This window comes from Phocoena phocoena, chromosome 3 (genome assembly GCF_963924675.1).
Source record: "Phocoena phocoena chromosome 3, mPhoPho1.1, whole genome shotgun sequence".
In the NCBI taxonomy this organism is placed as follows: Eukaryota; Metazoa; Chordata; class Mammalia; order Artiodactyla; family Phocoenidae; genus Phocoena; species Phocoena phocoena.
This window is the reverse complement of record NC_089221.1, coordinates 159,500,183-159,569,480: the sequence shown is the minus strand read 5'-3', so window position 1 is coordinate 159,569,480 and position 69,298 is coordinate 159,500,183. Positions and strand designations below refer to the sequence as shown.

Here is a 69,298-nt window from a genome sequence, read left to right as displayed (position 1 = left end):
GCAGGCTCAGCGGCCATGGCTCACGGGCCCAGCCGCTCCGCGGCATGTGGGATCTTCCCAGACCGGGGCACGAACCCGTGTCCCCTGCATCGGCAGGCGGACTCTCAACCACTGCGCCACCAGGGAAGCCCCATATTTTGTTCTTTTTTTGCTGAGCAGTGTTCTATGGTATGGATGGACCACGGTTTTTGTAACCACCTACTGAGGGGCATTTTGGTTTCTCCAGTTTTTGGCTATTACATATAAAGCCGCTATGAAAAATCATGTGCAGGTTTTGTGTGACTTAGATTATTCAAAACCCCTTCTGGTTTCCCAACTCAGAATAAAATTCAACATCAGCACAGTGGTATCTGGGTGGGCCCCCAAAACTACACCCTGTGATAGGCATGAGGGAGCCATGTGGTTGAAGCACGGGCCCATTCTTGAAGTGTTTCCAGTCTGGAGGCCCAGACAGCACTGCTTGAGTTCACATTCTGCCTCTATCACTTACAAGCTGCACAACCTTGGGTAAGTTCCTTAACCTCCCTGTGCTTCAGTTTCAGCATCTATAAAATGGGGATATTGCTAATACACCTCCCTTCCAGGGCTGTTGTGAGGATTAAATGAGTTCATATGTCAAAAGGGCATGGAACAGCGCTTGCACATAGTAAGTGCTTGACGTAAGACAATCACTATTTCATTATTGGCTCTGGAAGTTTAATTGGGTCCAGAAGGCCCTTCTAGGACATTTGCATTTTATCCTGTTCATATTGGCAAGGAGAGTGGGGTTGAGCAGGTAGGTGAGAGACAGTGGGGAGAGGGACTGGTTTGGAGACTGTTGGAATAATCCAGAGCAGCTCTTATAGAGGGGCGGGTAAGAGCCTGTTTGGAGTGGGTTCAAGAATAGGAGAAGAGCTTACGGAGACAGTAAGTATAGATGGATTTTGCTAAAAAAAGGAGCAAATGGACAGTCACAAGTGGAGAATGTGGGGCCATCGGAGGGTGTTTTCTTCTTTTTAATGGGTGAAATGAAAACCTAGGAATGATTCAATATAAAATAAAATTAACGATGGGGTGGAATCCTTGGAGGGAAATCCCAGAAGTTGACAAGGGATGGAAGTCAGTCTTGTAGGGAAGTAGGGCGCTCGGGACCAGAATTACTCCCCCTGTACTGATGGGGAGATCATTTTCCAGATGCCAGACGGCTGCAACGTGGTGAAGCCCTGGTTGGAACCGGGTACCACTCAGAGGGCCCATTCCCTTGCACCGGAAGCAGAAAAACTCCAAGCGTCCGGGGAAGTGGGCAGGGCTTACAAGGGTAGAGGCAACAGCGTAGGCGCGGATAGGGGAGAGGGGGCGGGCCTCTGCCTTCGCTGAATTGCGGTGGGTTGGGAGGCAGGGCCTGGAGCTAGAGCGAGGGGCAGGGTTTGTTTGGGGTGAGAGTCCCGGATGGTGGACACTGGGCAGGAGGTCCGAAATCGTCCGTGCTCGGCCAACGTGAAGGGGCATACAGCACGCCTGGTGTGGAAAGCGGGCTGGGCTCGGAAGGCCCGGAACCTGTGGGCCTGCAATGCTGGGCCAATGGAAGGCCGAGGAAGGCGGATCGCGCCAAACTCCCGGCTACTGGGAGCCGCCGAGGGGCGTGGCCTCTTGTAAAAAAAAAAAAAAAAAAAGCGTGAGGCCTGCAGTGCGAGCCAATGGGAAGCGAGGGAGGGCGGAGCCTGTGCAACGGGCGGCCAGTAGAGACAGGGCTCTTATAGGAGGTGCCCTGAAGCTGAGCGCACGCGCGTCGGGCCGGACTGCAGGGCGCCCCGGATCCAAGTGGGCAAAAGGGGCAAGGCCACAGCTGTCCGGCCCAGCCTGTTCTAGCCGCGCGCCTGTTCACGTGACACGAAGGGAGCGGAATTCCTCTGGAGTTAGCGCTATTTCCTGTAGGTGAAGGTTAAAATGCCCTGGGGGTTGGAGAAGCATCCCGATGCAACCTGACCTCGACTCGAGGCCTGGGGTCGGGGGACAGGCTCGGGCCCGGGCGCTCGCTAGGGGGGAGGGGTCTGGCTTGTGGAGAGGGTCGTGCACGCTAACTTGGGGGCGTAGACGTGGGGTGGGCTCACCGCTAGGGCTGAGATTCGGGTCCTTGATGTCAGAGAGAGGCGGGGCTTCCCGCCGTTCTTTTGAGAAGTAGGTAAGTAGGAAAATAGCTATCTTGAGGCTTTGTCGCCGCATTGACCTGTGGTGACCTCGTTAGGTGGTTGTGGTGACGTAAGGGGGGTGGGCTGGCGTTGTAAGAGGCGTGGTCAGGTCCCTGAGAGTTTTGGCCTGGTCCGGAGCCTGGGGGTGTAAGGGGCGTGGCCGCGCAGAAACTCGTGCCAAGGGGCGTGGCCCGGGAATCTGGGCTGGGAGAGGGGGCGTGCCTTCTTCTGGATAATTTAATTGTCGCGCCGACGTCCTAGCCCTGCCTTTTCTCCCTTAGGTGCCATCTCATGGAGACGCCGGAGGCTGCCGCCCCTGCTGGGGGCTTCTTCCCCTCTTTCCTGCTCCTGGGTTTCGCGACGCTAGTGGCCGCCTTGCTGGGTGCCGCTCACCGCCTGGGGCTCTTCTATCAGTTGATGCACAAGGTTCAGGGGAAATACAAGGGAGACGGGCCGGGGGCAGCCAAAGAAATGGACTTCCAGCGTTCTTTCCAGCTAACCCATTTTATAGGCGGGGAGAGTGAGGTCCGATTAATCCAGAGGGACTGGTCGGGAGATTCTTTCCAGTATCCTGTCGCTGTTGCCGAGCTGCTTACGGGGCTCTGGACTTTGCCTCTAGGAAGAGGTCACAGGGAGGCTACACCTGCCTGGGCACTCAACCCCCCACCCACCTCCTTCCTCAGGGGCCTCGAGCCCTCTTCACGGAGCAGTGCTCCGTAACACGATGGGGTCAGAGTGCAGAGAGCAGGCACCAGAGGACGTGGACGGCTGTGACTCTTTTATGACAGTTGCTGTCTGCTGAGCTCAGCGCTTCAGAGGGATTTTCCCACGTACCCAATACATTCCGGAATAGATACTCTTTGTTTCTGTCTTCATTTTCCACAAGAGGAAACCGAGGCTCAGAGAGGTTGTGCGATAGCTTGTGTTAGGAGACCTGTTTGGGGAAGAGCTGACCCCACAGACCTTGCTCTGAACCACTTGCCTCCACTCTCAGAAATTTACCCCTTCCCCAGACCCTCTCCCTAGTCTTTCCTCTCCTAACCTGGAGCAACCCTGACCCCTCCCCAGTCCTTCCTCTCCTAACCAGCAGCAACTTGAGGATTTGTGGAGGTTTAAGGCAAAGGCCTCTGGTGTGCGTTGCTGTGCAGAAGCACTGTCTGTGTCAGCAGGCTGCTCCCAGGTCAGGCACGTGGCGGCTGGCGGCCTGTTAACTGGGCCCAGTGAGTAGGAGGGAATTCTGGTAGGCTGGAGTCAGCAGTCACGTTAAGATGCCCTGATACTGGAGAGCAGGCCGTTCTGGAGTCCCAGCAGATGGCCCCTGGCCAAACTCCCTTGGGTTCTGTGGATCCACCTTCCCTAACCTCTCTTCCTGCTTGCTCCACCATCCCTGAGGCGGGCAGTGTTACAGAGTGGGGGGCTTTAAGAGCATGCGTTCTATGGGACTTTGAATCTTGCTCAGGAGTCTTGATCTCTGTAGTTGTAAAAGGATATGACATCAGGAGGATCTGATAAGATGATATGTCCTACTCTGAGCCAGGTGTATCGTGTAATATGTGCCTAAGCTTCCCCTGCCCTCCGACCCTGCCCCTGTCCTCCTTCCTGGGGGAGGGGGATTGTCCCTCTTCCCACCTGCCCTGGTGCCCGTGCCCTGGTCCTTGACAATCTCGCTTCTCCCCCTTTTCGGGCCCAGGTGGACAAGGCAAGCATCCGGCATGGTGGGGAGAATGTAGCAGCCGTGCTGAGGGCCCATGGCGTGCGGTTCCTTTTCACGCTGGTCGGCGGGCATATTTCCCCACTGCTGGTGGCCTGTGAGAAGCTGGGCATCCGCGTGGTGGACACCCGCCACGAAGTCACAGCCGTCTTTGCTGCTGATGCTGTGGCCCGCCTGACCGGTGAGGGCAGAGTGGAGAGGGCTAGGGGCTGGTGAGACTGGGATGTCTTCGAGGGGCAGGGTTTTTTGATGGGGGGGCTGGCCAGGAGGGTGGACACAGCTGTGACACGGTTTGTGTTTCAGGGACAGTGGGCGTGGTGGCGGTGACAGCGGGCCCCGGCCTCACCAACACAGTGACTGCGGTGAAGAATGCCCAGATAGCCCAGTCCCCAGTCCTGCTTCTGGGTGGGGCTGCCAGCACCCTGCTGCAGGTACCCTCTTCTTGAGGGGTGGCAGGGGCCCCAGGGAGCCTGGAAGTTCTCATGTGTTGACTCCCTGGACTCCTGTCTCCACCAGAACCGGGGCGCACTCCAGGCTATTGATCAGCTGTCCCTGTTCCGGCCACTCTGCAAGTTTTGTGCTTCTGTGCAGAGGGTGCGGGAGATCATTCCCACCCTGAGGGCCGCGATGGCTGCTGCTCAGTCGGGCACCCCAGGTGCGGGGCGGGGGCTGGGCAGTGGTCAGGCCCTAGGGCCTGGGGGCTGGGAGACACAGCAGACTCAGCGCTCTCCCTGTCCATGCAGGCCCGGTGTTTGTGGAACTGCCTGTTGATGTGCTGTACCCCTACTTCATGGTTCAGAAGGAGATGGTGTCAGCTAAGCCGCCCAAGGGCCTCATGGGTCGAGGGGTCTCCTGGTTAGTAGCCCAACTCCTACCATATCCTCCCCTATCCGCTGGCTTCTCCTGCAACCTCCTGCTAGCACCCATCTCTCCTTTGACTCATTCATTGATTTGCACATCAGTTGAGAGGAGCCAGCCTTGGGAAGAGCATTCCAGGTAGAGGAAATAGAATATGCACATGTGCTGAGGCAGGAATGAAGTTGGTGGGTTGGGAAAGCAAAGTGGCCCATGTGGTGGCCGCAGGTGAGCCAAGGGGAGAGGGGCAGAGACTGAGCTCAGAGCAGCCGGCAGGAGCCACTTCGCAGACCTGGGGCTTTGTTTTTAATTTGAGGTCCATTGAGAGGCACTGCAGGGCCTTAAGCATTGGCACTGGATACCCTGGCTTGGGTTTTTATTATGTTCCCTCTGGATGTTGCTGAAGTGTGGACTTTGGGGTCAGGTGGAAGCTGGGAAGCCAGGGAGGAGGTGTGGCGGTCACTGGGATGAGAGATGATGGTGGTCTGGAATCTGGGTGGTAGCTGTGGGATACATCTGGATGGGTCACATATGAGTGCCTGGACCTCCAGCAGGCCAGGATAAGGGAACGATGTGTCCCTGTGGGCCCATGACATGGGCACAGCTCAGTCTGGGACCACTGTGGGACTTCTGAGTGGTGAGTGGCCAGGATGTTGGAGAGAGCAGGTCAGTGGGGCTGGCCTGGGACAAGCTTGAAGGTTTTCCTGGAAGAGCTACAAGTTTCAAGGGGGAGTTTCTTTCTGTTGACGGGATAAAAAGGGTTCTAAGTAGGGGCATAGCCCTAGCAGAGGTACATGAAAAGGATCCATTTTTGGTCACCACTGAGGTGGGCCTGGCTGAAACAGGGGGCAGAAAGGAGAATCAGGGCTTCCCTGGTGGTGCACTGGTTGAGAGTCCGCCTGCCGATGCAGGGGACACGGGTTCGTGCCCCGGTCCGGGAAGATCCCACATGCCGCAGAGTGGCTAGGCCCGTGAGCCATGGCTGCTGAGCCTGCGCGTCTGGAGCCTGTGCTCTGCAACGGGAGAGGCCACAACAGTGAGAGGCCCGCGTACCGCAAAAAAAAAATAAAAAAAAAGAAAGGAGAATCAATTTTCCTCCTCCTCCTCCTCTTTGCCCTCTGTCCCTTGCATTTGCCTGTCCTTGCCCCTCTGCCTTCCATTCCCCCTCCAAATATTTAGCGAGTGCTGCTATGTGCTAGGTACCTGGATGGGCATGAACAGGACAGACAGGTCCCTGCACACGGGCGTGTGAGAAGCACCTCGAGGGCCAGCTCAAGGAGTAGCAGGTTTACTCACATGTTTTTTATACCAACCCTCTGAGTTAAGACTCAGAGGTATTATTATGCCCATTTCATAGATTAGGTAACTGAGACCCAAGGCAGTTGGATGACTTGCATGAAGTTGTCCAGTTTGTTAATGGCGCACTAGGATTCAGCCCGGAGGAACCTTCAATGCTTTATCCACAGAGCTGTGTTCCATCTATAATGAGTGAAATGAAAGTCCAGAGAGATGGGTTCGAATCCCAGGACTGCCACTAACTAGCTGTGTTAACCTTGAACAAATGATTAAACCTTTTTTTTTCTTCCAGTTTTATTGAGATATAATTGACATACAGCACTGTGTAAGTCTAAGGGTTACAGCGTAATGATTTGACTTATACATATTGTGATTAAATATATGACGTCAGCTTCCTCATCTGTAAGATGGACCGACGTTGCCTTTTCTCTCTAGACTGAGATTCTGTGATGAATAAAATGAGATTATTTTGACAGCGCAAAGCATATGAAGTATAAAGGAATTAACCATTATTATCTTAAATAAGAATAGGGCTGAGTCCAGTGTCATACCAAGCGTAAGGCAAGGTGTCTCCCAACCTTCCCCCGACACGATTAGGGAACTAGTCCCCTGCAAGGCTGGCTAGCGTCTTGCCTTTTCTTTCCATGTTAGGGTTCCCCATGGTTCCATCCTTGGTCTCTTCTCATTTTCTGTGATCTTTACTCCTCCTCGAAAGAGAAACAGAAGCTTCAGGCTCTGACTAATTCTAGCCGGCTGATGCCCACATGTGTATTTTTGGCTGGATTGGGTGTCCTTGAGGGCAGGGCTGAGCGGGATTGATCTTTGTGTCTCCAGGGCCCTGCACAGGGCCTCATGGAAGGTCAGGGCCCTGTGACCCAATGAGTAAGGAGACATCAGAAGCCAGAGAAAGGCAAGGGTACGGACAATTTTTAATAACTCCAATTAATCGAGTGTTTTGCAATGTGCTTTATATCCTGAGTGGCTAGATCACTGAACCTTGGGAGAGATGTTCCCTTTTACATTTTACAGAGGAGGAAGCTCAGAAAAGTTGAGTCACTCACCCACAGTCACACAGGAAGCAGCAGAGCCAGAACTCAAGCCCACCTCCGTCTGACCCCGCAACCATGGCCCCTGATTCTGGCACTCCACGCCAGTGGCACTTGTTTTTGAGGGTCTGTGTCAGGTTGGGATGGTCACCAGAACCTTCTGAGGGGAAACAGGCCACTGGGCACTCAGCCACTGGGGTCTGTCTGTCCCTGGGCTGTGGCTTTTGTACCTCTGTTCCTGTCCTACTGCCTTCCTGGTCCCTTTCCCGGCCCTTCTCCTCCTTCAGCTTCTGGAACCCTGGTATGACTCCTGGTAACTGACTCTTCCTCTCCCCTTCGCAGGTACTTAGAGAATTACCTGGCCAACCTCTTTGCAGGAGCCTGGGAGCCTCAGCCTGAGGGGCCTCTGCCTCTGGACATCCCTCAGGCTTCCCCTCAGCAGGTGAATTGCCTCTGTGCCCTGGCCAGGGACCCCCACCTGCTGTGTGGCTTCTCTCTGAACCAGTACTGGGGCTGTGATCTTGGGGCTGATGGTGACTCAGGGTTGGCTATTTGAGCCCCACCTCTTGCCCCAGGTTCAGCGCTGTGTTGAGATCCTGAGCCGGGCCAAAAGGCCCCTTGTGCTGCTTGGGAGCCAGGCCCTGTTGCCTCCGACACCCTCAGACAAACTTCGGTGAGAAGCCTCAGGCTTGCCCTTACTGTCACATCCCTGGTCCCCTGGGGCCCTGTGAGGAGGGGCAGGCCCTTGGCCACACTCACCTCTGTTCTGCCTGGACCCCTAGGGTTGCTGTGGAGACCCTGGGTGTCCCCTGCTTCCTGGGCGGGATGGCGCGGGGACTGCTGGGCCGGAGCCACCCCCTTCACATCCGGCAGAACCGCAGCGCTGCCCTGAAGAAGGCAGATGTTGTCGTCCTGGCAGGTGGGCCTCATCCTCCCACCCTCCCTTTCCTTTCCCTCCCACTAGGTACCTCCCTAATCGTGTAACCCTGCCCCTCCTAGTCAGATACTGGCTGGCACCCCACTCTCATAATCAGCCACCCTCCTACCTCTCACCACCCCCCTTCCCCTGGACCTGAAATTCAGGTAAACCCCGCCAGGTTGCAGTTGTGTCCTGTGACCCAGCTTTACACAAAGATAGCGGGCACCTGTGGTACTTTGTGTACAGCATTTGCATTTGTACGCGTTATGCAGCATTTACACAGCACGTACACCTACAGCATATATATTTTTACATAAAGTGCTTGAATCCTGCCAGAGACATAATAGTTGTATCAGTTAGCTATTGTTGTATAATAACCACCGTGAACTCAGTGGCTTAAAATGCACTTATCATTTCTCAAGACCCACCTGGGGTTAGGTGGTAGTTTTTGTCATTTTGGTAGGGCTCACTCCTGAGTCTGCACTCCGAGAGGCGGGACGGCAGCTGTGCTGATCCAGGCTGGGCTGGCTTGTAACTTGGGGGTTGGTTGGCTGTAGGCTGGGCTAGCTTGGCCTCAGCTGGGGTAACTGAGTTCTTTCACTCTCCCCTACCCACTCCATGTTTCTCATCATCCAGCAGGCTAGCCTGGGCTTGTTTACTTGGTGTACGTTGAGAAACATGCAGGGCTTGGGGAGCAAGTTAATGTGAGAGGGAGAGAGTGGAAGCTGCAGGGCTTCGGGAGGTCTGGCCTCAGGAACGCATGCCATCACTTCTCTCACATTCTATGGGCCAAAGCACGTCCTGAGGCCAGCCCAGGTTCATGGGGTGGGGAGCTGCAAAGTCTCATTGCAGGTGACACTGGTACAGGGAGAGGTGAAGACCTTTATGCATTCAGTCTACCATGGTGGATTAAGTAAGGTAGGGGGTACTCCCCAGGATGCTGGCCCTTTGTCCACCGAGACTCTGTCCCCTACCCCAGGAACGGTGTGTGACTTCCGTCTGTCCTATGGCCGTGTCCTCAGCCGCAGCAGCAAGATCATCATTGTCAACCGTAACCGGAAAGAGATGTTGATGAACTCAGATATGTTCTGGAAGCCCCAGGAGGCTGTGCAGGGTGAGCCCCTAGCAGCCCCCACACATATGTGTTCTTTCCGGTCCCTCTCCTCCTGGCCTCTGCTGCAGCTGGCTTGAGCTGGGTGCTGGTGACCAAGGCCTGGACCGTGCCCCAGGGGGCTCCGAGTCGGCCAGAGATGCCTATTTGGTCCTTAGACTGATGGGGTGCTTCTGGATGAACTAATGGTAGGGTGGGCACCAGAGGGAAGGCCTGGGAATGTGCGTGTGATCACATCCCCTGTCTGTACTCTCCCATGTCGCCTGCTGCCCTTAGGACCTGCCCCGAGGTCTCTCTTGTCCTGTTGTGGCTCCTCCACCCCGTTCAGTCCTCTTCCATGGCCTTTCCAGGCCCTGCTTTGCCCATCGTTCCAAGGACGTTGACTACCCTGCGGTGCAGGCGAGAGGGAACTTGTGTCAAGCAGAGAAGTGGCACCACTTGCATTCGTGTTTGGGAAGATCCACTGTAGCAGCTGGTGGGCAGCGAGTTGGAGGGGACCGGGTGGAGGCAAGCGGCCTGTTAGGGCAGGACAGAAACGATGAGGCCTGGAGTGGGGATGGAGAGGGAGGAGAAACTCAACTTCGCTGAGCCTCTGTGTGATCATTTCTAAAATGGAGATGGGGAAAAGTACATCATCACTGGCTTGTTTATTTGTTCACTGTACAAGCAGTCTGCATGCCTGGGTTGTAGAGATGTGCTTGGAGGATGGAGGTGTTTTTAGTGATGTGTTTCAGAGGCAGAATTGACAGGACTGCCTGATCTGGGGTGTGATGGGGAGGCAGGAGACAGAGGCTGATGTGAGTTTCTAACCCACTTTGTGCTCCCTAAACCTAGTTTCTTTGGCCTTGCTCTCCCTCACAGCCCTGCTGCCCTAACTTGGTTCTGGCAGGCTCTGGGGTGCGTTTCACCCATTTTGTGCTAGGACCCCCTGGCCTGCTTCTTTGCCTCCTGTGCAGATGACTGTTCGCTTCCTGCTGTCTTTGGGCCTCTGGTGCTTGAAGGGCAGGAGGAGGCCATCTCCCTGCAGCTGTGCCCTCTTCCTTCCCCAGGAGACGTGGGCTCCTTCATGGTGAAGCTGGCACAGGGCCTTCAGGGCCAGACATGGGCCTCAGACTGGGCAGAGGAGCTTCGGCAGGCTGACCGACAGAAGGAGCAGACCTTTAGGTGGGGGCTGGGTAGAGTGGACTTGGGGGGGTTGCGGGTTCCCGGGGGCCCATGCCGCTGGCTCTGCTGACCTGCGTTGCTCCATCACAGGGAGAAGGCATCGATGCCTGTAGCCGAGCACCTTAACCCGGTGCGGGTACTGCAGCTGGTGGAGGAAACTTTGCCCGACAACTCCATTCTGGTGGTCGATGGTGGGGACTTCGTGGGTACAGCTGCCCACCTGGTGCAGCCCCGTGGCCCCCTGCGCTGGCTCGATCCTGGTAAGGGCGGGCCTATGCCTGGGGCAGCTTGCATCGTCGGGGCCCCTTCACACCCACCTGCTCTTGTTTCTTCTAGGGGCCTTCGGTACTCTGGGGGTTGGTGCAGGATTTGCACTTGGCGCCAAACTGTGTCAGCCGGATGCCGAGGTGAGTCAGAGTGTGCTGGGGGCAGGAGGCTTGCTGCTTTCTGGGCTGTGAGCCACCCCAGCCATCCTTGGTACCCCCTCAGGTCTGGTGCCTGTTTGGGGATGGAGCCTTTGGCTACAGCCTCATCGAATTTGACACCTTCGTCAGACACAAGGTGACCGGGTGACCAAGGGAAGCTCCTAGCGTGGGGTTCTGGGAGATGTCATCAGGGGTGGGGTGGGCTGGGGAGGGAGCTGCTTGGTTCACAGGGGTCCTGTCCCTGTCTTTGACCTGTGGCTGGCCAAGCCCTGGGACTGAAGGCTGTGGCCTGGCCTCATCCTCTCCCTGCAGATCCCAGTGATGGCTTTGATAGGGAATGATGCTGGCTGGACCCAGATTTCTCGGGAGCAGGTGCCCTGTCTGGGCAGCAATGTGGCCTGTGGCTTGGCTTACACCGGTGAGGGGCCTGAAATGGGTGGGAAGGGGGAAAGCTGTTTTAGGCCCAGCTGAATGTATGTTCCTCTCCTGGGCTAGCTGCATGGTAGGCTGGGTTCTGCCATCATTCTGACTTGATCTCCCCTTTTAGGTTATCACAAGGCGGCCATGGGACTGGGAGCCCAGGGCTTGCTACTTTCACGAGAGAGTGAGGATCAGGTGGTCAAGGTGCTGCATGATGCCCAGCAGCAGTGCCAAGATGGCCACCCAGTTGTGGTCAACATCCTCATCGGGAGGACAGACTTCCGAGATGGCTCCATTGCCGTGTAGGGCCTCATGGGTCAGTGCCCTTGGCTCTCTTCCCACCCCTGGACTGTGCCAAGCTGGTTGGTGCCAGGCTGGTTTCTCATCCTTGCTTGCCCTGGGCCTATCCCATGAGGCCCAGTGACCCTAGAACCCTCCCTGAGGACAAGGAGGGGCTGGAGGGCTCAGAGCTCAGAGAGGCTCCTTGGCAGCACTGGAGAGCCCTTGGGCCTTTTTCTTTGTGGGCTCAGCTGTGTCCTTTCTCCCCTTTTCTCTTACACATTGAATAAACCACCTCTGGTCCATGTGGGCCCAAGTACTCATCCCAGAACCTGTGCATACTGATTTATTGTCCACAAAGATGGAAGTGAGGGAAAGAGGGAGGAGACAGGAGGGGACCCTACTCTCCCACTGGAACTCTGGGGCTCACTGAGGCACCATTACTGGAGATTTCAGGGTGCCTGGGCACTGCAAACTCTTTCCCCGCTCTGTGGTCCCTGAAAGAGCCCCACATGCCTGCTCTAGACATGTCCATGCACACTAGTCCTCACACACAGACACACACGCACGGAGGCAATAAATATGTTCCGTACCAAAATGCCCCCAGCCTGACACTTCAGGTGGGGCCCCTCCGAAAGGGAGGTCTTATAAGTGCTCAATTTGTTCAGGAATGGGGAGGAAGAATTGGGGAGGGGAAGGGCCATACTCTGCTATCTACTTTTGCTGGTTTGAGGCAATCATGGGGTTTTCCTTGGAAAAGAGGGTGGGGAAACCAGCTGTTTTCCTATAAGCCTCAGGCTGCCCCTATCCAGCCAGAGCCCAGGTTAGGGGCTTTCCCCCACCCTGCCTCAAACAGTACCTCATGATAGTCCTTGGGCCCGCCGAGGGAGAAGCAGAGTGCAGTGCTCAAAGCTAATACTGATTTGGTTGGCAGCAGCAAGAGGACTGACTGGGGGGGGGGGTGTCTCACCATCCCAGGGCGATGCTCACAGTAACTGGCGTTTCCCTGGCTAAGGGGAAGCAAGAGAGGCCAGCCAGCCCTGCAAGCAGAACTGCCTTTTGGCAGCCGGGAAGAAGCCCTTGGTACTCAGAAAAGATGGCCACAATAGCTGGTCCCGAAAATTCCTAATCCCCGGCCTTCGCAACCAGTGCCCGAATGTTGAGCACTGGAAACGAGGAATGATTCTCAGCAATGGGTTGGCTGATCACTAGGCAACTCCCCAGGAACCAGGAGCTAGGCCTGAGCTACAGGTCTGGTCCCCCTAGGTCGTTAGGACACCGCCTTAGCAACCATGAGCCCGGCCTTAGTAATCGGGGTCCGGCCCCGCCCGGCTCACAGACACACGTTGATCTGCTTGGAGAGCTCTCTCTCCAGGTCCATGATGAGGGCATCAAAGTCTTTGAGGTTCAGGTGCGGGTTGAAGGGAGCCTCGAAGTCGTCTTCGAAGTCGGTGGCGACCGTCGGCTCGCCAGCCTCTTCGTCCTCGTCTTCGCTGTCGCTGCCCGTCACGTGGTCGTAGTCCGGCCCGGACAGGAAGTCCCGCCCACAAGGCAGGAAGTCCCGCCCGCAAACGCTCCAGTCACCGGCGTAGCGGTTGCTCGGGGGGCTCTCGGGGCCGCCCCGGCCGCGGGGCCGAGTCACCACTTCGGGGCTCGCTAGCGGCAAGTGCAGCGGCGGCTGTCGTTTGGGTCGCAGGTACGGGACCAGTTCCGGAGCCTCTGGGGGCCTGCGCGGATCTGCGGAGGGAGAGGGAGGGCTTGGATGATGTCACGCCCAGCTGTGGCGACTAGACCTCTGATTGGCTGCTTCGGTAGCCAGGCCCCTGATTGGCCGGTCGAAAGGCAAGGCCTTCGACCGGATCAGGATTTCACTGGCTGAGCTAGAACTGGTTGCTGAGGCAACCAGGTACCAGCTTACTCGGACTAGGGGGCGTGGCTTGCCTGAAGCCCGAGACTCTGATTGGCCACTGGAGAAAGCAGCGTAGCGGCAGCCTGGCTACGATCGGCGGCGCGGGGGCGGGGGCGAGGGCCAGCTCACCTGGCCAGGCTTGCAGCAGGTAGTGCAGCACCTCGATGTGGCGCTTGAAGTCCACTGCATTCGAGAGGCCCGGGCCAGAGCTGCGGATGCGGGGCCTGGCGGGTGCCTGGCGCGCCGGCAGCAGCACAGGACCGAAGCAAACGGCCAGGTTCTGCGGAGTCATGCGGTTGTGGGCGTGGAAGGAGGAGACAAGGCGCAGGTGGTCCAGGAGAAGCGTCAATGTAGCCTGAGAGGAGAGGGTTGGGAGAGCATGAGGTGGGCAAAGCCGGTCCCCTGTCGCTCCTGAGGGAGACTAAGGCGGTTCAGAATGGGGAAACTGAGGTTCAAGGTCTCATAGCTGGGTGATGACCCAGCTAAGACTTAACCATTAGGTATTAGTATTATGATCCCATTTTGCTGGAGGGGAGACTGAAGCGAAAGGTAACTCAACTTTGAAATGGCAGAACTTGGGCTTGAGTCTACTCCTCTGTGTGTTAGGCAGGGCTGGTATTAATCCCATTTTATAGATGAGGATATTGAGGCACAGAGAGGGTCGGGACTTGTCCAGGATACCACAGCCAGGAACTTCCCTTATGGTAGGTTGACACACCTGTGTTCAGAGTCTGTATTTTTGATACATTCTGCCTGTGAAACCTTAAGTAACTCACTCAACTGCTCTGGGCTTTGGCTTCCATATCTATAAAGTGGGGATACTAATAGCACCTATTTTCTAGAATTGTAACAATGCCACACATTCATGGCCATCACAGGCCCAGGCATGGGTGAAACATTCTGCTGATGTCAGCCCACTCCCTGTCTTGCCTGCTCCCACCAGGCCCAACTCACCCTCTCCACATCTGGCAGGCAGCTGAGGAGCCCACGGGTGCCCTCAGTGCTGGAAGGAGCCCTGCTTGGGGGCTCTCGGGCCATGGCCTCCAACACCACCTGATAGAGGGGCTGGGTGATGAGCGGGGTAGGCAGCTCCCGCAGATAATCCTTGAGGATGCCTGTGGATACAGGGCCCACTCTGGTCAGGGCACCCCTGGTTTCTGAGGCTGGAGATTCAGCTGGGGCTGGGAGCAGGGGAACAGGAGGAGGATAGGTGCAGGAAGGTGAAAACAAGGCCAACAGAAGGGGTGAGGTCCCAGAGGGACCACAGGGACTGCCTTGAGGTGAGGGTTGAATGGGGAGCAGGCAGGAGAGAGAAGGGGCATGCTGACCAGTGATGACATTGATATCGGGGTACAGGTCCTCGGAGAGGCAGACAGCTGCACTGTCCCGCTCAAAGGCATCTCGAAGCTCTTTCTTCACGGCTGCTGAGCCACACAGACGGTACAGCCCCACTACCTGGGGGCAGGAGCAGAGCGATGTCCTCTTGTCAGGGCCACAGACTGATCAGGGCCCTGTGGGTGAGGGCCAGAGGCCTAGATCACAGTGGCAATGGGCTGAGAGGTTGGGGGCTGGCTGTAGCTTCACTGGCTGCCTTCCTGCTCCTCTGACGCCTGTCATTGGGGATCCCACCTGGCTGCCTGGACAGCCTGGCCCTGTAGACCCTCTGGATCACTTGTCCTGGCACCAACATCCTTTGACTCAGGAAACTCTGACTCATTTTCAGCTTACTTGTCACCTCCTCTGGAAAGCCTTCCTTGACTATCCCAACCAGCGGGTCAGGTCCTGCTTTAAGCTCTCCCAGTTTCTTTGCTCTTATCCCAGCCACAGTTTTACATATGTGATTTATTAGAGACATGTCTTTTCCCCCATCAGACTCTGAGCTCCAGAACGGCTGGGATCCTATGTTACTAAATGAACAGATGACCCATGAATTCTGGGCTAGGTGCTAGGGTCTGGAGGGAGCGGGAGCTCCTGCCCTTGTTTAGGCTGGGATTGGAGCCAGGAGTTCCCCAGGTGGGGTAGGGGGAAGCCTGGCCTCCATACCCTGGGTGTTCTGGGGAGATGTTCTGAGGTCTTGGGCCTAGCTAGGGTGGGGTGAGGGACTTACCCGTAGCCCTCGGCGCTCGATCTGCCCAACACACTTCTGGATGATGAGGGGCACCTGGCCCGGGGACTGTTCCCGCTCCACCAGCAGTGGCAGGGGAAGCCCGAAGACTCGGGGCTCAGCTGTGCCTGGTGCTTCCTGTTGCTCCGACAGGGTCAGCTTGGCATACAGCAGCCCTTGGGGCTCCAGGCGCACAGCCAGCTGCTGGGCCTCGCACCCTGAAGACACAAGGGGACCTCCTGAGTCTAGTCTGCCCCCACGGGCTCCCGTGCCCTGGTTCCTACTCCAACCCACGCCCCATCCTGGGCTTAGTACCCTGGGCAATCTGGAGGAAGGAGGGAGCCCTGAGCTGAATCCTGTGCCCTACACCTCCCCTGCAGCCATGCATCCTACCTCGGAAAACCGTGGGCAGCAGCACAGTACCCTGGGCGCAGGGCCGGTGCCGCCGAACGCCGGGGTCCCACGCCAGCACCAGGGCCCGCAGCAGCCTCGCGGCCTCGAGTTCCAGGTGGAAGGTGTGGTCCAGCCGCAGGAAGTCTGGCCCCCCACGCAGCGGCCCCGTTCGGGCCCGGGCCACCCCATCCACCTGCAGCAGGCAGCAGAGGTCTCGCGGAGTGGCCCCAGGTGCCGGTCGCAGCCCCCCCAGCCCGTACAGGTGCAGGCTGAGGCGGCCCCAGAGTGCAGTGGGGGGCGTCCGGGCCGATGGGCCCACCTCATAGGGGCGGAAGGCGGTGGGCGACGGGGGCCCTGCTGGGCGCTCAGGAGAGTCGCCATCACTGAGGTAACCGGCCCTCAGGCCCCGTGCGCCCTCAGACACTGCCGCCCGCCCCGGGGTCCCCACGCTGCTGTCCAGGTGGTAACGGCTGATGACGGACCCCGCGGGGGCGGCTCGCTCACGCTCTCGGCCAGCCCGGGTGCTCCGCAGACTCAGGCGGCGCCGCAGCTCGGGCAGCTTCTTCATCTTCATTGAGAGCCGCCTGGCCGGGCCTGGGGACTTGGTGCGGGAGGCTTTGGCTGGGGGACTGGCGGGGGCTGCGCCTATGGGGAGAGCAGACCTCAGGGTCCAGAAATCTGGGCTCGGGATGGGGGTGAGGCTTGTAGTCATCTTGGGGGTCCCGGGGTGTGAGGCTTGTGCTCACCTGGGGAGGCCAGGCTCTCCTGCTCAGCTGAGCCTGGCTGTGGGCCTGGGAGCTCAGGTGCCGGGAGTCTGGGGTCCTCCTCAGGGATGGGGTTGTACCAGATCTCACCAGCAGGCTCCCTACTGCCAGCTGCCCCGGGCCCCAAGGTGGCCTCATCTGGTGGCTTGGCCCCGCCCAGCACCCATCGGCGGCTGCTGGGCTCCAGGCTCTGCAGGTAGGCACCCCGAGCCGGGCTCCGAGATGCCTCGGGGCTGGGGGGCCCCTCTGCTCCAGCCTGGGATCCTTCCGGGGCCAGGGGCTCTGGTTCTGGAGGACTGGGCTCCGGGCGCTGGGCTGGGCGGCCTGGCAGAGAGCAAGGGTGGTGAGACTTGGCCTCCCACTGCTCCCAGAGCAGTCCCGGCCCAGGGCTCTTCCCCCAGCAGGAGAATGCACTCAGCACTGACACTCCACACATTCATTTGGAATGGGTGGTTGCAGGCCAGCAGTCTCATCGGTTACCAGCTTGCGGCCTCCTCCCCAACCTCCCTGGCCCTGGTATCCCAAACAAGACTCTGTCCCTCTGCTCTCCAGCCTCAGAGGTCTGGTGGGGTTTCTTTGGGCCTGGGCCCTGCATTCCCCACTCTACTTCCCTACACCTCTCATTTACTCTGCATGGAGCCCTGCCCTTGTCCCTTCTCACTGGGTGGCTTTGGGAAAGTCACTTTCCATCTCTGAGCCTCAGTGTCCTCCTGTGAAATGTGGGGATTTGATGCCACCCTTCAGGGAGGCTTCAGGGAGCTCAACATGGAGAGCACTTCATAGGCACTCATATCTTGGTCAAGCGCATAGCCCACAGTGGACGCTGCCTAGCTTGCTTGGAAGACAGGAGCAGGCATGACAGTGAGTGAGTGCCTGCTGGGTTCTCCCATACCTGCAGCATGTCACTCCCCACCTCCCTGCCTGTCTTCCAAACCCCTGCCACCGTCTCTCAGCCCAGGACTGACCCCCACGGTCAATGCCTCCCCCTTGGGACCTCCCCCTCCTGCTCCATCCTCCTCTCTGTGACATCCCGGGCTGTTTCCTGTGTGTGTTTGTGCGTGGGCACCCCTGTTCCTTCTCTCTGCTCTGGGAACCTTGGGAATCTTTGGGAAGGGCTGGGGGGAGGTCAGATCCATGGAGTCTTCTGCCCTCCCTCCTTTAACTCCTTCCTTTCCGGGACTTCCTGTCCCACGCAGCTCTGATTTCTTTAAGGTCCTGCCCGTTTCTTTAAGGACTCCCTCCTCTGGTCACTTCAGATTTCCACTCCCCAGGACTCTCTCTCTGGGTTCATTTAGTAGCATAGTCCACAGAGCTGTTAAGTCACTTCACTGGCACTGGGTAAATGACCCAACTGCTCCGTGCCTCAGTTTCCCCATCTGTATAAAGGGGACAGTTTCTCGGGGCTGCCTAAGGTTGGGTGTAGCTGCAGTCACTGGTTAATAGGTGAGAGGGGGTGGGGGGTAGCCACCATGATTGATGCACCACCTCTCTCCCTCTGCAGGAGTACGCCCCTATCTCCCATCCCAGGTCTCCAGGGCTCAGGGTGTCCCCTGCCCGGCCTGAAGAAGCCCCAGTTTCTAGGCCTCCCAGCTCCTCCTCCCCTGCACTCTCCAGGCGCTCTGCCTCGGCCCCATTTCCTGTCAGGGGCGAGGCCCCCTCCCGGGCCTCCCAAGGAGCCGAAGCGCTGGCATCCCTGGCCAGGCGCACATAACGGTCCGCGCCCCCTCTCCCCCCAGCCCGTTACTTTCAGGACCTTTGCGTGCCCCGGCCCCCAACCCCGGCCCCCAGGGGTATCCGCAGGGCTTCCCCTGTCCATCCTTGGGGCCCCAGGACCCGCTTCCAGGCCGGGTGGGGTTCGGCGCCCCTTCTTCCCCACCTCCCCCTCTCACCGCGCTCCTTCGCGTCTGACTTTTTCCGGGGAAGTTTCTCCCGGCCCCGAAGGCGGGAGAAGGTTTTCCTGAGTAGCGGCTCGGCCATGCTGGGGCCCGGGCCGGGCGGAGTGCGCGCCCCGGGCTCCGGCCGCGCCGCCCCCCGCCCTCCCCGCCCCGCCCGGGCCTCCCCGCCCGCCCCCCGCCCCGCGCCAGCAGGAAGCGCATTCCGGGAATGCTTGGCCCAAACTTTTTTTTTTTTTTTCCCCTTCCCGCGGCCTGAGCGAGCGATGCTGGGAGATGTAGTCAGTCGCCCGGGCCGGGAGGGGGAGGGAACGGGGGCTCTGTGCTACCTTCCTGGGCTCCAGCTCTGAATATCTGGGCGCAGTCGCGGGCCCTAGTCTTTCCTATTATCCACCCTCCGTTGGTGATCGCCTACAGAAAGTTCTCTGGGGTTTACTTCCAAAATGCATCCTGAACAAATCCCTTCTCTTTCCTCCCATCCACTGCTCCAGCCTGGTGCAAGCCCTGGCACCACTCGTTTTGATGACACCCCCTCTTCCTTAGTTTCCCGGATGCCACTCTGGTGCCTCCCTCCTCCACCCAGTTCTCCACTCCCCTTTCCCCCCAATTCCAGTTACTACTGCTCTTTAACAAACCATCCCAAACAGCCGTTTCATGATGCTCACAGATGCTGTGGGTCAGGAATTGGGGCAGGGCAGAGCTGACGTTGATTGTTTCTACTCCTCAGTTGGAAAGACTTAGAGGCTTAGGGGTGGTTCAACAAATGAGGGGCCAGAATCATCTGGAGGCATGTTCACTTGCAGTTGATGCCAGGTGTGGGCTGGGACCTCTGCAGGGGCTGTGGACTAGGGCACCTCCACAGGCCTCTTGGTGTGAACTGGGTTCCTCCTAGCAGGTCAGTAGTCAGGGTAGTTGGGATTCTTACATAGCCACCCAGGGCTTCAAAAATGAACAAGGCAGGGCTTCCCTGGTGGCGCAGTGGTTGAGAGTCCGCCTGGCGATGCAGGAGACATAGGTTCGTGCCCCGGTCCGGGAAGAACCCACATGTCGCAGAGCGGTTAGGCCCGTGAGCCATGGCCGCTGAGCCTGCGCATCCAGAGCCTGTGCTCTGCAACGGGAGAGGCCACAACAGTGAGAGGCCCGCGTACCACAAAAAAAAAAAAAAAAAAAGTAAAAGGCAGAAGCTACATTATCTTTTCTGATCCAGCTTGGAATGTCACACTGTGTTACTTCCCGCACCAGATTCAAGGGAAAGGAACATAGACTCCACCTCTGTGAATGGGTGGTGTGTCAAGGTGACCTTGTAACATTCTTTGTGCAAGAGAATGTGGGGTGGGAGATATTATTGTGGCCATTTTGGAAAATTTAACCTGCCTCACTCCTATATTCCATTCTCCATGCTGTGCCCAGAGTGGACTTAAAAACCTGAAATCAGATCATAGCACATCCCTGCTGAACAGTCTTCCCATAACTGCTCACCCCACCTAAAATAAAATCCAGATTCCCACAAATAAAATCCAGCCACAACAAGACTTCTGGCCTCATATCCTTTGTTGTCCTCATGGCCCCCCATGACCTCCTCTCCGATTCTCCTTCACATCAAACTGTTCCTGCCCCAGTCCCTTTGCACTTGCAGTTCCCGCTGCCTGGAAAACACTAGTTCATTTGAAGCTGCCTTTTTCTCATCCTTTAGGTCCAATGGCACTTCCTTGGGAGGCCCTCCCCTCCCTGACCACCTACCACTGTCCAGTCATTATTACATCACTGCATTTCATTTCTTCTAACACTTGCCACAGCTTGAACTTTATAGTTCAGTGATTTGTGTTAGTTTATCTGTCTCCTTGTTCAGACTGGGGCTGACCACGTAATACTTGTCTGTCTTATTCACTGCTGAATGTTCAGGTGGGAGATCAGGTGCCACGTGATGGAGGCCTGTACAGAGGAGGTTGTGTGTGTGTGGTGATAATATGTCTTGGTGCAGATCTCTGTGCTTATCCTACTTTGAGATCATTGAGATTCTTGGATGTGTAGATTCATGTCTTTCATCAACGTTGGGCAATTTTGGGGCCATTATTTCTTCAACTATTCTTTCTGTCCCTTTCTCTTCTCTCCTTCTGGGATTCCTGTTACGCATATAATGGTATGGTTGATGGTGTCCCACAGGTCTCAGGCTCTGTTAATTTTTCTTAACAATTTTTAAAAATAAATTTATTTATTTTTGGCTGTGTTGGGTCTTCATTGCTGCATGCGGGCTTTCTCTAGTTGTGGCGAGTGGGGACTACTCTTCGTTGTGGCACACAGGCTTCTTGTTGTGGTGGCTTCTCTTGTTATGGAGCATAGGCTCTAGGCACGCAGGCTTCAGTAGTTGTGGCATGCAGGCTCAGGAGCTGTGGCTTGTGGGCTCTAGAGTGCAGGCTCAGTAGTTGTGGCACATGGGCTTAGTTGCCCTGTGGCATGTGGATCTTCCCAGACCAGGGTTCGAACCTGTGTCCCCTGCATTGGCAGGCAGATTCTTAACCACTGCACCAACAGGGAAGTCCCTAATTTTTCTTGGATGTGTGTGTTTGGGAGGAGGAGTCAGGTTGAGAGTGGAGTGCACACCATCAGATCCCTGCCCAGATGCCTTTGAGGCAACTGCCGACAGTGGAGAGAGTGGTCGGGGGTCAAGACAACACCTCTTCACAAGTTGAGGGGAAGGGCTGTAGGACTAGTGTACTTTGGGGTACTCTAACTCAGAGGAGCTAGAGACCAATGTAGGGGTGAGAGCAGCCCTTGGCCCCACCCATATCATGTCAGATGATTGAAGAACGCTCACAGGTCACATCAATATTTGTTATGTTTTTGGTAAACCCTTTGACAGGGTTTCTGTACTTTTCCTGTTGCATTTATTTGGCTACATGTAGCTCATTTAATTCACAGTTGGCAATGATTCTTTCTCAGCAATCAGAAATTCTTGATAAGTGAGAACAAATGATCTACAGACTGTATACAATGGTTATGAATGCTAAATTTCACACTTTGTGAAGTTTGTACAATTATTCATCTGAATTTTGCTAGTTGCTGTTTGGATTTTGGAGTGTGTGTGTATGTGTATTCTTTCCTCCAAATATTCACATTGTTGGCTTATGTGCTATGCTTATGATTCTTGATGGATAAATCAGCCCCCAGCAGATACAGGGATTTGTTGAAATGCAGGCAGGGGGGTAGGTCAGGTTTGAGTGGAGCTCTACACCTCTGTGGCAGACAATGGAAGTTGGTGGATAAGTACCCTAGCTTCCTCATCCCTTGTATGGAGTGACTAAGGTGTGTTTTCCACACTGATTCTCAGAGGTCCCCATGGGATTGAGTTCCAGCTGCCCCCAGTGGAAACTTGCATATCAATGCACTCTTTACTGATTCCCTTCCCTTCTCTGTCTCACTTCTCCACCTCCCTTTCAGCATTTCCTATATCACTTTCCAAATAAACTACTTGCCCTTGAATACTTATCTCAGGATCAGCTTCTGGGAACCACCAAATGAAGACATTCTCTCTAGGCCTCAGTTTCCTCACCCATCCAAAGGGAAGAATAACTCCCCCTGTTATCAAGGTTATGGGAATAGGAGGTGTTGGGAATGGGACATGTGTCTGTGGGCTAATTCCCCCATCTGCTACCTCTCTGGAGGTCCTTCGTTCCTGGGAAATGGAAGATGGAGCTGGTTATGGGGAGTCTCCTCCACCTCCTGTTTTTATTCCAGTTGTCCCCACACTGGAGGCTCACATATATCTGTTATCTTCCAGGATGAGGCAATTGCAGCAGCCTGCACAGTCCTCCTTGGTGGGGAGTCCGTCCTCAGAGGCACCAGGGAAGAGGTGGCTGCCCAGAGATGTCCACTGTGGTGGCACTGAGGAACTAGAGGGACAGAGGGTGGTTGAGTTACCATGAGGCATCTTCCTGAGGCAGGATGTGGTATCACCTGGGAGGCAGTCAGAGGGGCGGCATATCTTGGCCAGAGCCTCCCAATGGCCCTTGGAAAAGACCTGCCAGGCAGCTGTGGAGCTGAAGCTGAGGTACAGCAGGGCCCCCTGTTGCACACGCAGTACCTCCCTTTTATTAGCTCTGCTGGGCTTTCTTGCTGGCAAGGCCTCTGCGCAGGCCCTGGCACACATCTGGCAATTAGCTACCTGCAGCCATGTCAAGAGCTGCCCTAGTGCCCAGCTTGCAGTGCCTGGGGGTGTTAGCGTGGCCACCAGGGCCTCCCAGATGCTGGTTGTCCCAGAGGTAAGGAGGCAACCTGGATAAGAGTGGCCGATCAAATGGGGACAAGAAGCCTGGGGTGGGCAGGGCCAGGCAGAGACCTCATGTCATTCTTTAGCTCCTCTCTCCTCCCTCCGAGGTCTCGGGCTCTCCTGCACATTCCAAAGAAAGGTCTGGCCCTTGACTGGCTCCTGGGATGTAGCCTGTAAGCCTCTGGAGTATCCTACCTGGTAAGAATCTCTTTGTATACCTGGGGGCCATGCCCGTTAATTTATGCTAACAGTGAGATTTATAGTGGGGGCATTGGGCCACACTGTATCATTTTAACCTCTGGAGGGGCCAGAGACTAACTAAGGTGAGCCATGCATGTGGCTGTTATGGGCTGAATTGTGTGCCCCTCCCAATTCATATGTTGAAGTCTTAACCCCCCAGTACTTTAGACTGTGACTGTATTTGAAGATAGAGTCTTTTTGAAAATTAAAAAAAATTTTTTGGCTGCAATGGGTCTTTGTTCTTGCACACGGGCTTCCTCTAGTTGCAGTGAGCAGGGCCTACTCTTTGTTGCGGTGTGTGGGCTTCTCATTGCGGTGGCTTCTCTCGTTGCGGAGCACAGGTTCTAGGCGTGTGGGCTTCAGTAGTTGCAGCACATGGGCTTCAGTAGTTGTGTCTTGTGGGCTCTAGAGTGCAGGCTCAGTAGTTGTGGCACATGGGCTTTGTTGCTCCATGGCATGTGGGATCTTCCCAGACCAGGGATTGAACCCATGTACCCTGCATTGGTAGGTGGATTCTTAACCACTGCACTACCAGGGAAGTCCCAGAGATAGAGTCTTTAAACATGTGATTAAATAAAAAGGAAGTCTTTAATCCAATATGACTGCCATCCTAAGAAGAAGAAATTTGGACACAGACATGTGTGCACACAGAGGGAAGATGATGGGAAGAGACAGGGAGAAGATGGCCATCTATGACACTTGGATCTCAGACTGCCAGCCTCCAGAACTGTGAGAAAATAAATTTCTGTTGTTAAAGCCACCTAATCTGTGGTGTGTTGTTATGGCAGCCCTAGGAAACTAAAACAGTGGCCAACCCCAGTGAAAATCCTGGGCACCAAGGCTCAAGGGAGCTACCCTGGTTGGCAGTACACTGTGTGTGTTGTCACACATTATTGCTGGGAGAATTAAGCACTGTCCACGTGATACCACAGGGAGGGGACAACTGGAAGCTTGTGCCTGGTCTCTCTTGGACCCTGCTCCATGTGCCTTTTACCTTTGCTGAGTTTAATCTGTATCCTTTCCCTGTAATAAACCATGAATATAACAACTTTGCTGAGTTCTGTGAGTCCTTCTAGTGAATCATTGAACCTGAGTGTGGTCTTGGAGACCTCCCACTACACAGATTCGTAGAGAAGGAAGTGACTCCCCAAACCTCTGGCAAATGTACATTTGGAAGTAGGAGCTCCCTTTCCAAGATCTTGGGCTCAAGCCTTACTGAATCCTTCCTCACGTCTTGTTGGAAATGGCTTTCTACCCACTCTGGTGGTACGTTTTGTCCCCCAGAACCTCACATGGGCACAACTTGAACTGTTCCAAGCTGCAGCATGATCTTGGGAAAGTCACCCACCTCAGAGGCCATCCAGCATCATGGTGGAGGGATCAGGTTTTAGGGTCATACCAGGTTGGATTGGAATTCCTCCCCACCCCACCCTAATCCAGCATGTGACCTTGGGGCAGTCACTTTCCCTCTATGATCCTCAGTATATGAATCTCTAAAACTGCTTTAAATACCAAATAAAATCCCATATGGAGAGAAAGAAATGTTATTGTACTTTCATACTGTCCAGGGTCATTCTTCTCCTTCAGATCTAGATAAGATTGGCTCAAACCTCTTCCAACGTCTTTGTTGAGATTTTGGCAGATCTCTAGATGATTATTTTCTCATGATCCCCTGTTGTTGCTGAATTAAATACTTTCACTATAAGCTCAGTGTTCCTGGTCTATAGGATGAGGCACTTCCTCCTCTCCTTGATTTCATCAGAAACCCACTCACCCAAGGCCCCTGGGTGTGGAATGGGTTTTACTGAAGTTTGGGAGAGTGGAGGGGAAGTTTACATTGCAACTGTAGCAATTTATCATTGACTGTTAGACATCTCTGTTCCAACCCAGCCTACCCGACCACCTCGCGTGGCATCCTAGCGTCTTGCCATCACATTGCCTTTCCATCCACCCATCCATCCATCCATTCATTTGTTCATTCATTCATTCATTCACTCAACAAGTAAATTTTGAGTGGCTGCTGAGTCCTGTGAACCATGGAGGTATGGCTCCCTGGCTCTCAGCTCACCGTTAAGTGGATGAGATAGACATTCATCAAAGAGTCACACAAATGAATATAAAAATCATTGATATGGTGAGGAGAATGAGGGGATAATGAGCACCTGACGTAGCTGGGATAGGGAGGGGGTGAGGGGAGGCTTCCTTAAAGTGGGGTTTGCATTGAAATATCAAAACTGGGGAGGCATTAACTCAAGGTGGGAGTGGAGAGACAGGAGCAGCATATGTAAAGGTCCTGTGGCACCATCTTTGTTTATCCCTTTCTTTTCTGATACTGGGATTCAGCTTGCCTCACCTCTCACTTTTTAGTCCCTTTTGGTCTCCCTGCTGCTTGTCACTCCCATCCGTCTATACAAGGGTTTGCCAACTAGGGCCCGAGGGCCGAATCTGGCTCTTGAGCTATGAACGGTTTTTAAATTTTTTAAATGATTGAAAACCAAAGACTACAGTTCACGAACCAAATTTCATTCTACTTTTGGTAGTTTTGTTTTGTAATTAAGACTTTCAAACCTAGTGCCCATGAAAGAAGACTTAGTGATAAACATAGGATTAACATGTCCAGTGAGACATAATTTTAGAAAGCCCACATTAGACGGCAGATTTTAGACAGGATTTTCTGGGTTGCAAATTAACTAGAGTTTTTCTGTAATCGTGGAACCTAGACAGTTGATACAGAAGGTGGAACCTTCTTCCCGATTTCCTCTTTGTGAGATGTAGTCAAGATATTTTGGTAGTTGTTATGTTTGGGAGCACCTGTTGCAAAGTAGCCAGCCGTATTAGGAGAGGCAAGTATGTAGGAGGGTTTCTGAGGTGGGGGAGGGGAGGGGAGAAAAGGAGTGGACAAATACCTGTCACTAAAACCCAAACAGCCAGATCCATTTCTACAATACGTTTTACTTTCTTTAAAACAAACAAACGGGGCTTCCCTGGTGACGCAGTGGTTGAGAGTCCGCCTGCCGATGCAGGGGACACGGGTTCGTGTCCCGGTCCGGGAAGATCCCACGTGCCTCGGAGTGGCTGGGCCCGTGAGCCATGGCCGCTGAGCCTGCGCGTCCGGAGCCTGTGCTCCACAACGGGAGAGGCCACAACAGTGAGAAGCCCGCGTACCACAAAAACAAACAAACAAACAAACGAAACCCCCTACATGCTATATGTTATTGCTACAATTTGGGGAAGAGGAATACACAGAAGGTAGATATTAGTTGAGAATCTTTCTGCATCATTTTGATGACTCTAATACATTTTTCAATGCAATGGTTAAAAAAAGTACTATATTTTGTGATATGTAAAATGATATGAAATCCAAGTTTCAGTGTCAATAAAGTTTCATGGGTGCTCAGCCACGCACCTTCCTCAATGTACTCTCTACCGTGGCTTCCTCGCTATAGCCTCAGAGCTGAGTCGTCATTGCAACAGAGACTGTATGTCTCATAAAGCTGATATTTACTCTCTGGTCCTTTACAGAAAAAGTTTGCTCATCCCTAACCCATGGTGTAACTTAGCAGCAGGCTTGTTCTGAAACACCTGCCCTTCCATACACCTGCTTAACCCTTATCATTGTCCCCTCTGCCCTTTGTCCAATCCCTGTGGTGAGGTCTGACCACAGCTCCCTGCACTCACTCTCCCCTCACTGTGGGCTCTGTCCCACCAAGAGAACGTTGCACGTGCTGTTCGCTCCCAGGGGATGATTACACCGGAGGTGGGTGGAACTGGGCCAGATCACAGCCAGGATCTGGGTTTCTGAAAAAGAGCCCCTTTTAATCCATTTTGTGAAATGGCACTATCGCCACCTGATGGCCATTTACTACAACTGCAGCTGCAGTTCTTTCAAAGCATTTGACATGGACCATCATCCTCTCCAGGACCCTGTCTAGGGCAGGGAAAAACGGAAAATGCCCCAGGTATGGTTCGCTCATATTCCTGAACAGATGGCCTATTCAAGTTCCAAATCTCTACAGCTTCCCTCCATCCCCCATCTATCCCGGTGATCCTCAAACATTAAGGCTCATGTAAGTCCCCTGGGGTTGTTAAAATTACGATTTAGTGGTCTGGTATGACGTCTGAGTCTTCATTTCTAGCAAACTCCCAATAATATTGATGCCTCTGATTTATGGACAACTTTGAGTATCAGACTTCACTTTTTCTATAGAAAAGAGGTCAGCAAATCCTTCTGTAAAGGGCCAGATAGTAAATATTTTAGATTTTGCACACCATGGGGTCTCTATCAAGACTACCCAACTCTGCCTTGTAGCTTGAAAGCAGTCATATATGACACATAAACTAATGGGTGTTGCTGTGTTCCCATAAAACTTTATTTAAGGGCTCTAAAATTTGTATTTTATATAATTTCAATCTGTCACAATATAGTCTTACTTTAAAAAAATTTCCAGGACTTTCCTGGTGGTCCAGTGGTTAAGAATCCACGCTTCTACTGCAATGGGCACAGGTTCGATCCCTGGCTGGGCACTGGGATCCTGTATGCCGTGTGGTGCAGCCAAAAAAAAAAAAGAAAATTAAAAAAAAATTTTTTACCAACCATTTAAAAATGTAAAAACCATTTTTAACTTGCAGGCCGTACAAAAAACAGGCTGTTGGATGGATTTGGCCCATGGACTGTAGTTTGCAAACCCCTGCTTTAGGCACCGAGTTCTAGACAATATTGTGTGTCATTAAGACCTGGGGCTATGGGAAGGGTCCTCTGAATTTTCGCTATGGCTTATTAGCAGCTTCACTTTTCAAGCTTCAGTTTCTTCATCTGCAAAATAAGGAGTTATATTACCTACCTTGTAGGAGTTTTGTTAAAAATTTAATGAGGTAATGTATATAAAGGGCTTAGCCCTGTACAGGGCACATAATAAATCTCAGCTGTCGATGTCATTATCGTCATTATTCTGAGACCCAGAAATTGAATCCATGCAGCTTGAATTCTTCAGCTTTTTCTCCAGTTGTAGCGCAACTCCCTTAACCAGAACACAGGGTAGGTCATGGACCTGAGATGATATATCTGGGCATGGTCTTTGCATGACGCTGGCCCGTCCTAAACAAACTGTATTAGTTTGTTAGGGCTGCCATAGCAAATTACCACAAACTGCATGGCTTAAGCAACAGAAATTTATTCTCTTAAAGTTCTAGAGGCCAGAAGACTCATATCAAAGTTGTCAGCAGAGTTGGTTCCTTCTGGGAACTGTGAGGGAGAGTCTGTTCCTTGCCTCTCCCCTAGCTGCTGGTGGTTTGCTGGTAATCTCTGGTGTTCCTTGGCTTGTAGAAGCGTCAACTTGATCTCTGCCTCCATCTTCAGATGGTATTCTCTCTAGGTGCATGTCTGTGTCCAAATTCTCCCTTTTTATAGGGACACCAGTCATATTGGATTAGAAGCTACCCTAATGACCTCATTTTACTTTGATCACCTCAGTAAAGACCCTATTTCCAGATAAGGTCACATCCTGAGGTACTAGAGGTTAGACTTCGACTTATCTTTTTTGGAGGACACAATTCAACCCCTACCACTAACTCTCCAAGAGTTCCAGGCCACCCCATGCACTGGTTGCTGATAGCACTGGTAGAATCGTTTTGGGTTTGGAGTCAGGTGATGGACATCACAGGAAATACACGGACTCTGGAGCTAATCCAGGGCCAGTGTCCTCCCACTGTGCTCTGCACACTCCCTGCTTCAGGACCACCTGGAGAGCTTGTTAAGGATGCAGACTCCAGGGTCCAGTGCCAGGCTGTTGAATCACAATACCCATGATCCAAATGCCAGCATCTCCTACGTCCCAATCCGGGGAATGGGGTGGCTTTTTTTATGCCAATTATCCCCGTGCAAAGTCAGGACCACAAGACCCCCTGTGAGACTGAGGCTGGTGGCTGCTGAATCCAAGAGCAAGCGAGCTAATCTCAACAGATCCTCTCAAAGTCCTCCCCCAAGTCACTTAGGAAGCACAGTGATGTAATACATGTGGCCAATACACATTGTCTTTATCAATATTAAAATGAGTGTAGCTAATCTTTCATTCCACTAGGATTATCCATGTAGCAACACTATAAGCCTGATACTCCAGAAAATTTAAGGTTACTCCAAAGTCTTCTCTGCTACTCTGATCTTTGGGGGAAGATAAACCATGGGGAAAATGCACATTCCCTTCCGGTAGCACTTCGTTCATCTCGTATGACACATTTACTAAGTTGCTCTGTGATTATTTATTGACAGGTCTCTAACCCCCAGCAGACTCTGAATGCCTTGAGGGCAGAGATAGGATGTATCCCTGTGTCCCAGGCACTGAACAGTGGTCCTGGAACATGGTAGGTGCCAAACAACTATTCTGCCCTAGGACTGAGAGGGGGCTACTTTGCCGACCAGCTTCCTCAGGGCTGCCTTCATGTCCTTGTTCCTTAGGCTGTAGATAAAGGGATTCAGCATGGGGATGACCACCCCACACAGCAGAGCAGCTGCCTTGTCCTTCTGGGAGGAGCGGGAGATGCAGGCTGCAGGTACACAGTGAAGATGGTGCCATAGTATAGTGACACCACGGTGAGGTGTGAGCTGCAAGTGGAGAAGGCTTTCCATTGGACCTGAGCAGAAAGGATCTTGAAGACTGCTTGGAAAATGGAAGTATAAGAGAAGAGGATGCACGCAAGGCAGCTGATGCCCAAGATGATGCCAAAAGGAAAGATCACCGGCTCGTTGGTGTGTGTGTCTGAGCCGGAGAGCTTCGGCAGGGGTATGAGGTCGCAGAAGAAGTGGGGGATTTCAGAGCCGACACAGAAGGTCAGTTGAGCCATGAGGCAGGTGTAAACAAGGGACTGGAGGTTGGTGATCAGCCACAGCGCCCCCACCAGCAGCCCCCACACACGGGGGCTCATGATGGCCAAGTAGCACAGAGGGTGGACAATGGCCATGAACCTATCAATGGCCATCATGGCCAGGAGGAAGCTGTCTATGGTCCCGAACAGGTGGAAGGCATACATCTGGACAAGGCATACAAAGGGGATGGCCTGGCTGAGTCCAGAGGTTCACCAGCATCTTGGGGACGGTGGTGGAAGACAAGAAGACGTCGACCAGGGACAGGTTGGAGAGGAAGAAGTACACGGGTGTGTGGAGGTGGGTGTCTGTGATGTTGGCCAGGACGATGAGCAGGTTTCCCAAGACGGTGACCAGGTACATGAGAGGAACAGCCCAGAGGAAGATCTGATGCTCTGACTTTTCCGAGAGTCCCAGGAGGAGGAATTCTGAGACTGCTGTTCAGTTTTCTGCTTCCATGGACAGTCTGTGTCTACTGTGAAAGATAAAAGGGGAGAGGGAAGCAACATAAAGCTGGGAGTCAGAGATGGAGTTCCAGTCTCAGCTCCCTACAGACCCGCAGGTTCTGTGAAAACCCATGGAATCCTTACAGCTCCCTTCTGTGGATTTCTGTTTCCCCACACAAAACCATCCATGTCCTTCCTCCTTCCTCCTTCCTTCCTTCCTTCCTTCTTCCTTCCTTCCTTCCTTCCTCCCTTCCTTCCTTCCTTCCTCCTTCCTTCCTTCCTTCCTTCCTTCCTCCTTCCTTCCTCCCTTCCTCCTTCCTTCCTTCCTTCCTTCTTCCTTCCTTCCTTCCTTCCTCCCTTCCTTCCTTCTTTCCTTCCTTCCTTCCTCCTTCCTTCCTTCTTTCCTTCCTTCCTTCCTTCCATCCTTCTTTCCTTCCTTCCTTCCTCCTTCCTTCCTTCCTTCCTCCCTTCCTTCCTTCTTTCCTTCCTTCCTTCCTTCCTTCCTTCCTTAAATCCTTCTTTCCTTCCTTCCTTCCTCCTTCCTTCCTTCCTTCTTTCCTTCCTCCCTTCCTCCTCCCTTCCTTCCTTCCTTCCTTCCTTCCTCCCTTCCTCCTTCCTTCCTTCCTTCCTTCTTTCCTTCCTTCCTTCCTTCCTTCCTTCCTCCCTTCCTCCTTCCTTCCTTCCTTCCTTCCTCCCTTCCTCCTTCCTTCCTTCTTTCCTTCCTCCCTTCCTTCCTTCCTCCCTTCCTTCCTTCCTCCTTCCTTCCTCCTTCCTTCCTTCCTTCCTTCCTTCTTTCCTTCCTTCCTTCCTTCCTCCTTCCTTCCTTCCTTCTTTCCTTCCTCCCTTCCTCCTTCCTTCCTTCCTCCTTCCTTCCTTCCTTCCTTCCTCCCTTCCTCCTTCCTTCCTTCCTTCCTTCCTTCCTTCCTCCCTTCCTCCTTCCTTCCTTCCTCCTTCCTTCCTTCCTTCTTTCCTTCCTTCCTTCCTCCTTTCTCTTGTAGTTTGTTAATTTATATGGTAGTATTTAAACAGTATAATTGCAGCAGCAACTACAATCAGCACAATCAGGTTGGGGATTATTTAAAATAACTCAACTGAGCAGGAATGTTTCAGCTGGCTAGTGAGTAGCCCTCTGGCCTCAAGAATTCAGCATACTGGTACAACAGTCAGTATATTTTCAGGGGAAACAGAGATGTTGGGTGAACCCAGAAAGCTGGTTAAATGGAAGTTTTATTATTTTTATTTATTTATTTTTGGCTGTGTTTGCTCTTCGTTGCTGCGTGCGGATTTTCTCCAGTTGTGGCAAGTGGGGGCTACTCTTCATTGCGGTGCATGTGCTTCTCATTGAAGTAGCTTCTCTTGATGTGGAGCACGGGCTCTAGGTGCGTGGGCTTCAGTCATTGTGGCACGCGGGCTCAGTAGTTGTGGCTCGTGGGCTCTAGAGCACAGGCTCAGTAGTTGTGGCACAAAGGCTTACTTGCTCCACACCATGTGGGATCTTCCTGGACTGGGGCACGAACCCGCATCCCCTGCATCGGCAGGCGGATTCTTAACCACTGCACCACCAGGGAAGACCGTAAGTAGAAGTTTTAAAGAGAGCTTTCACAGTAAGAAAAGAATCTCTGGAGATTTAAAGCTCATGGCGTTTTGGAAGTATATTTGCTCTCAGCAGTAGCTTCGCAGGACAAGAAATTTTATATTTTCCTATGTTCTAGACACACTGTCACTGCCAAATGAAACAGTTTTGCACCCTCAGTAAAATATACACTGTTGTGTATATCATGTCAAACAGCTGTTCAAAAATCTTATTCAAAATAAAAAGTCCCAGACCCAGCACGGACTATTCAAAGATAAGCTGTTTCCATAACAACGAGAAAGGTGTGATCAAATGCCTACTTGATGGAAAGCAGAATGTGCTATATGTGTATTCCTGGAGTTAATAGGATGCAGAAAAGCGAGTTTGTAAAATAACATGCTGACATGAACTGATAAGAAAATATCGACTAAAGGAATGAACACGAGAGAACAAGGTTTAAAGAAATGCAAACACATAGGCATGTTTGATACTATTCTCATTCACCCATTTTCAGTTGCTAATGGATTTGATCCCAGTTTTATCTCCCCATCTATTTGGAAAGTCCCCATCATTTATTGGGACTTAGAGGCTTCATATCAAAAGTCCAGAGAAAGCAAATCTTTGTTGCATTCATACAAGACCACCAAAGCCAGTTGCATTTGCCTTTCTAAGTCTCCATTTCCCAGTGGGTATATTTATCCTTCCTTTAAGTTAATGAACATTCATAGAGAATGTGTTAGGTCATAGGCACTATACATGTCTCTATGATACACAGATGATATAGAAAAAAAGTCAACCTGGCATGGTTCACCAGGTCCTTGTGAAACCTTAATATTTTCTCTTTCCAGCAACGAGAGGATTTCCCTTTGCTTACCTGGTTTGGTCCCCAGGTCTTAAAACCAATTGCTGACAAGAACACATCAGAGGCATTTAATGGCAATGTCTATAAAGTGTTGAGCCTTCTAAGGAGCCACAGTTTTTAATGTGTGGGTTTCACAACGACTCTGAGAGGGAGATGGTGTTGACCACAACTGACGATAAGAGCACTGGGGCCGGGGGGCTTCCCAGATGGCGCAGTGGTTAAGAATCCGCCTGCCAAAGCAGGGGACATGGGTTTGATTCCTGGTCTGGGAAGATCCTACATGCAGTGGAGCAACTAAGCCCGTGCGCTACCAGTACTGAGCCTGTGCTCTAGAGCCCGCGAGCCACAACTACTGAAGCCTGTGTGCCTAGAGCCCAGGCTCTGCAACAAGAGAAGCCACTGCAATGAGAAGCTAGCCCACCGCAACGAAGAGTAGTCCCCTGCTCACTGCTACTAGAGAAAGCACGCACGGAGCAAGGAAGAGCCAATGCAGCCATAAATGAATAAATTAAAAAAAAAAAAAAGAGGACTGGGGCTGGGACTTCCCTGGTGGTCCAGTGGTTAAGACTCCACGCTTCCACTGCAGGGGCACGGGTTCGATCCCTCGTGGGGAACAAAGATTCAATATGTCGCGTGGTACAGCCAAAAAAAAAAAAAAAAAAAGAAGAAGAAGAGAGAAGACTGGGGCTGAAAGAGATGCTAGGGACACTAAGCCTGCAGGTACTTGGGCTGTTATTTCAAGTGAGATTTATTTTCACTCTCTCAAACTCCACTGCTTCTGAGTATGGCCACTCACACCCTATATGCAGCAGTGTTTCAAAGATAAACTCTGTGCTGTCAACATGTTCTAGGTTAACCTCTTCAATGACAAGTGTTTTAGATTCTTACATACCTGCCTTCCAAGAACATTGGTCTCTGTAAAGATTTAAGGTTTACTGAAGTAAATGGGAGAACACAGTATATAGGTCAGTCTGTATAAGAAAGGTGATAGGTGACCCCAAGGTGTTTCAAGAACAAGGGAGAGATGCAAATACCTACTCTGAGGAACAGGACCATTGGAGGTGAAGAGGTGGTAAAAGGGGGGCTTCAGGAAGGTGAGCAGCACGAGCTCTTCCTTGGTAAACTCAAGAGATCTCCAGCAGAGACTTAGTTACTTTTCAAGGATTTTTAGAGTTGGGTTTGAGGCTTTTGTAGGGTGATGTTCAGATTTCTCTGGGATGCATACATTACTGTGAATCCCTTCCTGGCAGCACATTTGCAACTGTCTTTGTTTGTTGACATGAAGTCCTTGGTTGCACTAGGGCAGTGGTTCTCAGCTTTGAGTGTACATCAGTGTCACATAGGGGGTTGGTGAAAACACCTATAGCTGTGCGCATGCCTCGGAGTGTCTGGGATTGGGCTTGAGAATTAACATTTCTAGGAAGTTCTCAGGGGACACTGCTGCTGCTGGCCCAGGACCACACTTGGAGAACCACCACATTGGATAAAGGTGGTTTTTGGTGTCCCCCTACCACAGACCCTAAATGCTTTTTCTCCACATGACTAGCTACAGAGAGCTTGCCCTCTGTACCTCCTTTCCACTCAGAGGGTATAGAATTGGTCTCAGTCTCTTCTCTCCCTCTCTCTCCATCCAGGAAGGGAAATAGGAAATTCCTCCTCCCCAGTCCCATCCAGCTCACTCCCCTTCTCCATCCTTTACTGACTTACCAGGATGGTATTACCAAGAGTATGGTCTTGGCATACGCCTTCTTCACCGGCTCCCAGAGGATCCCGAGTTCAGTGCTAAGCCACCAGGAATGGCATGAGGAGAGCACTCAGCTGTGATGGCTGGGGCGAGTCTGATGTCTATGGGGGTTGAGGGGAATCATGTGTTCCCACCCCAGCTGTGGTTGTGAACAGGGGGCCAGGGACACAGCAGGGTGTTTAGAGTTTGGGGGCTCTTGGGTGTTTCAGTCACGTGTCTTCTTGTTAAGAAAGAAGATGCTAATTATTTGGTGTGTATTCTTGCCACTTGTGACCTGTTCTCTGGGGTACGTGTGCTTTGGGATGATGGAGTGGGTGACGAGGTGGAGACATCACTAGGGATTCACTCTCACTAGATACCCCCTAATGTCCCCTCTCAGCCTGGACTGAGCCTCATTACAGTTCTCAGGCAGGGTGGTCTGGAGGTCCAAGCCCCTCCCCAGGATGCTCAGATACCTAAACCCATATCCTTTCACTCATTCCATCATGATGGAAACTCCACAAGGAAAGGGACTTTATACTGTTAGTTTCACCAATGAAAGCTCCTGGGAAGTAGTAAATAATCAATAAATATATGTCGCATAAATAAGTGTATCAAACATACCTTGACCATAGGTCATGTGTTGTGCTTGGCACTGGGGTTTCAAAGCACGCCCTTGTTAAAATGACTTCTTGTCAGTCACAGGAAAGGATCGGTCTTCACTGACCTGGTGTAATGTTTACCAAGGCCAGTTTTTAAATTATAATATTCCACTGTATATAGGTACCACATCTTCCTTATCCATTCCTCTGTCGATGGACATTTAGGTTGCTTCCATGTCCTGGCTACTGTAAATAGTGCTGCAATAGTGCTGCAATGGGATGCATGTACCTTTTCAAATTATGGTTTTCTCCAGATATATGCCCAGGAGCGGCATATGCTTGCTCAGTCATATGGTAAATTACTCAGTTATAAAAAAGAATGAGGGGCTTCCCTGGTGGCACACTGGTTAAGAATCCGCCTGCCAATGCAGGGGACACGGGTTCGATCCCTGGTCAGGGAAGATCCCACATGCCGCGGAGCACCCAAGCCTGTGCGCCACAACTACTGAGCCTGTGCTCTGGAGCCCGCGAGCCACAGCTACTCAGCCCACGTGACACAACTACTGAAGGCTGGGTGCCTAGAGCCCGTGCTCCGCAACAAGAGTAGCCACCGTAATGAGAAGCCTGTGCACCGCAACGAAGAGTAGCCCCGGCTCACCGCAACTACAGAAAGCCCGTGCACAGCAACAAAGACCCAACGCAGTCCAAAAAAAAAAAAGAATGAAATGCCATTTGCAGCAACATAGATGGACCTAGAGATTATCATACCAAGTGAAGTAAGTCAGACAGAGAAAGACAAATATCGTATGATATCACTTATATGTGGAATCTAAAAAAAATGATATAAATGAACTTACCTGTGAAACAGAAACAGACTCACAGTGTTTGAATTGTTTTTTTCCCTGTATTTGTTTTAAACTTTTTATTTTATATTGGAGTATAGTTGATTAACAATGTTGTGTTAGTTTCAGGTGTATAGCAAAGTGCTTCAGTTATACATATGTATTGTATCTATTCTTTTTCAAATTCCTTTCCCATTTAGGTTGTTAAATAATATCGAGCAGAGTTAACTGTGCTGTACAGTAGGTCCTTGTTTGTTATCCATTTTAAATATAGCAGTGTGTACATGTCAATCCCAAACTCCCAATCTATTTCTTCCCCCCACCCTTCCCCCCGACAACCATAAATTCGTTCTCTACGTCTGTAAGTCTATTTTCTTTTTTATAAATTTATTTATTTTTGGCTGCGTTGGGTCTTTGTTGCTGTGCATGGGCTTTCTCTAGTTGCTGCGAGTGGGGGCCACTCTTCGTTGTGGTGCACGGGCTTCTCATTGAGGGCTTCTGTCATTGCAGAGCACGGGCTCTAGGTGTGTGGGCTCAGTAGCTGTGGTGCACGGGCTTAGTTGCTCCGTGGCACGTGGGATCTTCCCGGACCAGGGATTGAACCCGTGTCCCCTGCACTGGCAGGCGGATTCTTAACCACTGTGTCACCAGGGAAGTCCCTGTTTCTGTTTTGCAAATAAGTTCGTTTGTATCATTTCTTTTTAGATTCAGCGTGTAAGCGATATCATACCATATTTCTCTTTCTCTGTCACACAGTGTTCAAATTGTTGGTGGACTTTATTTTTTGGTGTTGGGGTGTCCATGTTATGACTCTCATTTCTGTTTCTCCAGTAGGCCTCTCTACCTCCTGGAATCCTTCTATTTTTACCTTCTCCCCAACTGGCTTTTTAAAAAAATTCTTATTTTATATTGGAGCATAGTTGGTTATCAAAGTTGTGTTAGTTTCAGGTGTACAGCAAAGTGATTCAGTTATACATATATATGTATCTATATATGTATCCTTTTCAAATTTTTTCCCCATTTAGATTATTACAGAACATTGAACAGAGTTCCCTGTGCTATATAGCAGTGTGTACATGTCAATCCCAAACTCCCTAATTTTCTCTCCCCCCCATCCTCTCTCTGGTAACCATAAGTTCGTTCTCTAAGTCTGTGAGTCTGTTTCTGTCTTGTAAATAACCCAGCTGGCTTTTTTTTTTGTTTTGTTTTGTTTTTGATGATGTACAAAGAGTATGTCTTTTTTTTTTTTTTTGCCTTTTTGGCATTTTTTAAAAACATCTTTATTGGAGTATAATTGCTTTACAATGGTATGTTAGTTTCTGCTTTACAACAAAGTGAATCAGTTATACATATACATATGTTCCCATATCTCTTCCCTCTTGCGTCTCCCTCCCTCCCACCCTCCCTATCTCACCCTTCCAGGCGGTCACAAAGCACCGAGCTGATCTCCCTGTGCTATGCGGCTGTTTCCCACTAGCTATCTACCTTACGTTTGGTAGTGTATATATGTCCATGCCTCTCGCTCGCTTTGTCCCAGCTTACCCTTCCCCCTCCCCATATCCTCAAGTCCATTCTCTGTGTCTTTATTCCCGTCTTGCCCCATCTTACATCCAATAGTTTGTACCTCCTTTCTCCCATACCTATATTGCCCACTCCCTCTCACCGCTGGTAATCATTAGTTTGTTCTCTATATTGTGAGTCTGCATCTTTTTTGTTTGTGGTATTTTTTAGATTCTACATGTAAGTGATTTCATACAGTATTTGTCTTTCTCTGTCTGGCTCATTTCACTTAGCATAGTACCCTTATGTTATGTTAACAGCTTTAATGAGATGTAATTCCCATACCATATAATTCACTTGTTTAAAGTGTACAATTCAAGGGATTATACTAGAGTCACAGCGTGGTGCAACCACCACCACAGTCAATTTTAGGACATTTGTATCACCTCAAAGAGAAACCTTGTACCCTTTAGTTATTGCCCTGAATTCCGCTCTCCCCCAACCTCCTATATCCCAACCCTAGGATGTCCTGATCAGGACATTTCACATAAATGAAATCATACAATATGTATCTTTTGTTTTTGGCTTCTTTCACTTGGCATAATGTTTGAAAGGTTCATCCATGTTTTAGCATTTATCAGCACGTCATTCCTTTTTATGGTTGAATTATATTCCATTCTACAGATATACGTCATTTTGTTCAACCATCCATACATTAACGGGTGTTTGGGTTGTTTCCATTTTTTGGCTATTATGAATCATGTTGCTATAAACATTTGCATACAAGTTTTTGTGTAGGTGTATGCTTTCATTTCTACTGAGCTTGTACCTAGGATTGGAATATTCAAACAATACTGAAATTATTCAACAAAACTGGAACATTCCCCCCAAATGCTCTAGTTACTGTGGAAAACAGTGTGATGGCTCCTCAAAAAATTAAACAGAATTACCATTTGATCCAGCAACTCCACTTCTGGGTATGTACACAATAGAATTGAAAACAGGGACTCGAACAGATGTTTGCACACTGGTGTTCACTGTAGCATTATTCACAATAGCCCAAAGGTGGAAACAACTCAAATGTCCAGTGATGGATGAATGGGTAAAAAATGCGGTATATCCATACAATGGAATATTATTCAGCCTTAAAAAGGAGGGAAATTCTGACATATGCTACAACATGGATGAACTTAAAGGACATCATGCTAAGTGAAACAAGCCGGACACGAAAGGACAAATATTGCATGATTCCGCTTATATGAGGTGTCTAGAATATTGACATTCATAGAGAAAGGAAGTAGCATGGTGGGTGCCGGGGGCTGGAGGAGGAGGAACGGGGAGTTAGTGTTTAGTGGATACAGTTTCAGTTTGGGAAGATTACGGAGTTCTCTAGACGGATGGTAGTGATGGTTGTACAACAATGTGAATGTATTAATGCCACTGAACTGGACACTTAAAAATGGTTAAAATAATAAATTTTATGTTTTGTATATTTTACCACAATAACAAGCTTTTGAAAACTGAAACCTTCCCCTTCCTCCAGTTGTTTTTTTTTTTTTGCGGTACGCGGGCCTCTCCCATTGCGGAGCACAGGCTCCGGACGCGCAGGCTCAGCCGCTCCGCGGTATGTGGGATCCTCCCAGACCGGGGCACGAACCCGTGTCCCCAGCATCGGCAGGCAGACTCTCAACCACTGTGCCACCAGGGAAGCCTCCCCCCAGTTGTTTTGTTTTGAGGTTATTCAGGCACAAGCCTGGGCAGTTTTTCTCCAAATCTCCACTTCTGCATTGACGTACACAGTCATAGCTGTTACATATGTTGGCTCATTCAACCAAATTGTTCTATAACCTGCTTCGTTCACTTAATTTTATGTCTGAGTCATCTTTCCATGTCGGTTCATATGGAACAAACTCATTTTTGGTTTTCTCTTCAAAAACTTTGAATCGCAGAAGAAGCTACATGCAGAAAAGAGCACAAATCATGTGCGTAGGTCAATGAATTTTCACTCACTGAACACACCAATGCAATTGGGCCCTGATCAAGGAAAACAATGTGACCAGCTCCCTGGTCTCCAGCTTCTTTTATTATCATCACTCTGCCTCTGCCTTCCCCAGACATTCTTTTGGTATAGAACATTATAGATGAACTTTACCTGTTTTGGGAACTTTATATGAGTGGAATCACACTGTATACTCTCCTTTGTGTCTGGCTTCATTCAGTCAACATTATGTTTGTGAGATTCAGCTTTTCAAAAATTGAAGTATTAGGACTTCCCTGGTGGTCCAGTGGTTAAGACTTCACCTTCCAATGCAGGGGATGTGGGTTTGATCCCTGGTGGTGGGGCTAGGATCCCACACGCCTGGCAGCCAAAAAAGCAAAATATAAGGCGGAAGCGACATTGTAACAAATTCAATAGAGACTTTAAAAGTGGTCTACATCAAAAAAATCTTAAGAAAAATAAAAATTGAAGTATAGTTGATTTACAATATTGTGTTAGTTTTAGGTGTACAGCAAAGTGACTCAGTTATATATATATATATTTCACATTCTTTTCCACTATAGGTTATTACAAGATATTGAATATAGTTCCCTATGCTCTACAGTAAGTCCTTGTTGTTTATCTATTTTATATATAGTGGTGTGTATCTGTTAATCCCATACTCCTAATTTAACCCTCCTCCCTTTCCTCTTAGTAACCATATGTTTGCTTTCTGTGTCTGTGAGTCTGTTTGTGTTTTGTAAATAAATTCACTTGCATTACTTTTTAGATTCCACATATAAGTGACATCATATAGTATTTGTCTTTCTTTGACTTACTTCACTCAGTATGAAAATCTCTAGGTTCATACATGTAGCTGCAGATGGCAATATTTCATTCTTCTTTTATGGGAGAGTCAGCTTTTCTTTCATATGTCTGTAGATCTTCAATCTTATCACTTTATTTTTCAATCCTTTTTTCATTAGTACCCCCCACCAAGAAGCCGTTTTACACAATTTTCCTAATTGCCCCTCTATGAAATTTAATATCACAGATATACTCTATTTATTTAACCATCTATCTCTATTTATATCTATATTGTATATATATCCGTATAGTTTTTATTCCCCTCAAGTTAATTTTTGCCCTCGTGGAGGTAAAATATTGCTTCCATTGAGGACATATGCTTTCTAGTATTCCATTGTGTGAATATACCACAGCTCATGTATCCAATCTATTATTGATGGACCTTTGGGTAGTTTCTAGTGTTTTTTTGAGATTATGAGCTATGGAACTATGCACATCCAGTACATCCCATTTAATGAATATATGTACACATTTCTGTTGGGTATACACTTATAAGTGGGAGTGCTGGATTATAGGGAATGCATATGTATAGTTTTAGTAGCTATTGCCAAACCATTTTCCAAAGTGGTGTACCATTTTTATCCTCCCACCAGCAGTGCATGAGGGCTCCAAATCCATGACAGCATGTTACCAAACTCAGGTCCTGCCGCTCACCACTCAAAGGCCAATACTCGAGAGACGAGTGCTGGTAGGAACGGAAAGCTTGCTTTATTTCAGAGGCTGGCAACCAGGGGAGAAGGTGGACTGATGTCCAAGAACAAACTCACAATTGCCGCTTAGGGGGCAAGAACTTTTAAAAGGGGAGTTTCAGGGGTGTTTTGGCAGAGGGACGGGGCAGAGCAGCACAGTCAGCTCTGACAGTCATCTTGAAGTCAGGAACGCGGTGGGCTGATCAGTGTCATCTTGGTTGCTTTAAGTACAGTTCAATCTTCAGTTCCAGGGTTTCTTCCCATTCCTTTGAGGCCAGTTTTTGGAATTGTGTGAAATAGAGCCGCTTATGTCATGGCTACAATTTGGACATCATGTAGTCATCTTCCTCCACCTGGTGGGGGCTTCAGTATCTGCAAAACAGCTCTCAGGATATGGCTCAGAATATTATCTATAGCCCGTGAGGAATAACTAAAGTTCCTTGACTTTGTTTAATGACTAAACTATTATTGTTTTGTCTTGTGTCATGGCTTAGAGTTTAAACTACAACTAAGTCCTAAGGCTAAGGGGGTGCTGACGAACACTTGGTATTTTCTTTTCTTTTTTTTCATTTTAGCCATTCCAGTCCATGTGCAACACCATTGGTTTCATAAACTGCACGATATTCTATAGAATGGTTGTACAGTAATTTATTTAGTTACCCTCCTGATGATGGACAGTTCGCGTGTTTCCAGTTTTTCACCACGACAAGTAATGATGCCATTAGCAACCTTGCACATTCCTCTTTAGGCACAAGATTGAGCCTTTTCTGGAGGAGAGGCTCCTAGAGGTGGAATCAAAGGGCATAGGCATCAAATTTTTTTTTTTGTGGTACGCGTGCCTCTCACTGCTGTGGCCTCTCCCGTTGAGGAGCACAGGCTCTGGACGCGCAGGCTCAGCGGCCATGGCTCACGGGCCCAGCCGCTCCGCGGCATGTGGGATCCTCCCGGACCGGGGCACGAACCCGTGTCCCCTGCATCGGCAGGCGGACTCTCAACCGCTGCTCCACCAGGGAAGCCCCAGCATCAAGATTTTTGATAAATTCTGAATTCAAGCTTGCCTTCCCAAAAGGCTTTAGCAATTTGATGAACAATCTTAAACAATATATGAGAGAGTGCCCATTTCCCTGCATCCTCAACAGCACAAGATACTCCCATAAGCCTCAGTTTCCTCAGGTGGCAAATGAAGACCTACCTCCTAGGCTGCTGGGGAGATTCAGAGAGGTATTTTGTATGTAAAGCACCCAACAATGTTAGTTCTTGGCATATAGGAGAATGTTATGTTTGCTTCTTTTCCATCTCTCCTTCTTCTCCTTGCTAGTTCTCCTCTTCCTTCATTCATTTTATTAAACAAATATTTATTGAGTACTCTGATGCTGGGTTGACATTGGTAAATAAAACTGATGTAGTCTCTCTCTTTGTGAAGATTACAATCTCATGTCATCTCTTTTTCTTCTTCCTCCTGCATCTTCTCTGTCACCAACAGCACGCACAGATCTTGCAAAATGCCTCATTATCCCTAGTACTGTCACAAGTGTTAATTAAAGACGATGTCTCAACCATAAGTTTTCTGGGCATTGGTAGGGCTTGGGGGTTGTTGAGCTGTGTGTGAGAAGCATCCCTTTTCATATTCCCTCAAAATGACCCAGGTAAGGTCTGACCATTCCAGGAGAGGATAGAACAACACACTGGGGAGGGCACAGACTCATCCACAGAGATTGGGAAACATGTCGTCATGTTGTTCTGTGATGGTGTAAAAAGCACACATTGTTCACTGGAAGAGAAACAAAAACCAGAGAAAGACCCAATCAAACTGGACCCAACATCCAATCCTCATCCCATGCCAAACATTTTAGCTAAGCTAAGCTTCTTCTTCCTTCTTGCAATCTGTTTTTAAAATTAAGTATTACTTTTTATTGAAGTATAGTTGATTTACAGTGTTGTGTTAATTTCTGCTGTACAGCAAAGTGATTCAGTTTTATATATGTATGTGCGTATATATATATATACATTCTTTTAAAAATATTCTTTTCCATTTTGGTTTATCACAGATATTGAATATAGTTCCCTGTGCTATACAGCAGGACTTTGTTGTTTATCCATTCCGTATATAATAGTTTGCATCTGCTAACCCCACACTCCCAGTCCCTGCCTCCCCCACGCCCCTCCCCCTTGGGAACCACAAGTCTGTTTTCTATGTCTGTGAATCTGTTTCTGTTTCATAGATAAGTTCATTGTGTTATATTTTAGATTCCACATATAAGTGATATCATATGGCATTTGTCTTTCTGACTTACTTCACTTAGTATGATAATCTCTAGTCCCATCCATGTTGCTGCAAATGGTATTATTTCATTCTTTTTTATGGCTGAGTAGTATTCCATTGTGTGTCCAGCCCCATGGGCCCAGGGTTGAAAAGGGCATTTCCTGAGGTAACTTTTCTACAGAAAAGCAGGTGGGTCCAGAAAAACCAGTCCCTTGTGTAGGCACCGTGTTTGAACATTGCGCTCAGAGTCATAGGAGGTCCCAAGGAGGAAGGGCGGGGTGGATGAAGGCTGTGGCATGTCCAGTAGTCTCCTGAAAGCGGGGGTGGCAGAGATGATTCCTTATCAATTTTTCCTCAGTCTATCAATGACAAAAACATCAGAAGGCCCTGGCTCCTCCAATGAGACACATGTTTATACACTATCAGTGTGTGAGAGAAGAATGTGTCACTACGGGCTGGGGTAACTGTTAGTTAATTAATCTAAAACTGATTAATTATATTAATTAGAGTTATCTCACAATTAGCCAGAGAAAGACTAGTGTAAAGACTCTTTGGAGGGATGCATGCATAAGGTTATATAGAGTTGCAGGTTGACTTCCCAGAGGAGCTGGTATTTCATCGGAGACCTGAGGAATAAGTAGGTGCTTTCCAGGTGGGCATTTGGGGGAGGCAGCCCATGAAGAGAGATCTCAGCATGGGCAGTAGCAGAGGAGAAGGAAAGATCTCAGTGGTTTCAGGGTACCACGCCTGCTTCCGTGTGGCTAGAGAATAAAGTGTAAGTGTTGGTGGTGAGAGGTGAGTCCAGGTGGTGAGGGGTGAGTGTAGCTAAGTGTTGAGTTCATGTAGTGAGAAGTGAGTCTATGAGGGGATGAGATCGTGAAGGGACTTGAAGCTACTCTAAGGAGTCTGGGTTTGGTTGGGAGAACAACCATTTTGGTTTGTCCAAGACTGATGGGTTTCTTGAGATGCAGGGATTTAAGTGCTAAAAAGCCTGGAGAAATCCCAGGCAAAGCAAAATGAATTGGTCCCCTATTCAATAGGCAATGGGAAGCCACTGAGGAATTCTGAACTGGGGAGTGATTTGATAACTCTTGGTTGTTAAAAGGTCAGTTGGATCTCAGGTGAAATGAAGCTTCTGCAGGAAGCCATCTCTGAACACTCCCTGGACTAGGTCAGATCCCAATTTCCAGGGCTCCCTGCATTTCTACTGGTCAGTCACACTGCTCTAATAATTCTGGCTTGTTGTCTGTCTTCCTGAAAGGACTGCCGGCTGGTGAGAACATAAGCCATGCTTGTTGTTTACTCAGCACCTAGCAAGCCTCACGGAAAACATTCAGTAAAGACCTGTGAATTGGGAGCCTGGCTTTGTCAGAATCGACACTCATGCTGCCTAACCCTATAGGTATAAACTGGGAATAAGACCACCTCCCTCATCAAGACTGCAGTATGAAAACATGGAACACAGGGCTTGGGTGGGAGGGGCGCTCAAGAAATCTTAGTGGCGTGTGAACCAGAATGGTAAGGCAGAAAAACGTGGGTCACCGTGGATTGGAGCAACTGTCAGCTAATTAATCAACTAATTAAGTTGACGAATTCAGTAGTTGTCTAATCTTATTATTTGATAACATTTTATTATTTTATCTTCTGATGGCGAATAGTCCTTATGGAGTTCTCTTGGCGGGGGTACCCAGACAGCTCATAGACAGAGGTCAGGGTGACCAAGGCTGAGATGAGGATACAGGAGGCTGTGGGAACCCAGAGGAGACCCCTGACCTGGTTTAGCACAGAAAGGGGGCTGGGTTGTCCCTAGACTACACTCCCATTCTGGCTTGGCTGCAGACGGACCACTTAACTTTTCTGAGCCAGCATGGCCTCACCTGCTAAAGTCTACTTGGGGAACTATTCTGAGGATACAATGAAATACTTTCTGTACAGTGGCCTGGCATCACCTGACCAGGCTCTGGGTCAGCTGTTCCTGGGGCTGTAGTCACAGTCTTCATGGGCAGGGTAGTGTTTCTCCACCATGGCTGCATACTGCAATTGCTTGGGAGAGCCCTTAAAAACTTCAGATGGGGCTTCCCTGGTGGCGCAGTGGTTGAGGGTCCGCCTGCCGATGTGGGGGACACAGGTTCGTGCCCCGGTCCGGGAAGATCCCACCTGCCGCGGAGCGGCTGGGCCCGTGAACCATGGCCGCTGAGCCTGCGCGTCCGGAGCCTGTGCTCTGCAACGGCAGAGGCCGCAACAGTGAGAGGCCCGCGTACCACAAAAAAAACAAAACAAAACAAAAACAAACTTCAGATGCCTGTGTCCTCCTCCAGAAGATTCTGACTTAAGTGATCAAGCAGGGGTCCCGACGTTGGTATGTTTTTAAAAAAGGGCCCCAGGTGATTTGAATGCATTGCAAGGTTGAACACTATTGGTTTTGTAGTAAGAGACAATAACTGAACAAATGAATAAACAAGGTAATTCGATGGTGACATGCACTTAACATGGAAATACACCAGATGAGGTGACAGGAAATGACTGGAAGTGGTGAGAGTGTAGTGGGGGGGCGGTGTTGGAGGAGATGGCACTTAACGAGCCCTGGGGAGTGTAGGTGTTTAATTCACATGGTTCTGCCTCCTTTCCTTACACCACTGGTCCTCTAACTCGGCTGCACCAAGGGAATTTTAAAAAATATTAAAGCCTGGCTCCCAACCCCAGAGATCTGGTTTAGTTGGGGCCCAAGCAGTTTAGTGGGGTCTAGGCCGTAAGTAACATAAAATTTCCCATTGTAATCATTATAAAGGGTACAGTTCGGTAGCACTGTGTACATTCACAATGCTGGGCAACCATGTCCTCTGTCTATTCCAGAACATTTTCATCACCCCAAATGGAAACCCCGTACCCATTAAGCAGGCCACTCTCCCCTTCTCTCAGACCTTGCAACTAGAACTCTGGATTAATTCTGTCTCTATACATTTACCTATCCTTTTTTTTTTTTTTTTTGGCGGTACGCGGGCCTCTCACTGTTGCGGCCTCTCCCGTTGCGGAGCACAGGCTCCGGACACGCAGGCTCAGCGGCCACGGCTCACGGGTCCAGCCGCTCCGCGGCATGTGGGATCCTCCCGGACCGGGGCACGAACTCGCGTCCCCTGCATCGGCAGGTGGACTCTCAACCACTGCGCCACCAGGGAAGCCCCATTTGCCTATTCTTATTCACTATAGCCAAAGGGTGGAAGCAACCCAAATGTCCATCAATGGATGAATGCATAAACAAAATGTCATACATCCATACAATGGGATATTATTCAGACAGAAAGAATGAAGCTCTGATATATGCAACAATATGGATGGACCTTCAAAGCATCACGCTCAAGTGAAAGGGGTCAGACACAAAGGGCCACAAAGTATATGGTGCCACAGGACTTTTAAAAGCCACAGATGGCCCTGAGGTACAGCAAAGCTTGAAAACCACTGCCTTATTCCATATTGGGTTTCCATCAATACAAGACTGATGTCCACGTGTGGGCTGACATTATTCACAACAATAGAATCCCAGACCTGAAACGGACTTATTTCTCAGGCAGATGTGGGGTGAGGACACCCAGTCCCCAAGCTGCTCAGTTTCTCAGACTGCTTTGCAGAAAAGTAAGGGGATATGCTTCACTGAACTTGCATATGCTTCCTGAGCACTATTTTTCTGTGAGTTCACAGGCATGGTGGCTACGTCCTGCCTTCACACATGGCCAGAGAACGGCCATGTACCCGAAGAGCTCGTACTCACTGCTTGAACACGTCCATGAATTCATCTTTGCAGCAATAGAGCCCTTTCTCTGCTCAATGCCTCTATTCTCATCTGTGGCACCAACCCATGGTTCCATGTGGACCTCAGGTCCTGACATCTGGGGCCCCCTTTGCCTGTGTGGGGAGCTGAAGCAGTGAGATGTCATTGTGATTAAAAGGAGGTGGTGTTGCCCAAAGACTTAGCAATTATCATCATCCCGGGCTCCCTTGGGGGGTAAACAACCCATGGGTGTCTGACAAGACTAGACGAGAAAGCATCTCGCCCGGCAGGATTTTGTCGCCACAGTCAGGGAAGACGTCCAAGTGCCCTAGCCGCTCCTTCCATCCCCAAATGTACCAAAGTTTTGCAAGTCACTGAGCTTGCAGCTCAACGGGGAGCAGAGTTATGCAGCTGTCATTTCTCAGGCACATTTGAACAATGGAAACTCAAATCCTGACGAGGACTGTGAGATTGCACGGAGAAAACGGAGGTTTAGACAAGTAAACAGCAGTAGTGCAGCTAAGCTCCAAGGGCAGCTGTTTCAGACTCCTGAGTCCTCTTGTTTTCCTTCCTTCATGGCCTAAGGGTCAGATCAATGACAAAGAAACTTAAGAGGACAAATCCAGCCTAAGAAGGTCACATGAGCTCAGCAGAATAAATGAGTTAGCCCAATCCTCTCAGGGTGACTTAGAGTAGGTCTGGCAACCAAAGTTCTCTCTCTGACCTTGATTGAATACACCCATTTTGCCTGGCCACATCCTCTGGCCTGGTCCACCCCCTGGCCGTCTACATGTCTCAGTCGCTCCCATTCCTACCAGTTTGCTGTAGAGGTGGGTGTGTATGTGTAGAGTGTGCGCATGTATATGGAAGGGCGTGTGGGTGGAAGAGATGCATATACATGGGGAATCTTCACTCTGTAGCAAGCAGGTAATTGAGTAGAAAGCACAGTAGCATAATGGTAAAAGATGTAGGCTTTGGAATCGAACCGTCTGGGTTGGATGCCTGACCCCAGTGACCTGAATTACGTAATGTCTTTGTGGATCAGAGTCCTTGTCTGTGAATGAGATAATACCGCCCACCTTACTTGAGTGTTGTGAGGACTTAATCTACCCAAAACCCTTAGAAAAGTGTCCGTGATTTAGAAAGCACTCTGTTTTACTTCTTAAATATTGAATACTTCTTGAATTCATCTGTTTCTCTCCAACAACACTTCCTCGTTGAGATGGCCAACATCCATGACCTGGACGGCAGCTGAAGACTCTAACTTGATCTCACTAGCTTGCTGTGTGACCTGGAAAAACCCCTGCCACGCCCCAGTACACCTGCCTCTTCACTATACACAGGGAGATTGGCTCAGGTAAGCCGTTTGGTGTTTTGGACGCAGCATGGTGTGTGCACTGTATTCTTTTTCATGGTGAGGGTGGAGGAAAGGAGAAGGGAAAGAGGTGGCCATAAACTGATACTATCAATGACCTGAGCTAAGTCTTCTGGGGAGGGATCAGGTTCACACCACTGTAGGAAGCAATGGCTTAATAGCAATTAATGATGCTTATTGTGCTATGAATGAGGCACGAGATGAACATAAAAAAGAAGAATTATCAGGTATTAGTGCCACGAATAAGCAGAAATGGCAATTGTGGTTCCTCTTGCAATGAAGAGTCACAAATATGTTTTTGTGTTCAGAAATGGGTGAGGAAAGAGACAGGAATGATATTTTTAGGCCAGCACAAGGCCATTTCTCCACAGAGGGACAGAACTGGAGTCCCAATGCTGTCAGCTACCTGTCAACTGACAGGACATCTTGAACCTCAAGGGGATCTATTGATGAGATACTGAGTCCTTCTGGGTTTTTTCCATGTGAAATCAGATCTTCCAAATGCTGATGTCATGAAGCACTCCTGATTGCAGGCAACATATAGAGCTGCTTCTGCCAGGGGGATGTTTAATGGTGTTACACAAAGAGTGTTTTTTCCACACTGGGGAGACCATTTTTAGGTAGGACTTCCTTCCTTCCTCCCTCCTTCCCTCCTTCCCTCCCTTCCTTACTTTTCCCCCCTCCCTTTTTTCCTCCCTTCCTTCCTCCTCCCTCCCTCCCTCCCTCCTTCCTTTCTTTTCTCCTCCCTGCTACATTTATTAACTGCCTACTATGTCCCAGGCATAGTGAATATAATGGAGAAAAATTAGATGTGATCCATGCTGTCTTGGACTTTACATTTATTGGGTGGAGACAGTCATTAGCAAAACAAACACACTAATGAATACATAATCAGGAGTTAAAATAAGTATGCTGAAGGAAGGAAGTATGATCCTCTGAGAACTTAGACTAACTGAGACTACTAAGGGATACGGGAAGACTTCCTTGAGGAAGAGACTTGCTTGAGTGGGGATCTTCCAGACAGAGGTGTGGGATGGAGGTGATCATGAGAAAGAGTGGCTTAGATATGGAATCAGTGAGGATAAAAGGCCCTGGGACTGGTGAGGAAGCCAAAGGGAGAGTGATGGGGGAGTGTTCCAGGACGTGAATGGAGAGGGAGAGGCAGAAGCCAGCCCTACAGATTTCTGTCCCCAAATGACTCTTTCCTCCAGATGGAATGTAATAGGATCTCACCACCTCAGCCTCCAGTTGCTGTAGGTCGTAGTGTCAGAACTCAGAAAGATAAGTAGCTCCAAGACCACCAAAATCAAACCCAGAGAACTCTCTCCTCAATTTATAAGGCTTTAGGCTAGGCAGGTTTTTTTGGTTTTGTCTTGTTTTTATTGAAGTACAGTTGATTTACAATGTTGTGCTTGTTTCAGGTCTACAGCAAAGTGATTCAGATATCTAGGTATCTATATATCTATATCTATCTATCTATCATCTATCTATCTATATTCCTTTTCAGATTCTTTTCCCTTATAGGTTATTACAAAATATCGAGTATAGTTCCTTGTGCTGTACAGTAGGTCCTTGTTGGTTATCTATTTTATATATAGTAGTGTGTATTTGCTAATCCCAAACTCCGTATTTATCCCTGCCCCCCTTCCCCTTTGGTAACCGTAAGTTTGTTTTCTGTATCTGTGGGTCTATTTCTCTTTCGTATGTAAGTTCATTTGTATATTAGTTTTAGATTCCACATGTAAGCGATATCATATAACATTTGTCTTTGTCTGGCTTACTTCACTTAGTATGATAATCTCTAGTTACATCCATGTTGCTGCAAAGGGCATTATTTCATTCTTTTTTATGGCTGAGTAATATTCCATTGTATAAATGTACCACATCTTCTTTATCCATTCATCTGTAGATGGACATTTAGGTTGCTTCCATGTCCTGGCTATTGTAAATAGTGCTGCAATGAATATTGGGTGAGTGTATCTTTTTGAATTATGGTTTTCTCTGGATATATGCCCAGGAGTGGGATTGCAGGATCATATGGTAACTCCTCTATTTTTCATTTTTTAAGGAACCTCCAAACTGTTCTCCATAGTGGCTGTACCAATTTACATTCCCACCAGCACTGTAGAACGGTTCCTTTTTCTCCACTCCCTCTCCAGCACTTATTGTTTGTAGACTTTTTGATAATGGTCATTCTGACTGGTGTGAGGTCATACCTCATTGTGGTTTTGATTTGCATTTCTCTAATGATTAGTGATGTTGAGCCACTCTCCTTTTTATTACCTAACTGATTCATGTTCATGTTTCAGGTGACAACTTTAATGTCAGCTCTTTTAGGGCAACCTTTTATGACCTGCCTTCTCCCCACTGGGTAAGGGCTTCCTAGTTTTATGCATGCATTACACGTTGGTCTTCTCCTTTATAAAACTTTTGATTACTCAGGTCAGAATCTGTCTTGTCTTTTTACGGAGTGCTCACTGTGTGCTAGGAACTGTCTTAAGCCCTTTAAATGGATTATCCCATTTCATCCTCATAGCCCTATGAGGTAAAAACTGTTATTATGAACATTTTAAAAATGGAAATAAAATTGACATGCATTATTTCAGGTGTACAACGTAATGATTCAACGTTTGTATCCATTGCAAAATCATTACCACATTAAGTCTAGGTACCTCTCATTATGACCATTTTACATTTTGAGGAAACCGAGGCATGAAGAGGTTAAATACGTTAGCCAAGGTTTTCCAATGAATACTCGGCAGCACCAGAGTCTGAATGGATTTCTGACTCTAGTGTCCATGTTCTTTTCTAATTCCTGCAGCATAGAAGGATGAGAGATAAAGCTAGAAAATTAAGCAGGGCCTTCCCAGAGCAAGATGGATCTGCTATTTCCAGACCACTCTGACACTCAGAGCTTACTCCAGAAAACAGCCATCATTAGGTCTCATGGTAGTTCTCACCAAACAGGGTTATGATGGTTTGCAGGGAAATGTAAGGATTGAGTCAGTAGGTGACTCAGGTGATGAACTGGGGAAGGTGGGAGCAGAAAGCTGATTAGTGGTGCATGGCTATGCTTCTGGAGCAAAGGGACAAATGGGGCCGTGGACTTCTGCTCACACAAGGTGGGAACTGAAAGGAATGATATATTTTTTAAAAAAGAAATTATTTGTTTATTTATTTATTTTTGGCTGTGTTGGGTCTTCGTTGTTTTCTCTAGTTGCAGTGAGTGGGGGCTACTCTTCGTTGCAGTTCGCGGGCTTCTTATTGTGGTGGCTTCTCTTGCTGCAGAGCACGGGCTCTAGGTGCATGGGCTTCAGTAGTTGTGGCACATGGGCTCAGTACTTGCGGCTCACGGGCTTAGTTGCTCTGCAGCATGTGGGATCTTTCTGGACCAGGGCTTGAACCCACGTTCCCTGCATTGGCAGGCGGTTTCTTAACCGCTGCACCACCAGAGAAGCCCAGGAATGATATTTTTTAAAGTGTGTTATTTAGAAAATATTTGGCTGTCATAACTGGCTTAAGAAATAGAAGATCATTGGGAACTCTACTCAATATTCTGTAATAACTTATATGGTAAAAGACTCTGAAAAAGAATGGATATATGTATATGTATTACTGAGTCACTTTGCTGTACACCTGAAACTAACACAACATTGTAAATCAACTATATTCCAATAAAAATTAAAAAAATAAAAGATAAAAGTTTTACTTCTTGTGTTTTGTATTTATTTACCAAAATTTATAATATTTATAATGTATTTGTTGTTTTGACCAATTAAGCACAAATAAAAATAGTTGTAATAAAAAAGAAGTAGAAGGTCTTTTTCTATTTCATGTGAAAATAGAGATAGATGGCACAAAGCTGGAATGGAAGCTCAGCAATCACCAGGGAGAGAAAATCCCTCGATTTTGTTGCTCTGCTTCCCTCAATATGGAGCTTGTATCTTGTGGCCCAAACTGGTTGCTCCAGCTCCCATCATCACATCCCACATTCCAGTTTGCAGGAAAGAGGAAAGGGGAAGGGCAGGGCATGTTCCTTTCCTTTACAGGAATGAGTGAGATATTTCACATATCACTCTACTCACGTCTCATTGGCCAGAATATAGTTCCATAGCCATACCTAGCCTCTCAGGATTCTCCATGTCCTCTCAGCCCATCCTCAGCTGAGATCATTCTTCTCAAGGATCTAGTGGTGTCCTGGCTCCTACATGTCAAAGCCATAGCCTCATGGTTTGATTCCTCAGACTGACTGCAGCTCTAGAAAATGAATGGAACCATGAAGAGAGTTCTCAGCAGGGAGTCGGGGGAATTCAACTTTAGCCCTAACCTTCTACAAGCTCAATGTGAGACCTGAGACCTGCTTCAAATTGCATCAGATTTCTGGATCTTATGTCTCCATTTGTAAATGAGGTGATTTAATCCCTTTCCATGCATTCTATTATCTCCTTCTAGGTTCCAGAACATTCCTCACCATCTTCCATAGAATTCCATGGAATCTGGTGGGCTGACTAATGTGGGGATGCTGGTAGGCATGGCTGACCCCTAGCCCAACTGGTTGCCAGGCCCTGCCTAGTGCAGAGGCTGCCAGCTGCTGGTGGGCTGGGTTGGGTCCCAGCAGGGCTGGCTGCATGGCCTGGCAAGTTGTGGTCCTGGTGTCAGCCTGCTGGTGACCAGGGCTGGGGTGGAGAGGGTTCAGTGCTGGTATCCACTAGTGGGCAGAACCAGGTCCTGGGGTCTCTAGCTGTAGGTCCTGAGGATCCTGTAGTTGGTGTTGGCCCACTGGTGGGCGAGGCAGCATTTCAGGGCTAGTGATGGACCACTGGTGGATGGGGCTCGATCTCGGCTTGGCTAGCTGAGCAGATGTCCTGGAGCTGGTGTCACCCTCGGTGGTCAGGGATGGGTCCCAAGGTGGCTGGCTGCGAGGCCTCAGGGTCCCAGGGCTCATTTCCTTCTTCCTTTATCCTTCCTGTTTACCACGGGTGTGAGGAGGACAGCCATCGGGGAATACAAGGTGAAAGCCGTAGCAAGGTAATCATGCAGACCCCTTTCTCATTCCAGGCCTAGACTGCATACTTTAAATTTTACCTTGCTACACTGTTGTGCTGGGTCTCTGTGGTTTAAAAGACGAATCCATAATCTAACTAATACAGAATCTGGCACCAGGAGAAAAGTATTTCCTCGACAGAACCCCAAATTTATGACGTTGGCTTGGTATAGTGGCTCTCGATCAGCAGCAATTCTGCAATTCCGCCCTTCCACCCGGGGTGTCTGGCAAAGTCTGCAAACATTTTAGGTTGTCTTCAGTTGGAGGGAGATGTTACCGGCATCCAGTGGGTCAAGGACACTGCTAAATATCCCACAATACACAGGACAGACCCCCAATGCAAAGGATCATTTGGCCCCAAATGTCAACAGTGCCATGATTGAGAAACACTGGCTTAGCAGGAGGTGGTGAGGATGCGTGTATATACGCTGGAAAGCTAGTCACTCATGTTCTACTGTGATGAGACATTTGGTAGGGCTGTTAATTACAATGTGTGCAGAGCCTGTGGTTCTAGAGGAAATGGTTTTTCAAAAACTGAAAATGTTGGAGTGTGTGGACTACTTCTCGCCGCTGTCAGCAGAGTCGTATAGAAACAAAAGGTGGACTCAGAGTGGAGCCAGCCAGTGTGCTGAAGGAGAAAACATCATGCGGAATGAAAGAAACCAGACACAAAAGGTCACATACTGTAGGATTCCTTTTGTGTGAAATGTCCAGAATAGGCAAATCCACAGAGGCAGAAGGTAGATTAGTGGTTGCCAGGGGCTGGGGTGAGGCGGGGAATCTGTAGTAATGGCTTAACGGGGATGGGGTTTTATTTTGCGGTGATGAAAATGTGTTTGGAAGTAGAGAGTGGTGATGGTTGCAGAACTTTGTGAATGTAGGAGTCAAAGCTCTGCTGAAGGAGAGTTTGATGAGGGAGGGAGGGAGGGACAGAAGGAGAGAGAGAGGGGGTCATCTTGAAAGTTTAAGTATATTAAGTGTGTTTAGATGAACTCATTGGCTATAGTTATTCCTTACACATGGAACTGACCAGAAATCAATAGACTGAAAGTATACTAATTTTTTGAGAGAATTTTATTATTGAAGAAATTACAAGTGTGTTTTTGGTCAAAAAGCCTATAATTGTTCAAACCCCAAGACATCCTCTGGCTCTAAATCTATGCTAGCAGGAAATAACCTTTGAAATGTGCACCCTCCCTCCTCAAGTTTCCATCTCTTATGCCCACTTAAGATGTATTTTGGGAGAATGATGGACAAGGAAGACATCTCTGAGGCAAAGCCAGGAGTCACGCAGGACAGTGGGTAAGGAAATTTCTCTAAGACAGAAGAATGAAGTGAGAAAGTGAAACGTTCAACCTATCATCAGCTTCTCCCTTTTCCCTTCATGGCTAAACATGCACATCACATAGCAATGTCAGAAAAACACCTTGCATCCTGAGAAAACCACCCTTGAGTTGCACCTTGTCTTTTCTTAAATCACTCAAAAGTTTTGCTTAGTACTAAACCCACAATAGATGAAATATTGGGACCTGTGTGTTAGGCAGCTTCTGACATTGTTTCCGATGCTCCCCACCGCCTGGTATGCACTCCCTTGTGTAACCTGCTCACCTGGAGTGTGGCTAGACCTAGTGACTCAGTTCTAATAAATAGAATACCTTGAAAGCAATGGGGTGTCGCTTCTGAGATTAGGTTACAAAAGACTGTAATTTTTGTCTTGCTCTCTCTGACTCGTCTCACTTGCCTTCCTTTTCACACTTTGATGATGGGAGCTGCCAGCTTGCAGAGACCCATGTGTCAGGGAACAAAGAGAGGTTTCCAGCCAATAGCTTGTGAGGACTGAATCCTACCAGAACATTGTGAGTAAGCCTGGAAGCAGAGCATACCCCAGTAGAGCTGTCAGATGAGACCACAGCCGCAATTGACAGTTTTTTTTTTTTTTTGCGGTACGCGGGCCTCTCACTGCTGTGGCCTCTCCCGTTGCGGAGCACAGCCTCCGGACGCGCAGGCTCAGCGGCCATGGCTCACGGGCCCAGCTGCTCTGCGGCATGTGGGACCCTCCCGGACCGGGGCACGAACCCGTGTCCCCTGCATCGGCAGGCAGACTCCCAACCACTGCGCCACCAGGGAAGCCCCGCAATTGACATCTTGACCTCAGCCTGGTGAGAGACTTTTGGACAGAAAACTGAGAGATAATAAATGTCGTCGCAAGCCACTGAATCTTTGGGTAGTTTGTCACATAGCAATAGATAATTAATACACTGTATGTTGCTGACTCCTTAAAAGAAAACAATCTATTGCTGATTTTTTCGCAATGCTGACCCCTACACATAACCACAATAAGGAATTGCTATTCCCCCCCCCCAACAATTAGAATACTGAACAAAATAACCACACTTTTGTGGGTTTAGCTTTTAAATACGTATCAAATATTAATTCTGAGAGCCAGTCCTCTGAAGGGGTGACTTCCTTGCAAGTTAAAAAGAAACAGTTCTCAGCTCTCAAATTTAATCGAGTTTTGCTTTCTACCACTAAAAAATTGAGATATAATTGACATCTAGCATTGTGTACGTTTAAGGGGCACGACATACTGATTTGACACATTTATTTTGCAATGGGATTGCCAAGGTAGTGTCAGCTAACCCCTCTGTCGCACTACGCAGTTACAATTTCTTCTAGTGGTGGGAACCAGGAAGATGTATTCTCTTAGGTAGTTTAATGTTTATAATACAGTTGTCTATAATTACTATACTGTGTATTAGATCTCTAAGACTTACTTATTTACTAGCTGCACATATACGCCATTAAACAACTTCAGTTTTCTTGAACAAAAGGAGCCTACTTGATTGCCAGAGAAGAAAGTCTTTAATATTCTGCACAGAAGAATTTGTCATTTGCTAATAACACACGATTGTGTTAGCTCTTCTCCCCATTTCATAGTAGGGGTTTTAAATCACCACTGTCCTGTTGAATCCCCACACTGATTACATGATGTGTATGGGGCAGATAAATCGCTGTTTGGTTTACTAACCACAAGAACATGAATCACTGCCTTTGGACCTGATGGAGAGAACTGCTCATTGCTCAGAAGTCCTAGAGTCTGAGGTAGAACTATTTATGAAAGGATCTTGGGGTGTTAGCCAAAATGGAAAGAAGGACGAACTGGAATAAACACTCCCAACATGTTATATTTCCTTCCAGGATTTGATCAAGAATTTTTGACTTTGCAAATTCGTAGGAGCAGAGAGTAAAGTGGTGGTTGCCAGGGGCTGGGAAGAGGAAGAAATGGGGGAGCTGTTGGCCAAAGCATACAAGCTTTCAGTTATGCAAGGTGAATAAGTTCTGCAGATCTAATGAACGGCATGGTGACTATGGTTAACAATACTGTATTGTGTATTTGAAAGTTGCTAAGAGGGTAGATTTTAAGTGTTCTCACCACACACACACAAAGAAGAACTTAGTAACTATGCCAGGTAATGGATGTGCTAGCTTGATTGCGATGATCATTTCACAAAGTATACATATACCAAACATTAAGTTGTACTTGTTAAATGGATACAACATTTTTTTTTTTTTTTTTTTTTTTTTTGCAGTACGCGGGCTTCTCACCGTTGTGGCCTCTTCCGTTGCAGAGCGTAGGCTCCGGACGCGCAGGCTCAGTGGCCATGGCTCACGGGCCCAGCCGCTCCGCGGCATGTGGGATCCTCCCGGACTGGGGCACGAACCCGTGTCCCCTGCATCGGCAGGCGGACTCTCAACCACTGCGCCACCAGGGAAGCCCTGGATACAACTTTTATTTGTCAATTAGTCCTCAATAAAGCTCTTAAGAAGAAAGAATTTTTGACTTTGAAGATGACTCTGAGAGGCATTTAGTTTAGTCCAGGGTTTCTCAATCTTAACACAGTTAGTTGTTTTTGGCCAGCATAATTCTATGCCATGGTGGGGGTCTGCCCTTTGCACTGTAGGACACTTAGCAGCACCTCTGGACTCTATAGATGCCAGGAGCATCCCCTACTTCTTACCTCCTAGTTGGGACAGCCAAAAATGCCTCTAGACATTGCTGAATGTTCCCTGGGGGCCAGAATTGCTCTTAGTTGAGACTCTCTGTTTTTATCCCAAAACAGAGAACTACTGAGAACTTTGTTGAGAACTACTGTTTTAGTCCTGTGTGACTCTCCTCAGTACAATGTCCCTGGCAAATTCTAGTCCGTGCTTGACTGTTTCTGTGTCAGGAAACTCACTACTTCACAAAATTAACCCCTCCCCTCCATAGTTGGATATCTCTGAAAAGCAGCAAGATCTTCCTTAGAGTAGAATAAGAATGACTGTTAAAGGATACAATTTCTCCTTTTGGGGGCAATGAAAATGTTTTGGAGCTAGATACAGGTGGTGCTTGTGAATTCAATGAATTACCACCTAATCGTATACTTTAAAATGGATAATTTTAAGTCATATGAATTTCCCCTCAATAATAAAAAAAGTACATGAGTTTTTACTATTAATGGAGACCTCCCTACTATCAGGCACTGGGGTAACTGACATACAGTATCACCTCAGTGAATCCTGACAGCAACCTGGTGAGAGAAGTAATTCTATTATCATGGTTTTACACAAGAGAAAACTGAGGCTCAGAGAGGTTAAACAAGTTGCTTAAGGTAACACAGCTAGGAGGCGTCAAGCCCAGGTCTGCCTCTCTCCCCAGCCGATGCTGTGTTGCTTCCTCTGCCAGTCTCTTATTTTCCAGTAAAACTGGGAAGATAATACAGGAGCTAGCAGAGTCACGGTGAACCAGCTAATTACAAGGAAATCTTTATATTTCTAAAACTGAAAATTAAATAAGGCAACACACATAAAAACACTCAACTTTAAGTTCACCCACTTGTTCATTGATTCATGTAACAAATATTTACCCAACGTTTGCTATGTGCCTGGTACTGGGGATACAGAGGGGTAAGACAGATAAGATCCCTCCCTGCAACAGATGTTGGTTCCACACCCATATCTCCTTGGCACCATCCCCATACATACTACACTAGCCTTCCCAACTGCTAGCCCCTTCAGCTCCCTGCCTGAAGGCTATCTCTGGCCACTGAAGCTTGCTTGGTCCATGCGAAGGCCAGAAGCGCAGCTCTCAATCTATGACTGACTAGAGTGGATGGATAAGTATCCCAGCCTCCTTGCTCCTTGGTTGGAGTAACTCTGAGATGCATGCTCTCCACGGTCTCTGAGAGGTCCCCAGCAGGACTGAGCCTCAGTTGCCCATGATGGTAATTTGTTTAACACCTGTTACTGGCTGCCTTCTTTTTCCTGCACCACTGCCCTGCTCCTATCCTGGGACTTCCTCAAATTGCCTTCCAGATAAATTCCTTACACCTGAATTCTTGTTTTCAGGTCTGCTTCCAAGAGCTCTAAAAATAAGGCAATACCTTAGGGGCTTGATAGTTACTAGACTATCACACACAAATGGGACAAGAATGATAAGGAAAAGTGCAGGGTATTATGGAAATGTATATATAGGGGTTTGATCTAATCTGTGGAACCAGGGAAACGGATAGTACTAGACAGGAAAAGGGGTAGGAAGAGAATTTTCTTTTCTTTTCTTTCCTTTTTTCCCCTCAATGCAGCTTCAAGTAGCATTCTTAGAAATATCTTTATAACAAGAGTTCTTAAACACTTTTCTACATGCTTTACAGATGGCTATAACTTTAATTTACAGATATAACACTGTCTTCAAAGCAGCTTGCAAGTAGCATTCTTAGAACCATCTTTATAACAAGTGTTCTTAAACACTACATGAACGGCAGAATGGGTATAAGTTCCATTCACTGACGTAGCACTGTTCCCAACGCAGCTTGCAAGTAGCAGCCTTAGAGACATCTTTATAACCAATGTTCTTAAAACTTGTCTACATGCATGGCAGAATGAGTATAACTTCCATTCACTCATATGCCACTGTGAGAGAGAATTTTCTAAGCAGAGGGAGTAACGTGTGTGAATGCTTGGGGGCAAAAGAAAGTCTGAAGCGTGGAAGAAACTGTGGTAGGCTGCATAATGCTCACTTCCCCCACCTCCCCTAAAGATGTTCATGTCTAAATCCCTCAAAGCTGTGAATATGTCACCTTACTTGGTCAAAGGTACCTTGCAGATGTGACTGAGGATCTTGAGATGGGGAGAGTATTCTGCATCACGCAGGTTGGTCCTGTGTAATCACAGGTTTCCTTACAAGAGGCAGGCAAGAGGGTCAGAAGCAGAAGAAGATATAATGACCTAAGCAAAGAGTTAGTGTCAGGTTTAAAGGTGCTGCTGTGCCCTTGAAGATGGAGGAAGAGGTTACAAGTCAAGGAGTGCAGGCAGCCTCTAGAAGCAGGAAAAAGCTAGGAAATGAGTACTCCTTCAGAACCTTCAGAGGAATCATGGCCCTTTGGACACCTTGACTTTGACCCAGTGAAATCCAGTTTGGACTTATGACTTCCAGAACTGTAAGATCTAAATCTGCATTGTTTTAAGCCACTAAGTTTGTAGTAGTTTGTTACAGCAGCAATAGGAAGCTCACACAGAAATAAAACTGACTGAAGCGCCAGGTGTCAGAATACGGTGGGGGAGTTGCATGAGATTGGGGGGGAGCGGGTGGTGAGGTCAGATTGATATGGTCTGAATGCTTGTGCCTCCCCCCAACTTCATATGTTGAAATCCTAGCCCCCCAAAATGATAGAATTAGGAGGTGGAGCCTCTGGGAGGTGATTAGATCATGAGGGTGGAGGCTTCATGAACGGGATTAATGTCCTTATAAAAGAGACCCCAGAGAGCTCCCTGGCCCCTTCCACCATGTGAGGACACAGTGAGAAGGTGCCTGCTAGGAGCCAGGAAGAGGGTTCTCACCAGAATGCGACCATGCCGCCGCCTTGATTTTGTACTTCCCAGCCTTCAGAACCGTGAGCAATAGCTGTCTGTTGTTTATAAGCCATGGCTGAGATGTGTTTGTGTATTATGGGGAAACACGGCAACAGGAGGTCCAGTTAGGAGGCTGTAGGACCATCCAGGCAAGAGCTGATGGTGCCTTAAACTGGAAGGTGAAGGGGATACGTGGGGCAGGGGATGGAGGAAAACAGATGGATTCAAAATTATTAGGAATAAAATCAACAGGGTGTTTGATAGCAAAAAATACCCCCTAGTTCTCAGCATAGTGGCTGGCTTCAGTTAATGTTACTGAACGATGTTGATTGAGTGACTAAATGAATGACAGGGATGCACCCAGTGTCCAAGGGAGAAGTTGCAGGACCCAATTATGGTATTCATGGGCCTGAGGAAATTTCACCTTCATGGACCCCTTCTTCTGTAAAAAAGGATAAAAAATTATTTTTTTAAAAAAGTTTATTTATTTTAAAATATTTATTTACTTATTTATTTAGGCTTTGTTGGGTCCTAGTTGTGGCACGCAGGATCTTTCATTGCATCACGCGGGCTCTTCATTGCAGTTCGCTGGCTTCTCTCTAGTTGTGGTGCGCGGGCTGCAGAGTGCACGGGCTCTGTAGTTGTGGTGCATGGGCTCCAGAGTGCATGGGCTCTGTAGTTGTGGCATGCGGGCTCTCTAGTTGTGGTGCATGGGTTCAGTAGTTGCCGTGTGCGGGCTTTGCTGCCCCACAGAATGTGGGATCTTAATTCTCCCAGCAGGGATTGAACCAGCGTCCCTTGCATTGCAAGACAGATTCTTAACCACTGGACCAGCAGGAAAGTCCCTAAAAAATCATTTAAAAACTGCATTTGTATAACTTATATGAGGTCACTAGAGTAGTCAAAATCATAGGGACAGAAAGTAGAGTGGTGGTTGCCAGGGGCTGGGGGAAGGTGAGGATAGGGGATTATTGTTTAATGGGGGTAGAGTTTCAGTTCCGCAAGATGAAAAGAGGAATGAATGGCTGGTGATGGTTGTATAACAGTGTGAATGTCCTTAATGTCACTGAACCAGACACTTAAAAATGGTTATGATGGTAAATTTGTGGTATGTGTATTTTACCACAATTAAAACAAATCCGGCATTGCTATAAAGATAAATATAATCCAGGCTGAAGTTATAATTTTAATAATTTAAATATATATAATATTTTATATAATCATATCATATGACATACTATATTGTACATAGTGTAAATATATTATATACTTATTTTTATATAGTTATATGTTTCTTCTGACTTTAAAAGAAATTAAAAAGAAAACATTTTCGTGGGCCCCTCCAGCGTCTGCTGTGGCCAATGCAGAAGTCGGCCCTGGGAAATTGGCAGCAGGGAGGGAATGCATTTCAAACATGGTGTGCGTCAGGCTCATTAGAAGTGCAAATTCCTAGACCTTGTCCCCTGAGATTCAGATTCTGTAGGTCTGGAGTGCGGCCCAGGAATCTGTATCATTGAAGGGCACTGTAGGTGTTCTCATGCAAATGACACCTGGATCATTCTTTGGGGGCAGTGCAGTATCCCCATGTGGGGACATCCCCACACCTTTAAAAGTCCAGACTTAACCCCTCACTTGCTGGGTGGCATTTTAAGTCTTGCCACTGCTCTATTTCTTCATCTCTAACATGGGGATGATGACATTCACCTTTTAGTGTCACTGAGAGGCTCCCTGGGTGCCCGCAGCTCGACTTAGGGGAAGCAGCCAAAATCTCATCTCTGAGGCAACTGAGGGGATTGTGCAAATGCTGTTGGGGAATATTGGGTGAGCCGAGGTGACAAACCGGGTCTGTGTCGGCTAGGATGAGGGTGGCAGGTTGCAACCCAGAGGGTAAGGCATTGCATGCAAGGTTTGCATCCCCATGCAAGGTTTGCATCCCCATGTAAGGTTTCTGGGGAAGATGGATGGACAAAGATGCAGACAAAGGGGACAGTCCCCAGGCCCAGGAAGGACCTGGAAGGGGCTCAAAAGTCAGAAGGGTGGTGATGACTCTATACCCCAGGAGGATGGATGCACTGTGCCAATGGGCTCCCTTTCTCTTTTGTTTTGACCATTAGAGAACAGTGGCCAAGAGAGGAAGAAGGGATAGGGGCATTTATTCCCCCGGCAGCCACATGGCATTTCCTTCCTTCTTGCACTTAGGAACACCAGACAGTACTTTTCTCCTTCTGACCACCTTGCCCCTTCATACTTACGAGTGGCAAATGTGGTTCCTCACAATAAGTAACACCTTGGGTACTGTGTTATCCCTTGAGGTTTCCCTACATCCTGCCTACACCTCTGCAAATACAGTCCATTCTCATTATTCATGGAGGTTACGTTCTATAAAGTTGCCCAAATACTGAACCATCACTCCCAGAAGAAACACAAAAAGTAGATTCTTGTGAGCCTCTGGTCCCATATTTATCAACCGATCAACACATAACCTTGTCTTATGTGTGTTTCTGCTTAAAGACGACTTATTTAACTAGATATTGTTCAATAAAAATATTATACGTTAATGTGAATCATCGATATTGAACTCAGGGGCAACAGCGCTATAACTTATGCCTGAAGCGAACCTGTGTAACACACGCATTTTCTCTGTAAGGCACGTGTCAGCCTTCTTGTACTTGGGAACACGAGACAGAACTTTGGCATGATGATTAGGAGCTGTTTAAAACAGTGAAATCACGAGCGAAAAGCCCAAAAATACAAAAGAAGTGCCAAAAAGTAGACTCGGAAAGGACGCTTGTTTAGGGATGAGACCTGAAACAGGAAGGCAGAGCCTTGTCTTGCTGTGACTTCTGGGATTGTGTGGTCCGGAAGCAAAAGTCTTCTACTGCTCCGTGCATGCTCTCAAATGATTGGAGAAGTGCCATGCTATTGGGGGTTTCGAATAAACTTTAGTGAATTAAGTGAATTCACAAATACAGAATCTCTGAGTCATGGGGATCAGCTGTTGTTTCTTTGTTAAAATTCCTTCAAATTGTGTGGGCTATCTGCTTCCTGTTGGCATCCTCATGGGTACAGGGAGGAAGTGCCTGAAGAACATTCCCAGGGAAATTAGAATCCCAGGGAAATTCGAACCCTAGGGAACCCTTGATGGTCCCCAGGCTGTGGAGTCCCTCTTGAGATAAGGGAGCTGGCTGTGATGCCCAAGGACTCTGAGTCAGATACTGCTGGTTTGAACCCCCAGCCCTCCTCCTCAGCTCTGTGACCCTGGGCACGCAGCTCTCCCTTTTTTCTGTGTATTTTCCTGTCAAACGAGCATAATTAGCTCCATCTACACTCGGTTGTTATGGTGAGCCCATCGATGCTTATAATTTGGAGTAAGAGAGAGTGAGCATTAGGGCTTCCCTGGTGGCGCAGTGGTTGAGAGTCCGCCTGCCGATGCAGGCGACACGGGTTCGTGCCCCGGTCCGGAAGGATCCCACATGCCGCGGAGCGGCTGGGCCCGTGAGCCATGGCCGCTGAGCCTGCGCGTCCGCAGCCTGCGCTCCGCAACGGGACAGGCCACAGCAGTGAGAGGCCCGTGTACCGCAAAAAAAAAAAAAAAAAAAAAGAGAGCGAGCATGGATTCAGACCCAGGTTTAAATCCTGCTTTGTCCCTTGCTGGCTCTATGACCCGGGGCAAATGATTTCACCTTCCTGAACTTCATTTCCTTCTCTGTAAAATGTTGACTGGGCTCGGTTATGAGGGTGACTTTTAGCATATGCATGGCCAGTCTCATGAGAGAGGAATCGTGTGTGATTTGGTCCTTGCTGTATCCCCAGCACCTAACACAGTCTCTGGCATGAAGCAGTTGCTTGGGAAATATTTGTGGTTTGAATGAACACCCCTTATTCTATGTACACGACACCCTGGAATCTTTCTATGAGAGCAGATGATGATCACAGCTTGGTGTGAAGAGTTCTGTGATGGGAGGGCGTCCAAGAGAACAGAGAGGAGAAATTGAACTATGCCTGAACGGGTGGGTGCAGTCGGGTGGGCTTCCTGTAGGAGACCACACTAGAGCTGCATCCAACAGGAAGATATTGGCTGCACTTGATCAACTTGTGAGCTCCCTGAGAGCAGGGACCATGTAAGCCTTGCTCACTGCTGCACTCCCAGCCCCTGGTTCAGAACCTGGCGCTTTATAGGGGTTAATAAAGGATGCTGTGGATTTTGAAGTATCCCCTCCCCCAGGTAAATGGAGAAAAGGGCAATGGGAAGCAGGGAGGGCTCAATTCCACCTCTGTGCTGGAGTTGCTTGGGGTCTGGGAATATAAACAACCTCCACTAGAGAGAGCTCCAGGGGAAGCTTCATCCCTGTGTGTGTGTGTGTGTGTGTGTGTTTTGTCAATAAAGGCAGAATCCGAGGTCTGCTTAGAGAGCAGGCTGTAGAGTTAGGTATTAAAATTCCATCTCTTCTACTTACTAGCTGCATGACCTTGGGCATCTGCTTAACCTCACTGTGCTTCACCTTCCTTAACTGTAAACTGGGAATAACAATTCACCTGCAGTTGAAGACATTTTATATGCAGCCACCATTCTATAGGTCTTAAACGTATGAACTCCTCTATCCTTACGACAAGGCTTCGAGGTGAATGCTGTAATTCTACATTTTACAGGTTGGAGACACTGAGGCCAGAGAGGAACAGTGACTTGCCTAAGGCCACACAATCTGAAATCGGGGAGCCAGGATTTGAGCCCTAGAAATACGGTGGCCAAATCCATTCTATTAACTTGCAGGATACACGACCTATAAAGTGTTATAGGGTAAGTGACCGGTAGGTGCCTAATAAGTGGTAATTATTAGGTTATTTTAAATTATAATTCTGCTAGAGGGAGCTCGGAGAGAGGATGGGTCAGGAGAAAGGGAGGGCCGCTGGGCTGTGGCCGACTGGGGCTACGGTGCGCCTGTCACTTGCGGGCGACGCCGGACTCCGCGCGTGGGGGCGTGCGTGGGTCCCAGTCGTTGACCAGGCGCTGTGCCTGCTCATAGCACACGTGGGGGTGCCGCTGGCGGAGGCGCAAGCGCACCACGTTGTAGTCCACGTCCTGCCCGATCTTCTTGCAGTTGAGGCTCCAGGTGACGTTCTTGCGCATGGAGAGCAGCTCTTTCAGGTTCTCTTCCACATGCGAGATGCGGCGCTGCAGTTTGTCAGTGCCCTGGAGACGGGGAGGGGCCGTGTTGAGAAACAGGCGAGCCCCCGCGAGGCGCTATCTGGGATGCCAGGGCACACCTGGGCCAGGTGTGCGTGTGAAAGGACAACAGCTGAAGAGGGGAGGGGCCTCAGATGGGGGGGCACATCTGAGTCAGGTGTCCGTGTGAAAGGGCCTCGCCTGGGAAGGAGCACAGCTGGGAGGGGCGAGCCTCGAATGGGGTTGGGAGTTACACACCTGGGCCAGAATGTACTTGGAAAAGAACCTGTGACAGGGCGGGTATGAAGGAGGGGATGATGCACCTGCAGTTGCCGGGAGGAGCGGACCTTGGATAGAGGTGGAGCAGAGGTTGAGGGAACTTATTTGAGACAGGTGTGGGTATTGAAGAGCATCCTTCTGGTCGAGGAGTTGAAGGACTCACAGACCTCAGTGAGGGGGTCTTACCTGGGCTAAGTGTGCTTGAGAAACGAGTCTTACCAGGGCAGGGCTGCGCCTGGAGAGGGAGGGCAGGCACGGAAGGGGGATGGACAGGGGCTTACCTGGGCGAGGCGCGTGGCCTCCGGGAGTTGGGTGCCCACGTGTCTCTGATACATGCGAACCAGAGGTCTGTCCAGTTTCTCTCGAGTCTCCAGGTGACTTTTTGACAGAGGACCCTGGCGGAGTGTGGTGTGTAGAGCCGTGAGGCCCAGCCTACCCGACGCCCCTGGCCGCATCCCCGCAGACCCTTTTCCCAAACCATACCTTGACGAGGCCGCGGGTGATGCACATCTCCTGGTTGAATTTCGTGCACCGGTGGACAGTTGCCCTCATGAGTCCTAAGGTCATGTTCAGTCTATCCTGGGTGGGTGGGAGCACAGGGAGAATCCCGTCGGCCTCCCGTCCCCTCTCCTCCTGCATCCCCCTTCTCCCGCCTCGGTGCTATAGCATCCTAGCCTCCAGCCGCCAACTCAGAGCTGCGCCGGCGGGGCCCACCTTCAGCTCCAAGGTCTCGCGCATTTTCTGCGCTAGCGAGGCGCACACGTGGTCGCTTATCTGCTGTTGCTGTTCTCGGGTGTCTTCCTCGTTCTTTGCCATGTCTAGCAAAGTGTCCTTGGACTCCATTAACAGTCGCTTGGCTTCGTACAGCGCCGTGGCGCACTCTGACGGAGTGGGGAGGAGGGATGCGTGTGGGGTGTCAGGGTCTCCTTTTCCCAACCCTGGCTTTCTGCGTCCCCCTCACTATTCTCAGGTGGTGGTGGGCCCTGGGCAAGGGGGCTTTACTGATGGACTGGGAGAAAGTCCAGGGGAGGGGCCAATAGCGGGGTTAGTATGTGTAGCATCAGGGAGTGACTGAACGAGTCGGGGTGTGGGAAGCAGTAGTGCGCAGGGGAAAGAGCTAATCAAGAACGTGCGCTCTGCTGGAGACTGGCGCCCCTCTCTCTTGGTCGAGGGGGGCAGTTACCCGGGGAAGGTGGCAGCCGAGAAGTGGGAGAGAGGTGAGTACCAAGGAAACCCACTATAGTGGACTCCTTTCTGTGGAGTTTTACCTGGGGTATAGGTGCCCACAGGGTCTGGAGGCGGGGTTTTCAGGCCCTGAGTGCGCGGGGTGGGAACTCGGGAGAGGTCCACCCAAGAGTGGCGGCCGGCCTGCTCCAGAATCTTGTCCAGCGGCTGGTTCATTAGCTCCACAGCTTGGAGCCTCTCCTTACAGCAGAAGACCAGAGTGTCGCGGCAGGAGGCCAGGGTCTGGGAGTGAGGAAGGAGAGAGAGGCAGAGGTCAATTGTAAGCTGGGAGATTGGGGGAAGTGACTCGTGATCTCTCAGCTAGTGGCTGCAAAGTGTTTTGCCTCCAAACTGACTTTCTCCAGTTCTTGTTGCAGCCGGAAAGGGGCAACCCATTTTCAAGTGGAAGCTCAGACGTACAATACTCTCAGCCTCTGTCCAGAAGCCTTCAGTGGTCCCCGGGTGGGGAGTAAGGAACGGTAGGGGCTGGTGGCAGCTTTCCTGTTCCCAGTATTAGTTGCTTGGGTTCTGTGCCTGGCTCTGCTCTGGGAACCTGAGAAAGCCCCTCCCCCATCAATTTCCCCATCTGTGAAGTGGAGAGGTATTTAGCTGTACCTACACTTTGGTCTTCTTGTGCCATCCCTTCTCCTCAATTGCATTCAGGGCTTATCCCACCCCCATCCCTAGTCTCCAGGTCTCCCTTCCTCTTTTCTACTCAGTATGAAGCACCCTCAGCTGTCTTCAGAGTTCCTCTTCCCAGGCTCTACTGCATCTGGATCCCCATCCCTACCCAAATCCTACTGCCACTATTATAAAATATATTGCATTCCTCAGATATCTGTGATTATTTGAAAGTCATATTAAAACAGACGACTTCATATATATATCCACATAAACACCACATTCATCAAAATATAGAATATTTCCATCACCTCAGAAATTTCCTTGATGCCCCGTACCTCTTTCCCTAGCAGATTAGCGAAGGGCTCAGTAAACTACAGACTTTGGACTGGCCATCCGGTTTTGTAAATAAAACTTCATCGGAACATGGCCGTGCTCGTTCATGTACATATTGTTTCTGGCTGTTTCTGTGCTCCACTGGCCAAATGAAGTACAGATCTTTCTCGAGTTACGACGGGGTTACATCCCAGTAAACCCACTGTAAGTTGAAAATAGTACGTTGAAATGCATTTAATACACTTAACTTACCAAACATCGTCGCTTAGCCTAACCTACCTTAAACGTACTCAGAAAACTTCCATTAGTCTTAAACGTACTGAGTACCTTAAAGGTACTGAGTACCTTAAACGTACTCAGAACACTTCCATTGGGCAAAATCATCTAACACAAGGCCTATTTTATAACCAAGTGTTGAATATTTCATGTTATTTATTGAATACTGTACTGAAAATGAAAATAGAAGGGTTGTATGGGCACAGAATGGTTATCAGTGTATCCACTGAATATTTCACGTAACTGCGCCACCAGGGAAGCCCTACAGTGTGCACTTTTAATGTCCAGCTTCTTTTGCTGAATATCATATCATCGAGATTCATCCATTTAGGTAAAAAAATGGATTTTAAAAGTCTTTCATTCATTAATGAATTCAAATGTTCATTAAGCCCTTCCTGTATGCTGGGCAGTGTGCCAGGTGGCAGGGATACAGTGGGGAAAAATGATCCGGTTCCTGACCAAAGGAAGTGAGAGGGTTAGCATGTGCAGATAAGATTGGATAGTGAGTGAATCAGAGAAATGGGGATTATCTGAAAGGGTGCATGGGATCAAAAGAGGTTTTTTTTTTTTGTTGTGGTAAAATAGACATAGAAATTTGCCAAGGAAAGCATTTTAAGAGTACGGTTCAGTGGCATTAAGTATATTCACAATGGGCAACCATCACCACTGTCCCTTTTCAGAACTTTTCACCATCCCAGATAGATCTGTATCCATTAAAGGATAACCCCCCATTTGTTCACTGGTGAGAATGATCCAATAAAGAAAGAAATGTTGATGATGCGGGAGAAGGGGAGGAGGTAGGTGTGGCAGGTAGATAGAATTATAGGACTGGCACAGGAAAAATGAGAGAAGTTTTCTTCAGTGGTTTCCGTGCATTGGGGTCATTCACTGAGAGTGAAGAAAGAGCAGGGAGTTGGAGAGATCTGAAGGAAGAGAAGGTATGAAATAACTGGCACAGTGGGACAGCAAGCCTTCTAGAGACACACGGTGAGATCTCTGGGAAAGCTCTGAGTGTCAGTTTGAGATCCGAGTTCATGATTTTAAGTTGAAACACGTCTATTTGGTGTGAGCATTTTTCTCCTGGGTTTGTATCTGTCTGTCTTTTCCCAACTCCCAATTTCTCTTTGTCTCTTGCAAGCCCTTCCCTAAGGGGGCCACAGG

The 69,298-nt window shown here is 49.1% G+C and overlaps 4 protein-coding genes across 7 annotated transcripts in view; 1 reads left to right on the top strand and 3 right to left on the bottom strand.

Annotated features, from left to right (window-relative positions):
- The first annotated feature begins 1,757 nt into the window (after window positions 1-1,757).
- On the top strand, window positions 1,758-11,717 carry ILVBL (ilvB acetolactate synthase like). 3 transcript variants are annotated; one of them, XM_065873252.1, is made up of 16 exons: window positions 1,758-1,910; window positions 2,450-2,594; window positions 3,859-4,060; window positions 4,183-4,310; window positions 4,396-4,534; window positions 4,623-4,734; window positions 7,419-7,518; window positions 7,652-7,749; window positions 7,859-7,995; window positions 8,975-9,109; window positions 10,156-10,270; window positions 10,361-10,530; window positions 10,607-10,677; window positions 10,760-10,831; window positions 11,008-11,113; window positions 11,243-11,717. In XM_065873252.1, the coding sequence occupies exons 2-16, from the start codon at window positions 2,460-2,462 to the stop codon at window positions 11,419-11,421; spliced, it is 1,899 nt and encodes a 632-aa protein (XP_065729324.1). In that variant the 5' UTR covers window positions 1,758-1,910; window positions 2,450-2,459; the 3' UTR covers window positions 11,422-11,717. The 3 variants fall into 3 exon arrangements, with proteins under 3 accessions (XP_065729324.1, XP_065729325.1, XP_065729323.1); XM_065873253.1 differs by having other exon boundaries at window positions 1,764-1,822; window positions 2,447-2,594; window positions 11,243-11,431; XM_065873251.1 differs by having other exon boundaries at window positions 1,898-2,161; window positions 11,243-11,431.
- Window positions 11,718-11,724: 7 nt separating this feature from the next.
- SYDE1 (synapse defective Rho GTPase homolog 1) lies at window positions 11,725-18,541 on the bottom strand. Of its 2 annotated transcripts, none has more exons than XM_065873248.1 (8): window positions 18,454-18,541; window positions 16,547-16,888; window positions 15,801-16,445; window positions 15,411-15,625; window positions 14,632-14,758; window positions 14,258-14,418; window positions 13,433-13,658; window positions 11,725-13,131 (listed from the first exon to the last, which is right to left on the bottom strand). In XM_065873248.1, exons 1-8 carry the CDS (start codon window positions 18,539-18,541, stop codon window positions 12,728-12,730), a joined length of 2,208 nt encoding a protein of 735 aa, XP_065729320.1. In that variant the 3' UTR covers window positions 11,725-12,727. The 2 variants fall into 2 exon arrangements, with proteins under 2 accessions (XP_065729320.1, XP_065729322.1); XM_065873250.1 differs by having other exon boundaries at window positions 16,547-16,702.
- Window positions 18,542-29,345: 10,804 nt separating this feature from the next.
- Window positions 29,346-30,278, bottom strand: OR1I1 (olfactory receptor family 1 subfamily I member 1). Its single transcript, XM_065875057.1, is given in 3 exon segments — window positions 29,346-29,491; window positions 29,494-30,017; window positions 30,019-30,278. Coding segments are annotated over 3 exon segments (930 nt in total).
- Window positions 30,279-65,079: 34,801 nt separating this feature from the next.
- The window catches only part of TEKTL1 (tektin like 1), a 7,881-nt gene continuing 3,662 nt past the window's right edge, over window positions 65,080-69,298 (bottom strand). The window contains exons 3-7 of the mRNA XM_065875137.1: window positions 66,949-67,147; window positions 66,395-66,561; window positions 66,164-66,259; window positions 65,962-66,075; window positions 65,080-65,428 (exon numbers count right to left, since the gene is read on the bottom strand). Of these exons, the coding sequence (XP_065731209.1) occupies window positions 65,180-65,428; window positions 65,962-66,075; window positions 66,164-66,259; window positions 66,395-66,561; window positions 66,949-67,147 (825 nt within the window). The 3' untranslated portion in view covers window positions 65,080-65,179. The remainder of the gene's footprint in view (window positions 65,429-65,961; window positions 66,076-66,163; window positions 66,260-66,394; window positions 66,562-66,948; window positions 67,148-69,298) is intronic.

What these genes read in the sequence shown, in the direction of transcription:
- ILVBL (XM_065873252.1), top strand. Translation starts at nt 2,460, where the DNA reads ATGGAGACGCCGGAGGCTGCCGCCCCTGCTGGGGGCTTCTTCCCCTCT. An exon ending in CTCAGGCTTCCCCTCAGCAG is followed by an intron (nt 7,519 to 7,651) that starts GTGAATTGCCTC and finishes CTCTTGCCCCAG; the next exon opens with GTTCAGCGCTGTGTTGAGAT. An exon ending in CAGAAGGAGCAGACCTTTAG is followed by an intron (nt 10,271 to 10,360) that starts GTGGGGGCTGGG and finishes GCTCCATCACAG; the next exon opens with GGAGAAGGCATCGATGCCTG.
- SYDE1 (XM_065873248.1), bottom strand. Translation starts at nt 18,541, where the DNA reads ATGGCCGAGCCGCTACTCAGGAAAACCTTCTCCCGCCTTCGGGGCCGG. An exon ending in GTCAGACGCGAAGGAGCGCG is followed by an intron (nt 16,889 to 18,453) that starts GTGAGAGGGGGA and finishes GCTCTCTGCCAG; the next exon opens with GCCGCCCAGCCCAGCGCCCG. An exon ending in GCTGCCCACGGTTTTCCGAG is followed by an intron (nt 15,626 to 15,800) that starts GTAGGATGCATG and finishes TTGTGTCTTCAG; the next exon opens with GGTGCGAGGCCCAGCAGCTG.